The 72,089-nt window shown below is 46.9% G+C and overlaps 1 protein-coding gene across 1 annotated transcript; it reads right to left on the bottom strand.

Annotated features, from left to right (window-relative positions):
• Positions 1-44,145: 44,145 nt before the first annotated feature.
• On the bottom strand, positions 44,146-47,525 carry LOC144893950 (uncharacterized). The gene is made up of 4 exons (XM_078785200.1): positions 47,274-47,525; positions 45,423-45,747; positions 44,781-44,837; positions 44,146-44,201 (listed from the first exon to the last, which is right to left on the bottom strand). The coding sequence occupies exons 1-4, from the start codon at positions 47,523-47,525 to the stop codon at positions 44,146-44,148; spliced, it is 690 nt and encodes a 229-aa protein (XP_078641326.1).
• Between the last annotated feature and the right edge of the window lie 24,564 nt (positions 47,526-72,089).

The following is a 72,089-nucleotide window of genomic DNA, read 5'->3' as shown; positions in this document are numbered from 1 at the left end:
CTTGAGGTTTTTTCTGCCAAAGGGGGCAATACCACCTATGAGAGCCAAGGGTGTACTTACTTTTTCCACATGCGAAATTTGCATTTATGTTGATTTAAATTATACAATGGACTACAAAATGTAAATGTTTCATAATATTTGTGATATTATATCACCTTTATCTATCAATATTGTTGAAATAAAGATCAAATAGCTGTATGTTGAAATATGTTGAAAAAGTCAAAACTTTACATGTGGTGTACTTACTTTTTCACGTGACTGTATATATATTTATACTGAAGTTTGCTTGATATGATTTCTGCAAATTTCTACCAATACGCTTTAATAACTGACTGGCCGCCCTTTTGTTACTTAAATGTGTCCCTCACCATTTATTGAACATGCATGGTCCAATTTTGTTCAAACTTGCCACTAAAACCACAGGGGCACAAGCACAATACATGATGGCATACACATGCACCTCACTTTATTTTGAGATCTGATCAAAGATGGCTGGCTGGTAGGCCGGTGGCCATTTTATTTGTAAAAAACACAATATTGAACACGTCCTCAACCATTTCTCAGACATACATTTACCGATCTTGCTTAAACTTTGCACACAGATAGTGAATGATGGTTTACATATGCACGTCATTTCTTTTCGATATCAGATCCAATATGGCTGACTGGTGGCCAATTTATTACTTCAACATGTCCCCAACCATTTATTGAACATGCATGGTCCCATTTTGTTCAATCTTGGCACAAACAGAGAACATGATGACATACACATGTACTCAATTAATTTTTGCGATCTCATCAAAGATGGCCAACTAGTAGACTGGCGGCCATTTTAGTTGTAAAAATCCGATATTGAACACATCCTCAACCATTTCTCAGACATGCATTTACCGATCTTGTTCAAACTTTGCACACAGATATGAATGATGGGTTACATATGCACGTCATTTTTTTTTCGAGATCAAATCCAAGATGGTGGCCCGGCGGCTATATTGTTACTTAAACGTGTCCCCAACGATTTCTGGAAATACATGGACCGATTTTGTTCGTATACGGGTCGACATACAGGGACCGACAATACATGAGAGGATACATATTCAGAAGATTTTGTTTTGTAATCCGACCAGAGTTGGCTGACTGATGACCATTAACTCCGTACAGCAAAATTACTAAAACCACAGGGGTATGACATTTTATTTTTATTTTTTTCTTGTTTGTGTTAACATACATCTTCCTCAAATGTATAGACTTGGCAAACAATTACTTCTCATGTTTGGGAAACCACAAAGACACATGTTTCAGTTATAGCTTGAATTTCTAAATACAATACTCTTCCTTTCAACCTCGACCCAGGCCTCTGAGGCCAATTCAGTGTTTGACATGCGGAAATGACAGATTACTGCAGTCGAGGTTTAAAGGCTCACTGGCGGTGGCACTCATCACGGGACGAAGCTGAGGCACACTTTTAATGAAGAAAATATATCACCTGGAATCCAGGACCACCTCCTCCCTAAACAACCCAGAAAAAAATGTATATATTATCAAGTATTTAATCTGTTTTGTTTCTGTGATCAACGCTTTTCAAATACCAACCATGTATTCATATATCATCGATACGATTTACCATTGACAATTATGAAGATATTTTCAACTTTTGCAGAGGTAACTGTTTCTACCATCATTAATGCAGATACCAGTATGTTTATACGATTAAATGACCCAAAATTAAGATAACATAATATATTCTTACCTTTAAATATGTGAGGACTTATTGATTTAACTTTATTTAACATAAATCAAAGTGCAAATCCGTAAAAGTTTAATGTTCATCATGGAAGACAAGATACTTAGTTATACTATTATAATTTAGAAAAGTCACAATGGTTAATGTGCGGTGTTAATTGTATCAACACACAAGAATACACAAGACAAAATATTGTACAAAAATGTTTCAGTTGATCAACTTTAACTTTTCTAAACTTGTCATGAATGAAAGCGTTTGACTCCATGAAATGCGTTTCACCAAAATACGATGAGTGAATTCATTTGTAAGGTGGACATTTGTCTTTACACCATTTCAAGTCTTCATGGTGTTGATAAAGTGTTTGGATTGAATAACAGCAAATAGTGTTTTCGTCTCACCCACAATTCCCATCATTTATCTCCGTGCTGTTCCACTCTGGCGGTAAAAACCTCGCATGGGGTCACACCTGAAGCTGCTTCGATTTAATGAGACCTGACAGTAAAGTTAATATTTGGTGGATAAATAATGGAGAATTCACCGAGAATACAATATTATCAAGTGAAGATTAAACTTTAACTTTCATGTTTTGTAACGAATGTTCAAAATCTTATCAATTTCTCGAGCAATCAATTTCTTTATCAATTGCTTTCGTCTCCTGGAAAGCAAATCAAACGGAAGGAAATCTCATTTCCTTTCACAAAGCCCAAAATCAGTGTGTGTCCACCCTCAGGAGAGCCAGGAAACAATATCTCTCTGTTCTCAAGCCCGAACTCTCTTATCTGTCTCCCTCTTCCAAATCCTGGTGGCGTCTGGTCAAATCTGTTTCTGGTGTTTGTTCCCCCTCCATCCCCTCCCTCACCTCAAACGGCTACACGGCTGACTCCGGACGTGAAAAAGCTGAATGCCTCAACTCTGTGTTTGCCTCTAAATCTTGTGTCCCAAACCCATCCCTCTCTGTACCCACCGTACCCAGTCGTACCCAGCTGCTCCTGGACTCTGTGTCCTTTCCTTCTGACAAGATGGAAAAGTTTCTGTCAACCCTCGACTCTGATTCTGCAACTGGACCTGACGGCATCAGCCCACGGGTCCTAAAATCCTGTTCTTCCGCTCTTTCACTCCCTCTCTCTGTTCTCTTCACCCTCTCTTTTGCTCAAGGTCATCTGCCATCTGCTTGGAAATCAGCCAACATCACCGCTTTGCACAAAAAAGGTGCAAAAACAGATCCTAGCAACTACAGACCAATCAGCCTTCTCCCAATTATCAGCAAAGTCATGGAATCCATCATTGCTTCAGATATGAAATCTTTCCTCTTCTCCAATGGCTTAATTTCTCTGATCATTAATTTGGTTTCAGACCTGGTCACTCTTCTCTGGACATGCTGCTTCTGCTTTCTCAACAATGGATGGAGGTCCTCAATGCCAAACAGGAAAGTAGAGCTGTCTCCCTTGACATATCATGTGCCTTCGATACGGTCTGGCACCCCACTCTGCTCACCAAACCCTCCTCCTTTGGTATCCATGGAAATCTCCACGCATGGCTGGCAGACTTCCTTTCTAGTCGTAGTCAACGTGTGGCCCTGAATGGGTTTCTCTCATCTCCTCTTCCTGTTCAGGCTGGAGTTCCCCAAGGCAGTGTTCTGGGCCCTGTGCTTTTTCTGGTCTTCATCAATGATCTCTCTGACTCACTTTAAAATCCTCTCTATCTCTTTGCTGATGACTCTACTCTCTGTCGCTCCATTCCTCATCCCTCAGATCGGCAGTCTGCAGCCTCCTCACTCTCTGCAGACCTGGACAAAATCACAGACTGGGCAAACAAGTGGAACATGTCTTTCAATCCTGACAAATCTCACACTCTTACGATATCTCTCCGTAAAGACCGACTGGACAACCCTCCCATCCATTTTCTGAATAATCCTCTCCAAGAAGTTCTGTCACTCAAGCTTTTGGGTCTCACTATCTGCCATGATCTTTCCTGGGAAAACCACATTTCAAATCTGGCCTTCAAAGCCAGTCGCCGACTGGGCATCCTCCGTCTTGCGAAGTCCTTCCTTGGCACACCTGAGCTCCTCACCACATACAAGGCTTTCATCAGCAGCTCAATGGAATACTGCTCTCCCCTCTGGGCTGGTGCTCCTGCCTCACACCTAGCTCGTCTTCACGCTGTTGAAACCAAAGCGTTCAGAATCATTGGAATCTCCCGCGATGAAGCTAACTCGAAGGGCCTTTCACTCACTCACCGCAGGCAGGTGGGTAATCTTTCCGTCTTCTACCGAATCCTCTCTGGCCTTGCCCCCCAGCTCTCTCTGGGCTCTGTCCCCCAAATATTCCTACAGGTCACACAAGATCTGCCTGCAACCCTCTTATGGTTGAACTGCCAAAATCAAGACTGTCTGCTCACCTTCACTCCTTCATTCCTCTTTTCTCCCGCCTCTGGAACAAACTCCCTCACTCTCTTCAATCCCACTCCACCCTCCAGGTCTTTAAAACAGCTGTTCACCACCATCTCTTATCTTCCCCCATCCAAAACCTTGATATTTTCTACCCCCGCTAATTTCACCCCAAATCCACTTTTTTGAAATACCAACTTCTGTCCTGGAAGTCCTTGGTGTCCATGTGTTTTATACTTCTCCCACCCCCCTCCCCTTCCCATGCCTCTTCCGCCCAAGCCCTCTCCCTCCCACACATCTCCCGGCTCTCAAATGTTATGTTTGTGTGCTTCCCCTTCTCTCCCCATCTTGTCTTCCGCTCCCTCTTTTGATATATTTTGTTTGTCTGGTTGATTTGTTTGTGAAATAAATGTTAGCTCTTTCACGAGCCTCGATTCAGTATACAAAAAAGAAGAAAAAAAAAACAAGCACACCTGCTTGAAGACTAAACTCACATGTTGGTGTAAGCAGAGTACCTGTACAATGTTATTGAGATTGTTTGGCTGAAACGGTTATTTTTCTTCTATTATTTTGTTCTTTCTCCTTGACATTAAAAACATAAATATAAATTATCTGAAGAAATCATTGGAAAGTCAATTTTAAACAAGACATTTAAGATCCATGGAACAGAATTACGAAAGTAAGTTTGTTTGACCTAAAGTTGATTAAAGTAAAGAGTATAAAGACAAATACCAGACTTTGTCGAGGTCAGTGTGGTTCCGTCAACAGATGAATTAAATAACAGGTTAACTAACTAAATGTTAACAATCTTGTGCTTTTTGTCGTGGGAAGTATTATTTCCGAGTCGGGTTTTAAATAATTCAGGTAAAAGTAATAACTGAGTACAATTTGAGATTAATTACTCACTAACCCACTCGACCATTAAAACAAAATAATTATGTGTTATAAAGTATTTAATCTGTTTTGTTTCTGTGATCAACGCCTTTCAAATACCATCCATGTATTCATATATCATCGATACGATTTACCATTGACAATTATCAAGATATTTTCAACTTTTGCAGAGGTAACTGTTTCTCCCATCATTAATGCAGATACCAGTATGTTTATACGATTAAATGACCCAAAATTAAGATAAAATAATATCCAGCCAGGTGAAAAAGTAAGTACACCCCATGTAAAGTTTTGCCTTTTTCAACATATTTCAACATACAGCTATTTGATCTTCATTTCAACAATATTGATGATAAAGGTGATATAATATAACAAATATCATGAAACATTTACATTTTGTAGTCCATTGTATAATTTAAATAAACATAAATGCCAATTTCGCATGTGGAAAAAGTAATGTGTTTGGATTGAATAACAGCAAAGAATGTTTTCGTCTCACTCACAATTCCCATCATTAAACTACGTGCGGTTCCACTCCGGCAGTAAAAACCTCTCATGGGGTCACACCTGAAGCTGCTTCGATTTAATGAAACCTGCTAGTAAAGTTCATATTTGGTGGAGAAATCATGGAGAATTCACCGAGAGTACACTATTATAAAATGAAAATTCAAACTTTCAGGTTTTGCAATGAAAGGTCAAAACCTTGTCGATTTCTGGAGAACATCTGCCTGACTATTCAACTCAGGTCGTGGTGTGTCTGTCTGAGCAGAGTACTTGTACAATGTTATTTTTTAACTACGCCACCGGAGGTGGGTGGAGGTTATGCTTTCACACCTGTCTGTGTGCATGGATTTGGACAAAACTTGGTGGACATATTTGTTGTTTAACGAGGAAAAATATATTCCATTTTGGTGAAGATCAGAATCCAAATCTGGCTGCGATAATGTTTTTAAAGTATTCTTTACCATTTAGAAATGGGCCCAAAAACGATAGGCATGATATCTCGAAAGGTTATAGACGAGTTATGACAAAACTAAGTGGATGAGGTGGTTAGGTGACAAGAACAAGCTAATTACATTTTGGTTCAGGTCCGAATCCTGATCCAGCCCATCAGTGAGATACAATACGTAAACTGTTCAGCATGGTGGAGGTATGCGGTCCACCGAGTGTTTAACCACCATCACTAACATCCTAGTTTTGGAGGTTTGTTGTGGAGGAAAAGCGATATCCTAATTGTGGAGGTTTTGTTGCATCTACTAAAACACTTGAGCACATCTTTGTCTCCTTAATGGATTATTGGAATTTATATGTCACTTATCGGTTATTTGACCAATGGTTATTAATGAAGCATTTTGTTTTTCAAAAGTTAGTTTGATGCTTTGTGGAACAGCAAACTCAGAATTGGAGAATGTTTACACAAAATAACAATAAAATATTTCACAAATGCACAATGTAATCAATAATCGAATCAACCTCAATGTAACCAACAATCTAATCAATAGTCCAATCCAGCTCAACATCCCACGACTTATGTGAGGAGGACTACATTCCAATTGGGCCTCAAAATCTAGCCACAGACTGGGCATGTTCGACATCAGACACGAATCCCAACCTTTCATGGCCTAACCAGATCCAATAGAAAACTAGAACGGGCACTCGGTAGAGCGCATACCTTCGCCGCAGCTACTGTTCTGTACTTGGCATGGGAGTGTAGGGAACAGAACAACAAAAATACGATTTTGACCTTTTCGTGACCTTGACCTTGACCTTTGACCCGATTGCTCCCAAAATCTAATCAAATGTGTCCCGTATAATAACCAATCATCCCACCAAATTTCATGCAATTCGGTTGAATACTTTTTGAGTTATGCGATTAACATACACACACACACACACAGACATACAAATAAATACACAGCGATCAAAACATAACCTTCCGCTTTTGCGAAGGTAAAAAGCAGATTTATTACCAGTGTCAACAAGTGTAAGAGTGTAAGAGTGACACAAAAGAACAAGTTATATTTCCTCCACCATAACTTTATTTCCTGCAATTTTATATTGTCTGGAGTATCCCTAAGATTGGTCTAAGGGAATCGGTTTTGTGTTGTTTGCCACCAGGGATAGTCATACTCCGAATGAATCTATGGGTTTGAGCCCATTTGACTTGGTGCATTGCCAGGATGTTCAGGGCCCTCCTAAAGTAATAAAAGAGAGGTTCCAAGTTGAAACGGAGAACCCTACCCTTCTGGACTACAGATGTACTTTCAGGGAAGGGCTTTCAAAAGCGTGCAATATCGCCAAAGAGCCTCAGCAAACAATGAAAGCACGTTTTGATGAGGATGCTCTCGTAATTTTAGGCCTGGGGACAAAGTGCAACCTCAACTTCCTCTGCTCGGGGAGCCACTATTTGTAAAGTTTAGTGGACCTCAGGAAGCTGAGTCAAAAGAAAGCTGAGTGATGTGAACTACGTGGTGGGAACCCACGGGAGATGGAAACTGTAGTGGTGTGAGAGAGTTACACTAGCACTCACAACACGTACGAACACAGCTGAGTGTGCTCAATGAAAACCCGACAGGCCCTCTGGTTGTAAACGGAAATCACTTTAATCAACCACATGGTCCGGTTGCAGCCATGACGTCAATTCTCCACTCTCCTAGAACGCCCGCTCCTAATCGTTGAAACCCAGCTCAAAGCTCATTGGCTAGTCAGGCGAGATGCCATTTTTACCGAAATGCAACCATATAATTCTATTGTGTCCTTGTTGAATTCACATTTTGCTTTCTTTAGTGTGAGGTGTCTTTCTCTGAGGCGAGCAAACACTTTTTTCAGTGTGTCGTTATGCTCGGTCTGAGTCTTGCCATAAATCAATATATTGTGGTGGACACAAGGGACACTAATTCAGCGCACCAGCAGGTGGCGCGAACGTCCAGGCGGGGAACTGGAATTCATGCCCCGCCTATCGACCGATCGGCCACGCCCGGGGACTAGGCGTGGGCTCGGGATATATATGCGGGCTCTAAGCTCGGGCCCGCTCAGTGCTGCAGTACGAGCTCTGGAATAAAGACTCTTTGTTGTAACAAACGCGTTGTGGCCTACCTCTTTGGCATTCGAGTTGTGTGTGCGCAGCACCACACTACACTGGTGACCCCGATTGGTTCAGCCGTTGCTGACCACCGAACGCGCCATGGCCACCAACGCCGTCGCAGTTAAACTCCCCGAGTTTTGGGAGGCACAAGCCGACGTTTGGTTCGTCCAGGCCGAAGCTCAATTTCAGCTCCGAGGCATAACGGCGGACGAGACCCGGTACTACCACGTGGTCTCCGCCCTCGGGCCCGGCAATGCCACCCGAGTCGTGTCCATCCTTCCATGCCCGCCGGGCGACAACAAGTACGAGGCGCTCAAACGTCTCCTGCTCGCCACGTTCGGGCTCACGGAGATCGAACGGGCCGACCGCCTCCTGGACCTTCCCGAACTCGGCGACACACGACCATCTGTGCGGATGGATTTTATGCTGTCGCTGCTTGGTGACCAACCCCCGGATTTCTTATTCCGGGCGCTGTTCCTACGCCAGCTACCCACACAGGTACGCCTCGCGCTGGCCGGTTCCAAGATAAAGGAACCCCGTGCTCTGGCCGTAGAGGCCGACAAGTTTTTCGCGGCTTGCGACACGCGGTCGGGTTACGGTGCTGCCGTCGTGGATCCTGGGGCAGTGGCTACAGCGCCCTCGGCTTCCCTCGTGGCCGCTGCTGCGCCCCGCCCACTACCGCCGCCGCCAACACTACGGCCGCCGCGGCCGCTGCCGCCGCAAACCTGGTGATACTACCACGCCAGGTTCGGCCGCAAGGCTAAAACGTGTCGCCCGCCGTGCTCTTTTGACAGGTCGGGAAACGACCAGGCCGGCGCTCATTAGCGGCCCTGAGCGTCGGCCATTCCGGCAGCCTCCTGTTCATCATGGACACCTTGTCCGGGCGCCGTTTTCTTTGTGACACAGGAGCGCCGGTGAGCGTCCTCCCCGCCTCCACGTCCGACAAGCAAACCGCGGGCCAGGGCCCCGCTTTGCTTGCCGCCAACGGTACACCCATCCGCACATTCGGGAAGCGTTGCCTCTCCCTGCGGTTCGGAGGGCAGCGCTTTCAATGGTCGTTCGTGACCGCAAGCGTGCCAATGGCACTGCTCGGTGCGGATTTCCTATGTGCGAATGGGCTGTTGGTCGACGTGAAGCGCAGACGGCTCATCCAGGCCGAAACCTTCAGCTCGCTCGCTTGTTTGCTGAGCGGCTTGTTGAGCGGCTCACTGAGCGGCTCACCGAGCGGTTTGCCAAGCGGTTTGCTGGAGGGTTCCGTCCCGGCGAGTTTAGTTTGCACGCTTCCGGCAGCGGACGACTTTACCCGCCTCCTCGCCAGTTTCCCGGCCCTCACACAGCCCACCTTCTGAGCGGTGGCCGTTAAACACGGGGTGGAGCACCATATCCCCACGGTCGGGCCTCCGGTCTATGCCCGGGCACGCCGAATCGAGCCCACGAAGCTTGCGGTGGCGAAAGCGGGGTTCGCCACGCTGGAGCGGCTGGGGATCGTACGGCGCTCCAACAGCGCTTAGGCTTCCCCTCTGCACATTGTGCCGAAGCCCGGCGGAGGATGGCGGCTGTGCGGGGACTACCGCCGGCTCAATGATGCCACCACCCCCGACCGCTACCCGGTCCCGCACATCCAGGACTTTTCCGCCCGGTTGGCAAACACGACCGTGTTTTCCAAGGTGGACCTCATCCGGGGCTACCACCAGATCCCCGTCCAACCGGACGACGTCCCGAAGACGGCCGTCATTACCCCTTTCGGCCTCTTCGAGTTCCTGAGGATGCCTTTCGGGTTGAAGAATGTGGCCCAGGCGTTCCAACGGCTTATGGACAGCGTCTTGCGCGACTTACCTTTCCTGTTTGTCTACCTGGACGACATCCTGGTTGTGAGCGCGTCCCGGGAGGAGCACCTGCTCCACCTCCGCACGCTCTTCGAACACCTGGGCCAGCATGGCCTAATCATCAACCTCACCAAGTGCCGTTTCGGCGTCGCCACCATGGGCTTTTTTTTTTTTTTTTTTGTATACAAGATCGAGGCTCGTGAAAGAGCGAACATTAATCACACAGAAAGACAAACCGACACATAAAACATATAACATCGGGAGCGGTAGACAAGATGGGGAGAAAGGGGGAAGGACACAAACACAACATTTGAGAGCAGGGACAGAGAGACATGGAGACATCGAGAGATCTGAGAGAGGGCGAGGGCTTTGGGGGGGGGGGCATGGGAAGGGGGCGGTGAGAGAGGTATAAAACATATGGACACTGCCAGGACTTCCAGGAAAGAAGTTGGAATTTCAAACAAGGTGGATCTGGGGTGAATTAGCGGGGGTAGAAAAGATCAAGGTTTTGGATGGGGGAAGATAAGAGATGGTGGTGAACAGCTGTTTTAAAGACCTGGAGGGAGGAGTGGGATTGAAGGGAGTGAGGGAGTTTGTTCCAGAGGCGGGAGAAAAGAGGAATGAAAGAGTGAAGGTGAGCAGAGAGCCGAGATTTCGGCAGTTTAACCATCAGAGGGTTGCTGGCAGATCTTGTGCGACCTGAAGGAATATTTGGGGGACAGAGCACAGAGAGAGCTGGGGGTGCAAGGCCGGAGAGGAGTCGGTAGAAGACAGAAAGACCACCTACCTGCCTGCGGTGAGTGAGTGAAAGGCCCTCAGAGATAGCTTCATCGCGGGAGATTCCAATAATTCTGAAAGCTTTGGTTTCAACAGCGTGAAGCCGATCTAGGTGTGAGGCAGGAGCACTGGCCCATAGGGGAGAACAGTATTCCATTGAGCTGTGGATGAAAGCCTTGTATGTGGTGAGGAGCTCAGGTGTGCCGAGGAAGGACTTCGCACGACGGAGGATGCCCAGTCGGCGACTGGCTTTGGAGGCCAGCTTGGAAATGTGGTTTTCCCAAGAAAGATCATGGCAGATAGTGAGACCCAAAATCTTGAGCGACAGAACTTCTTGGAGAGGATTGTTGAGAAAGTAGATGGGAGGGTTGTCCAGTCGATCTTTTCGGAGAGACATAGTAAGAGTGTGAGATTTGTCAGGATTGAAAGACATGTTCCACTTGTTTGACCAGTCTGTGATTTTGTCCAGGTCTTCAGAGAGTGAGGAGGCAGCAGACTGCCGATCTGAGGGAAGAGGAATGGAGCGGCAGAGAGTGGAGTCATCAGCAAAGAGATAGAGAGGATTTTCGAGAGAGTCAGAGAAATCATTGATGAAGACCAGAAAAAGCACGGGGCCCAGAACACTGCCTTGGGGAACTCCAGCCTGAACAGGAAGAGGAGATGAGAGAAACCCATTCAGGGCCACACGTTGACGACGACTAGAGAGGAAGTCCGCCAGCCATGCGTGGAGATTTCCATGGATACCAAAGGAGGAGAGTTTGGTGAGCAGAGCGGGGTGCCAGACCGTGTCGAAGGCACGTGATATGTCGAGGGAGACAGCTCTAATTTCCTGTTTGGCATTGAGGACCTCCATCCATTGTTGAGACAGCAGAAGCAGCATGTCCAGAGTAGAGTGACCTGGTCTGAAACCAAATTGATGATCAGAGATCAAGCCATTGGAGAAGAGGAAAGATTTCATATCCGAAGCAATGATGGATTCCATGACTTTGCTGATAATTGGGAGAAGGCTGATTGGTCTGTAGTTGCTAGGATCTGTTTTTGCACCTTTTTTGTGCAAAGCGGTGATGTTGGCTGATTTCCAAGCAGATGGCAGTTGACCTTGAGCAAAAGAGAGGGTGAAGAGAACAGAGAGAGGGTGAGATAGAGCAGCAGAGCAGGATTTTAGGACCCGTGGGCTGATGCCGTCGGGTCCAGTTGCAGAATCAGAGTCGAGGGTTGACAGAAACTTTTCCACCTTGTCAGGAGGAAAGGACACGGAGTCCAGGAGCAGCAGGGTACGACTGGGTATGGTGGGTACAGAGAGGGATGGGTTTGGGACACAGGATTTGGGACACAAGACTTCTTGGGGCACCGCATCAAGAGGCACGGGGCCGTCCCTTTACCAGCCAAGGTGGAGGCGGTCAGGGATTTCCCGTGGCCCCGCACGATCAAGGGGCTCCAGGAGTTCCTGGGCATGGTAAATTTTTACCACCGCTTCGTGCCCCACATCGCCCAGCTCCTCCGCCCCTTGCACGAGGCCCTCCGGGGCAAGCCGGGCAAAGGTGACATCGCCTGGTCGGCACCGATGACTGCGGCGTTTGTGGACACAAAGCTGGCCCTGGCCAACGCCACCATGCTGGTGCACCCGGCGCCCGATGCACCGATCGCCCTCACCACCGACGTGTCGGACTACGCGGTGGGCGCGGTGCACGAGCAGTGGGTGCGTGGTGCTTGGCAACCGCTGGCATTTTTTAGCTGGCAGCTTCGCCTGAACGAACGCCGCTATAGCACCTTCGACCACGAGCTGCTCGGGCTCCACCTGGCGGTCCGACACTTCCGCCATCTGCTGGAGGGCCGCCCGTTCACGGCTTTCGTCGACCACAAGCCCCTTGTGTTCGCGATGGCCAAGGTCGCCGAGCCATGGTCGGCACGGCAGCAGCGTCACCTCTCTGCCGTGTCCGAGTACACGACGGACATCCGTCACGTGGCGGGTAAGGACAACCGGTGGCGGATTGCCTTTCCCGGTCCGTCGTGCTCGCGGTCCACCTTGGGGTCGACTATGCCCGGATGGCGGAGGATCAGAACGCCGACCCCGGCATCCAGGCCTTGCAGACCGCCATCACGGGCCTCCGCGTCACCGAGGTGCCGTTCGTCGCCGTGGGCGCGGCCCTCCTATGCGAAGTCTCGCTCGGCCTGGCTCGCCCCATCGTGCCTGCTGGCTGGTGGCGCCCAGTTTTCGATGCCATCCACGGCCTGTCCCACCCGGGCACGAAGGCATCCCAGAAGCTCATCGGGGCGAAGTTCGTCTGGCACGGTCTCCGGAAGGACGGCCGCGACTGGGCCAGGACGTGCCTCGCGTGCCAGCGCGCAACGGTCCACCGCCACACCCAGGCCCCGTTGGCTCCATTTGCGGTGCCCGAGCGTCGGTTCGACCATGTGCACGTCGACTTGGTGGGACCTCTGCCCCCCTCGCGGGGGTTCACCCACCTCCTCACCATGGTGGACCGCACCACACGGTGGCCGGAGGCCGTCCCATTGGCGGCGACGTCTGCAGCTGATGTGGCGCAGGCCTTCATCGCCACTTGGGTTGCCCAGATCAGTGCCCCCTCGGACATCTCGTCCGACCGCGGCCCCCAGTTCACCTCGGAGCTCTGGGCCGCTGTGGCGCATAGGGCGCGGGGTGACACTGCACCGCACCACGGCCTACCACCCCCAGGCCAATGGCCTGTGCGAGCGCTTTCATCGCTCAATGAAGGCCGCGCTCCGGGCCAGCCTCCACGATGGCGGCTGGGTCGACAGACTCCCCTGGGTCCTGCTTGGCCTCAGGACGGCACCCAAGGACGACCTGCGCACGTCCTCGGCAGAGCTGGTCTTCGGGCAACCACTGCGGGTACCGGGTGAATTTATCCCCGACTCCACGGCTCCTTGGTCCGCGGCGCAACAGCGCTCCGCCCTTCAGGAGACCGCCCGGAGGTTCGCCCCGGTGCCGATGGCACACCACGGTTGCCCGCCTTCCCACGTCGCCCCGGAGCTTCGCACGGCGAAGTACGTCTTCGTCCGGGACGACGCCCACCGGGCACTGCTACGGCCCCCGTACGACGGGCCCTTTCGCGTGCTGGAGACCGGGGACAAATTTTTCACCATCGACATCAGTGGTGCCCCGGATCGCATCTCCGTGGACAGCCTCAAGCCGGCCCACCTCGATCCGGACCACCCCCCGCAAGCAGCTCTGCTTCCGCGTCGAGGCCGCCGCCTGGCGGTCGGACCCCTGGCACCCCCCAGCCCCGCCGTCCCGCCACCCCCCAGACCGGCACCCATGGCCAGGGGGCGTTTCGGCCGGGTCATCCGGCTTCCCCGCAAACTCACCCTTCAGGTGTGAGGGAATTCTGGGGGGGTGCGTGTGGCGGACACAAGGGACACGAATTCAGTGCACCAGCAGGTGGCGCGAACGTCCAGGTGGGGAACTGGAATGCATGCCCCGCCTATCGACCGATCGGCCACGCCCGGGGACTAGGCGTGGCCGCAGGATATATATGCGGGCTCTAAGCTCGGGCCCGCTCAGTGCTGCAGTACGAGCTTTGGAATAAAGACTCTTTGTTGTAACAAACGTGTTGTGGCCTACCTCTTTGGCATTCGAGTTGTGTGTGCACAGCACCACACTACAATATCATCACTGGTGTTGAGGACTCCCGGGATGTCGGCTAAAATCTCAGCAATGGGGTTTTGAAACATTGTTTCAAGTGTTTTTCAAGTACCTCGTCAGGTGTGTGTTCCTAATATTCAGCTGCTCTCATGACACTAAAATTTCAACGTTTGTAGTGTCTCATTCCAACATGGGTCGCAAATGTCGTCATGTTTCTCATCTCCTCGTCTTCCTCCAGTTGGTGATACACAGTGTTCAAGTCGAGCTCGCTGAACACTGTTGATTTGTTCAGTTGCATTTAAGAATGTCATCAATCGTCAGCATGATGTGTCTGGTTCTTTTGATCGCCTTGTTTGGGAGTCTCACATCGACACTTATGCGAATCTCGTAAGGCTTCTTGGGCTACGGTGCTGCTACGATCGGAAAAACCCAGGGAGTTGGACCGTTAACCTTTTCTATAATGCCCAGGCTCTCTAGGCATTCGAGCTCTTCTACTATCTTCTTCTGCATATGGTACGAGATGCGCCGATGTGTCTGAGCTGTCGGTTGAACCGTTTCATCGACGTACATCTTGACCTTGACACCTTTCATTTTCCCAATGCCTGTGAAGATATCATGGTACTCTTTATGTAGATCTTGAGTCATGTCTCGTGATGCGGTAAGTGCGAAGCTGATGAGACCTGGTTTCTGTGCTGTGTCAGCGCTCACCAGATTGCCGTTATGGAGTCCATTTCCTGTCTGAACAATGACAAACGATGTCGATATTACACGGTCCTTGTATTTGACCTCTAGGTCAACCTGGCCACTTACAGGTAGAAGCGTGCTTGACCCCATATGCATAGATGGGCAGACATGGTGACGAAGACCTCAGCATGCACTGTGGTGACTCAATGCTCATGAATGTTTTTTCAGTCATGATGTTCACAGACGCACCTGTGTCAATTATGAAAAGAACAGGGTCACCTTGAATGTCAATGTTGACGGTGGGTGTTGCTGGTTTCTTACCAGACATGCCAAACACGTATTCTTCATCCGAAGAGTATCGAGTTGTTGGCTGCTCGACATTCCTCACATGGGTTTGTTGAATGTTGCGTTTGTGGTCACCAGATCGGCAAACATTGGCAATGTGTCCCATCTTAGAGCAGTTGCGACAAAGCTTGTCCCTGGCAGGGCACCTCTCTCAAGAATGTGGTTGTCCACCACACCACCCACAGTCATTGGAGTGCTTCTTCGGACGTCTCGACCATGGAGAGGGCTGGCTCTGTCCCCGGTGACATTGACTGGATGCAGGGAAGGTTGACTGGTATCCTCCCCTCTTGGAACTCATGAAAGCCGAATGAGACTGCTGTTGACGTATGGCAGTTACAGATATAGAGGACGCTCTCTCCATTTGATTGGCTTGGGCATCGGAAATTTTGAGGGCACGCGCCTGGTCCAGTAGGCACCGCAGTGTCATATCTGCATGTCGGAGAGCACGTTGTCGTAACCGCTGAGAGCTGCGTCCTTGCAAAAATTGGCTCTTCACCTCCATGCCCTGGTCGATGAAGTCACAGTGTGACGCTTGGAGTTGTAGACGAGTGTAAAAACTGTCTATTGTTTCACCAGCATTCTGCGTCAGCTGTCTGAATTTGAACGTTTCAAAATCAGTGTTCTTTTTGGGCGTGAAGTGGTTGGTGAGAGCCTCGACAACGGTGTCATATGCTGCTGCATCACCTCGTTCGGCTGCTGAGAGTCGCATACATCATACACTTCTTCACCTGCATAGTGCATAAACAGAGCTTTCTTATGAGTATTGTTCATAATATTCAGTCCAGCCATCAGATTTTAAAACCTGACATGCCACTTTTCCACTTTGTGCCAGCAGTAGCTTCGTTGTTACAGACGGGAAACTTGTCGATGTGAGGTAGAGAAATCGTCATTCCGTCAGCCCACGTGATCCACTGCTCGGCGCGTAGATTCTTTTGTTTGATAGGTGAGGGCGAGACTACCGGAAGTAAGCTGTAACACGTGCCCTTTCGTGGTTTGTTTTCAACGTATCCAATCACGTGACTGTTGTCGCGAAGGGTGCACTAACCGGAAGTTACGTAGTTCCGCGGGCGCCTATTCTAGGCAGGAAATCCTCATCGCCAAATGTAGTGGTGTGAGAGAGTTACACTAGCACTCACAGCACGTACGAACACAGCTGAGTGTGCTCAATGAAAACCGGACAGGCCCTCTCGTTGTAAACGGCAATCACTTTAATCAACCAAATGCTACGGTTGCGGCCATGACGTCAATTCTCCACTCTCCTAGAACGCCCGCTCCTATTCGTTGAAACCAAGCTCAAAGCTCATTGGCTCGTTTCAATACTCAGTATCACAGAATACTCCGGAAACCTCGCCAGGTGTGCCATGTTAACAGGCTTAAAAACTACTATGAGCATGAAGGTCACCTCAGCCGGCCAGTTGGGTTAATTGAGCTTTTAGGTTATGTAGATCGTCAGGATAGTGACTGTGGTGAATTAGGCAGTGTCGGTCTCCAAGGACCTGATAGGGAGCCATTATGTTCTGAGCAATGAAACTCAGAGGTGTTGACTAACCTCGACTCCGAGTTAGTTCACATATCTGAGGATAAACATTATATTGTAATTGCTGTAATTGGAGAGTATGAACATCTATGTTCTGATGAGACAGGGTGCACCTCTTTTGCTTCACATGATGTTGATGTAGGGAATGGTAGACCCATTAGGCAGTACCCACATCAGCAAAATCCTGACAAGTCAGCTGAGGTTCGTGAACAGGTAGCCCACGATATATGCCAGAGCATGACGTCATCGAACCTAGTCAGAGCAGCTGGAGACCCGCCCATTGTACTCAAACCAAAACGAGATGGTTCCACGAGATTCTGCATAGACCATCAGAAGATGAATGCTGTAACCCACCTGATTCAAATCCCACCATAAAATCAAAGATTGCATAGACCAGATTGGTAAGGTTGCTTCTGTTAGCAAAATAGACTTGCTTAAAGGTTATTCTCAAGTACCTATGAATGACCAGAAAAAATAAGTCTCTGCATTTGTTACTCCAGATGATTTGTATCAGTTTATATAGTAATGCTTTTTGGGATGACAAATGCACCGGCTATTTTCCAAGGTTTGATGAACCAGGTTAAAATGGGTTTTCCCAATTGCATAGCTTACCTGGATGATGTCATACTGTATAGTGATACATGGCATGACCATTTGACACATTTCAGATAACTGCGGTATCTGTTAACACTCACTGATGCCAAGCTTGTTGTAAATCTCAAGAAAAGTGAGTTTGCCAAAGCCAAGGTTACGTACTTTGGTCTTGTGGTTGGTCAGGGCCAGGTGTCACCACGACAGACCAAAACCCAAGCTATTCCAGGTTTTCCTGTTCCCAAAAATAATTGGTGGCAGCTCTCGATTTTGGTAAACCGTACCAGTTTGCCATTGATGAAAATGATGTTGGTGTAGGAGCTGTACTGTTTGTTTCAAGATGATTACTTGTACTGTTTCAGCTGTACTGCTGCTGTATTGATTCAAGATGATTACTCTGGCATTGAAAACCCAGTAGGTTGCTTCTCTAAATTAGGGACAATACCCCTGGGCACTCATCTGGTAGAATAAACCGGTATACTACACTGACTAAAGGTATTTTAAACAGTATCTCGGTATTTTAATCCAATTTCAATGGTTGCGAGGAGATAGGGCAGCAAGTAGAACCATGCTGACATAATCATAAGACGTTGCCAAACAAAAAAAACTAGAAGGACACTTCAGCGTCACTACGTTGACCGATATGCCTCTGCCCACATTATTACATCATTATAATACTTGTGCCAAGTTTGATTTAAATTCATTCAGCTGTTCTCAAGTTATCACATTTTTACCTGACATGGCCTCTGACCTTTGACCTCTTGACCCCAAAATTTAATCAGTTGATGTTTACATAATTATACATACCTGGACAAATTTTTTATTTAAATCCCTTCAGCTGTTTACAAGTTGTCATATTTTTACCTGACATGACATCTGACCTTTGGCCTTTGACCTTGTGACCCCAAAATATAATCAGTTAATCTTTACATCATTATACATATCTGTACCAAGTTTGAATTCGATTCCTTTAGCCGTTCTCAAGTTATAGACCTATTACAGACTTTTACCTTTGACCTCTTGACCCCACAATCTAAGTTAATATTTACATCATTATACATATCTGTACCAAGTTTTATTTAGATCATTTTAGCCGTTCCCAAGTTATAGACCCATTACAGACTTTGGCCTTTGACCCATTGACCAAAAATTCCAATCAGTTAACCTTTACAACATTATACATACCTGTAGCAAGCTTGAATTAGATCACTTCAGCCGTTCTCAAGTTATAGAACTATTACAGACTTTGGCTTTGATCTTTGACCTTTGACCCCAAAGTCAAATCATGTAATCGTTATACATAATCATCATTATACATACCTGTACCGAGTTTGAATTAGATCACTTCAGCCGTTCTCCAGTTACAGACATATTGCAGACTTTGCCCTTTGGAATTTGGAACGGTGTCGGCTGGAGAGGATTGAGTTATGAAGGAAGCAGAGCAAAAAACGGGTGGGGCGAAACACGTGGTCGAAGAACGAACAAACACGGGGAGAGAAGGAAGTTAGATTTTTTTTTTGAGTTTTTTTATTTTTGTATTAAGACTTTAAACAAAGGGTAAGATGTTCGGGGAAGTATGGGGTGAAAAACACTGAAAAAAACAGTGAGAGAACGAAAGTAAATGGACCACAAACGACCGCCGAGAGGAGACAACAAAGCGTCGAGGCGGCAGGAAATAACTGACGATTATACACAGGTATGCACAATTTACACCGAGATCTAACTAGAAACACACAGTAGGTACTCACACCGTAAAATAAAAACAGTTTTGACAAAAATAAAAATAGGAAAATTTCTTAACTTAGCTCGTGGAGAGCTTCGAAAAACACATGATCTTGCCGGCAAAACCTAAGCTCAAGCCGATTTTAGTCCACTTAAAGTGTTTTTAGACCATTAAAAAAATATTTTAAAGCAATATTTTCTTGTGAGCTTTCTTGGGAGCTAGATATGAGATTAAAACTTTTTTTAAAAAGATTCTTCACCATTGAGTGATATGATCAACAACGATACACTGTGTCTTCAGAAAGTATTCACACCCCTTTTCACATTTTGTTGTGTTAAAGGCCGAATTTAAAATGGGTTGAATTGAATTTTTTGCCACTGATCTACACATAATACCCCATAATGTCAAAGTGGAATTTTGTTAGACATTTTTACAAAACAATTAATAACGAAAAGCTGAAAAGTCTTGAGTCAATAAATGTTCAACCCCTTTGTTATTACACTTCAAATTGATGACACTCTGGTGCATCCAATTTTCTTTGATCACACTTCAGATGTCTCCATCCAAAGGGTATAAAACAATTTCTAGAGGGTGAAAGTTCCCGAGAGCACAGAAAGCTCTATCAATAGGAAATAGAAAGAATATGGAACGACTCATATGTTTTGGAATAACTCAATCGAGCCACACCAGCATACAGAAGGTCTGCATAATTTATTAAATAGCGTTGGACCCCGCTATTCGTGAGGGATACGTACGTCTGTACGACCACGACTGTACGGGCATTGGTTCAATGGAAAAAGGGGGGATAGGTTCCCGAGTCGTGAAAATCCGCGAATAGAAAGGAACAAACTGCGAATGACGAGGGCAAAATCTGTGAATGGTGAAGTAAATCCCGAGAATGTCGACGATAATACGCGAAGGTCGATGAAAATCTGCAAAGGTCGATGAAAATCCCATGGATGCTTGGAAATTAAAATTTAATTAATCAATTAATCAATTTAATTTATAGAAATTTAAAACAGCTGCCGTGACATTGTTTCAATGGGGAAAGGGGAATACGTTACAGGTTACCGGCAGTTCCTGCTTCAAAGAGGAAATTTTTTAAAGTTAAAAATGTTTTCGACCGCAAATGCACTTGATTACGGTTTTACAAAAAATGCGTGTTTCACAAAAAATCAAAAAAAAACAACAACACCAGGTACCATTTCCAATTCATTGAAGGAATGCGATTACAGTTGATTAAAAGTGCATAACCACACGTACTGTGAAAGTAAAAAAAACACAACACCATCATGTACGGTTTAAAATTTTTATTTTACAAACCATTTTACAAACCAGCTTGGAAATTAGCAAACATTACCGCTTTACACAAAAAGGTGCAAAAAACAGATCCTTGCAACGACAGACCAATCAGCCTGCTCCCAATTATCAGCAAAGTCATGGATTCCATCATTGCTTTGGATATCAAATCCTTCCTCTTCTCCAATGGCTTGATCTCTGATTATCAATTTGGATTCAGACTAGGTCACTCTATTCTGGACATGCTGCTTCTGCTGTCTCAACAATGGATGGAGGTCCTCAATGCCAAAGAGGAAATTAGAGCTGTCTCCCTTGACATATCATGTGCCTTCGATATGGTCTGGCACCCTGCTCTGCTCACCAAACTCTCCTCCTATGGTATCCATGGAAATCTCCACACATGGCTTGCGGACTTCCTCTCTGGTCATAGTCAACATGTGGCCCTGAATGGATTTCTCTCATCTCCCGTTCCTGTTCAGGCTGGAGTTCCTCAAGGCAGTGTTCTGGGCCCTGTGCTTTTTCTGCTCTTCATCAATGATATCTCCGACTCTCTGAAAAATCCTCTCTATCTCTTTGCTGATGACTCCAATCTCTGCCGCTCCATACCTCATCCATCAGATCGGCAGTCTGCAGCCTCCTCACTCTCTGTAGATCTTGACAAAATCACAGACTGGTCAAACAATTGGAACATGTCTTTCAATCCTGACAAATCTCACACTCTCACGATGTCTCTCCAAAAAGACCATCTGGACAACCCTCCCATCTGCTTTCTCAACACTCCTCTCAAAGAAGTTCTGTCACTCAAGCTCTTGGGTCTCACAATCTGCCATGATCTTTCCTTGGAAAACCACATTTCCAAGATGGCCTCCAAAACCAGTCGCCGACTGGGCATCGTCCGCCGTGCGAAGTCCTTCCTTGGCACACCTGAGCTCCTCACCACATACAAGGTTTTCATCGACAGCTCAATGGAATACTTCTCTCCCCTCTGGGCCGCTGCTCCTGCCTCACACCTAGCTCGGCGTCACGCTGTTGAAACCAAAGCTTTCAGAATCATTGGAATCTCCTCTCTGGCCTAGCTGCTCCAGCCCTGTCTGTGTTCTGTCCCCCAAATTCTCCTGCAGGTCGCACAAGATCTGCCAGCAACCCTCTTCTCGTGAAACTGCCAAAATCAAGACTCTCTATTCACCTTCACTCTTTCAATCCTCTTTTCTCCCGCCTCTGGAACAAACTCCCTCACTCTCTTCAATCCCACTCCTCCCTCCATGTCTTTAAAACAGCTGTTCACCACCATCTCTTATCTTCCCCCATCCAAAACCTTGATCTTTTCTACCCCCGCTAATTTCACCCCAAATCCACTTTTTTGAAATACCAACTTCTGTCCTGGAAGTCCTTGGTGTCCTTGTGTTTTATACTCCCCCCCACCCCTTTCGCACGCCTCCTCCCCCCAAGCCCTCTCCCTCCCACACATCTCCCTGCTCTCAAATGTTATGTTTGTGTGCTTCCCCTTCTCTCCCCATCTTGTCTTCCGCTCCCTTTATTACTCTGCGCTCGCGAAGCAAAAACCCGGGATAAGCATTCAGGTGCATACGTGTGCCGTGTGCCATGTGCTGTACGTGTGCCATGTGACGTGTGCAGAATAATAATGGACTTATTATTATTTTAATTTTAATAATAATAATTTAATAATTTAATTTTAATTTTAAATTTTAAATAACTCAGAGGTGTTTAAATCACCTCCTAAACTGCACACACGATTTTGATGAAACTTGGCCACAAGCTTCATATCTGATGTCCAAATAAGGTGTGGTGATGCATCAAAATCTGCGTTCATTAAGGTGATTTACGGTGGGGTTGACCCCCCCAAAATAGGTATTTGCCCTCTGCTCCGAAACTACACAGACGATTTCGATGAAACTTGGCCGCAAGCTTCATATCTGATGCCTGACGAAGGTGTATTTACTGCATCAAAATCTGCGCTGATTAAGGGGAATTACGGGGTGTAGTGGGTGTTTGACCCCCAAAATAAGTATGTGCTCTCTTCTCTGAAACTACACACATGATTCAATGAAACTTGATCACAACCTTCATCGCCCATGATGTACCAATGTTTGTTCAGGGCATTAACAATATCAGTGTGTGAGTTTTGTGGGGTGGTTTGCCTGACTTGCTCCTGATCCAGTTGAGCTTCAGGACCCACCCTGCTACTTTTAACCTGCATTCGCGAAGCGAAAAACAGCGTTAGGCATTCGGGTGCATGCGTGCGTACGTGTGTACATGTGGCGTTCGTGTCTGGGTTTTTTAAATTCCTTTTCTCGGCAACCATTGCAACTCGGCAACTGTCTGCGATTGACACGAAATTTTATCATAGGAGCGCATCCGCATGTATAATTTTTATACTCATAATTATGACGTCATAGGTCACGTGGCACAGACGCCATCTTGAAAAAACTTTACACCTCTATATCTCCCAAACCGCTCAACGGAAAAAGTTGAAACAAGGCTCATTGTCAAGTACTCCCAATGGGCAATAAGATATGTTGATGATGATGTCATTGGTTCCTTCATTATGACGTCATAATTCGACAAGTACAACGCTTGATCTGATCAGTATGAAAAAAAAATTCCTTTGCAACTGTAAGTCTGATGGACACGAAATTTGTACCATAGAAACGCCTCCTCCTGTAGAATATTGTAATAATTATGACTTCATGGGTCACAAGGTACAGGTGCCATCTTGGAAAAATCCAAAAACGTTGCCCCTCCAAATCTCTGAAAACGCTCCATGGAAAAAATTTAAACATGCCTCATTGTAAATAACTCCCCATGTGGAATAAGATATGTTAATGATGATATCATCGATACCTTCATTGTAACATCAAAATTCTTCAAGTACAATGCTTGATTATATTAGCATGAATTTTTTTTCTCTGCAATTCGTCGTCCGATTGACATAAAAATTTCACCATAGGAGCGCCTCCTCCTGTAGAATCTTTGAATTATAATTATGATGTCATAGGTCACAAGGTACAGGTGCCATCTTGGAAAAACTTTGCAACTCTATATCTGAAACCACTCAATGAAAAAATTTGAAACATGGCTCATTGTCAAGTACTCCCCATGGGGAATAAGATATGTTAATGATGATATAATGAGTGCCTGAGTTAAGACGTCATAATTCTTCACATATGACGTTTCATCCGATCAGTATGAATTTATTTTTCTCTGCAACTGTTGGTCTGATGGACACGACATTTTCACCGTAGGAGCGTCTCCTCCTGTACAATATTTAATGATAATTATGATGTAATAGGTCACGTCGTACATGCGGCATCTTGAAAAAACTGAAAAACGTTCCACCTCGATATCTCCAAAACCGCTCCATTGAAAAAATTGAAACGTGGCTCACTGCAAAGAACTCTGCATGCGCAATAGGTTTTTTAAATGATGACATTATTGGTGTCGTAATTATGACGTCATAACATGACAGGGACAACTCCTAGTCTGATCAATTTGAAATTTATTGAGCGTGATCTATGCAACAATTATATTAGAGAATTGTAAATTTATGATGTAATCGCTCACATGGTCTGGCAGCCATATTGGATCAAAGAAAAGAAAACCTTCAAAAACAGAAGAGTTGGCTCTCACCAAGTTGACTGCGCAGGGTAAGTTTTCTATGAATACCATCTAGTTTGTATTTTGTTGGTGAGTATTAAAGAATAGAGTCAGGTCAGATCAAAAACGAAGGTGCCTCATTGACGGGACATGCTTTGGGAAATTTGGCTGCTTTATTCTTGTTCAGAGTGGGTTGATTGAAAATAAAAGAGGTGTGGGGGTGGGGAGAGGGCCCATATCCTTGACTTTTTCCCAGGGTCCCAGAATCACGAAGACCACCCCTGACCAGGGTGATAGACTAGTGAGACCTCTGTGATAAGTAAATATGTTGAGCCCCATGGTAAAGTGTTTTTAACCCTGTGGCAGAAGATAGTGTGAAATACCCATGATGAGTCCAGGGTCAGAACCTGTGGCAAGTGGGAGCAGAGATTCTATTGTGAGCAAGAGTGTAGACCCTGCGGGAATTGTAGTAGTACAGCCACAAGGAGACCAGTGGAGGGAGTCACAGAGTTGGAGGAGGAGAGTGTGAGCCAGGTATGTGCAGAGGGTAGTGTGGTGGAGTGCCTGCAGGCCCACGAGCTTGAACTGTTGGGAGGAGCAGGTGGTCTTCACCAGATATGTCGCCACACACACAGAGAGTGCAGAGGATGAGAGTAGCCAGGTAAAGTGTTCCTGCTCCTGTGTAGAGGTTCCTTCCAGTGGGGTGTGTGCGTCCATGTGAGTGGAATGAGTGCAGTGATGCGAGGTCTGTGTTTATAGGCTATGCATGCCGAAGATAAGAGGAGAAACGCTTCCAGCCAAAATAGTAATGACTGATGAGTTAGATTGTAGATGGGGTAGAAATCTGCAGCGACGGAGGGTTGCTCAACCCATACTTGGCTCCGAGAGCTGAAAAAGAAAGGTGGGGCCGATACGAGCATCTGTTGCCACTCCAAACTCGGGAAGGTCAAGGAGGAACGGGCTCCTTGACGGCTGCAGGTGACTATTCCGGTACCATGAGCCTTGGAGAAAAGTTGCTCACGGACCACTACAGGTGTTACTATTGGACCACCTAGGAGCAAGAGGCGCCAGATGCAGCATGAGATAAGCCACGCTCAGGGCTATGGAACCCTCTGAGATGACAGAGAGGTAGCGGGGATACTTCATTTCAAAATTGAATGAGATCATTGGCATTTTTGAAAATTTTAGGAAAGATTGAGAAATTTCAGAGTGGGAGGAAATATTCATGTTTTACTTGATTGTAGTATGAGGACTAATTGGATTATGGTGTGCCTTTCTCCTATCATTTCATGTTCTGTCACATTTGGAATGAACGTAGACTGAGAGGGTAAATGTGCTGATGTGGACTTAGTCTCCAGTAAGTGTCGTTGATATAGCAGGCAGGGAGGGTTTAGATGGAAGCATGCAGGAGAGGCAAAATACATCCAAGCATGGGTGCAGCATGGTCAAAGCCCCACCACAAACAGCAATGAAGAAACTCATGGAAGAACACACATGTGACTAATTACATACAACTTGGCAGGAAGAAACAGGGCAAGATAGAGATCGGAGGGTCACATGATGTTCAAAGTCAGATAACTTTCACAGGATACAAAATCATTTTATTTTCACAAACATCCGAGGGAGCATCATCATACCCTGACGGATCTCAGCTGTACGTAATCCGTAAACGATCGGAATTGCAATAGGCTGCAGCAAATAGAACAATGAATCACTCAGGTGTTTGACAACGTGAGAGAAAGACTTCCCAGCTGACAGACGCTGAGAGATAACAGTAAAAAGAAAGGAGAAAAGGAAGAGAGAAAGTACCAGCCAATGGGTGAGACAAGTGTGTAGAGCCTTACGACTTCCTTTTGAGTTCTGGGCAGAACATAGACATGTGTACAGAATTAAACCATATGTGACGATGACAACAGTGATGATATAGCAGAGCATAATAGAAGACAATGCAATTCCATACATACTATTAACTGTGATATCATCACATGAAAGATTAGTTATAGCAATGAAAACACATCCTACATTAGGAAGTACATCCTTGCAGAACGTCAATCGCAACAATAACAGGTATTGAACCCCGATGATGAGGAAACACCAGCACAGTGTGGCCCACATGACTATGTGAGCTCTGCTATTCGTGATCAGGACACTGTACCGGAGCGGATAGCAGACAGCCAGGTAACGATCGATAGCCATGATTCCAAGTATGCAAGGCTCCATCCCAGAATAAAATGCAATGAAAAAAGCCTGAATGAAACAAAGACTTATCCGAGTTTCGTTATTTTCGATGATACTGAACATGAGCCGAGGCAGCACAGTTGTTGAACATATGATGTCCATGAACAACAAATAAGCAAGGAAGATGTAGACAGGTTTGTGTAACTGCTTTCTCAAGATAATGAGCAGAATCAACACCAGGTTGAGAGTGACCGTTACAACGTAGGTGAAGAAGTAGACACTGAAAGTCCAGGGCCGAATCTGCGCTGGCTCATTAAAAATCGCTTGGAGGAAGAACACGTGCTTCAGTGACTGATTCATCTCTGAGAAAAGGCTTGTTAACTCTGGGGGAGAAAAAAAATAAAAATTACTGCATTTGACTAAAGTAATTGTGATGATATAGAAACATTTGGAAACTAGAACGTCACTTGGTCGAGTGTATACCTTCACCAGACTCAACAGTTTAGGTTTTGTATCCGACTGATAGGCCGTATCTGGATTCGGACCTGAACCAAAATTCGATCATTTTAATTTTGTCACATACCCAACATCTCCACGAAATTTCATCCAGATCCATCCACAATCTTTTGAGATATCTTGTTCACAAACACAAACAAACAAGAAATATATCGTGCATAGCACGATACTTGCGAGTTCCACAAAATAATTTGTTCATATTTGGTCTATGTTGACCTAAAATATAATTGGTGATTGAAATCAGTGACCTGATATGTAAATCCTCTTCAAATGTCAAGTCAATTGGATAAAAATTGAGGATTTTAGAAATTTGACAAAGTTATTGACCTTTGGCCTATGTTGACCTTTTGACCCCTGAATAAATAGGCTTCTTCCTTATGACCATCTCTACAATTTGATGAAGTGTCATATAGATCAATTTAAAATTGTGACCTGTAGGTGATTGAAATACAGACAAACAGAATAACGCACAAGACCATTCAATGTACTTGAAAAATCTTTGATTATCGCAAGTACCAAGAAAGGGCGTCGTGCAGAGTGCATTACTTGCAAAATCCACCTCCTTCCCCCTCAAAATCCTGACATGGATGCATCAAAATGTCCATTTCATTAAGATTTAAATTGATGATCTTAATGAAAGCTCAGGTCAATGAAATGAAAAATATTTTTCAGATGAAAATTTATGATTTTAGAAGTTCGACCTTGAGTTAATCTTTGACCTTTAGAACTCAAAAATACTTGCTTTCCCAATTAAGTGATGCACTATGCAATTACTATTTAATATTCAAGTCAATCAGATGAAAACCGATCATTTTTCAGATGAAAATTGATGATTTTAGATGTTTGCCCTTGAGTTGACCTTTGACATTTTGTATAAAAAATTCTATGTAAGCACAAACAGCCTGTTTGACCCCTTCACTCGCACCCACGTAACCCATGCCTCCCCTTTCCCCACAACATCTGAATGCCATACAGTCACTCTTGAAGAAAGACCCATTTCACACATTCTGCCACCAATTTGAAAATAATAATAATGATGACAACAATATGAATAAACCAATAATTAGAGAAACGGCATATTCGTCATTGAGCTGGCAGGATGGCCTCGAGGGACACACACTCACCTCCAGTCTGGGTTTGAATCCCGACACGCTAAAATCGGTCATCTCGGTGTTTCAAAGGCAGGGTGATTAATCAATGGTGTGTCATCCACAGGTGGATGTTAAATGGGCGTCCCATCTACTGGCATTAATTGGTGGGTATTCATGACCTTATGGTGTCCTTCGCGAAGAGTAGGTGAGCAATTGCCAGCACAATGTCCAATTTCAAAAATCCTGCACTAGTTAGTGCTGGGAAGGCAATGGCAAACCACACAGCAAAACCCTTTCTCAAGAAGCTACTTTGGAGGGACCGACGCTCTTAGAAGAGTATGTAACATCAGAGAGAGACATTCCACATTGCATTATTACCTATTACCCTCCTATATAAACCTTCACTGCCAAAGCAAGTTAACTTTACCAGCAGAGTTGAAAATATTGTCCAAAAATGTCTCAGTTAACCAACCTTAAATTTTCATTTCATGATTTGTTTGTTAGATTGACCTTTGTCTTTACACCATTGCAAATGTTGATGGTGTTGGTAAAGTGTTTGGATTGAATAACAAGAGCATTCACATCTCACTCACAATTCCCATCATAAAACAACATGCAGTTCCACTCTGACATTAAAAGCCTCTCGTGGGGGTAATACCAGATTCTGCTTTGATTTAATGAAAGCTGACTACAGATAATCTTTGGTGGAGAAATAATGGAGAATTCACTGAGAGTACAATATCATCAAATGAAAATTGCAAACTTTAACTTTTATGTTTTGCAATGAAAGGTCAAAATCTTATCAATTTCTGGAGCACACCTGCTTGACGACTCAACTCAAAAAGGGAACTTGGTGTGTAACACTGCTTCAATCATGATAAACCTCCGGATTTCTTCAATGATGTTTAACATCATTGTTTTGTGAACATTGAAGTATATACGTGAACGCGATGCGGCGTATCGTGTTCTATGAATTATCTTGTTTGGATTTGTTTGCTGAAATGCCTATTATTCTTCCATTGCTTTTTTCTTTCTTCTTAACATTAAAAACATAAATATTCTATGTGAACTGAATAAATCTTTACAAAGACAATTTTGAAGCTGATATTTAAGATCCATGTAACCGAATCAAGAAAGTAAGTTAATCTGACGTTAAATTTGACATAAAGTACAAGGAGGAACACTATAATTTATTTGTCGAGAATAACGAGGAACACTATAATTTATTTGTCGAGTATAAGGAGGAACACTATAATTTATTTGTTGAGTACAAGGAGGAACACTAAAATTTATTTGTCGAGTATAAGGAGGAACACTGTAATTTATTTGTCGAGTATAAGGAGGAACACTATAATTTATTTGTCGAGTACAAGGAGGAACACGATAATTTATTTGTCAAGTATAACGAGGAACACGATAATTTATTTGTCGAGTATCAGGAGGAACACTATAATTTGTTTGTCGAGTATAAGGAGGAACATTATAATTTATTTGTCGAGTATAAGGAGGAACACTATAATTTATTTGTCAAGTATAATGGAGGAACACTATAATTTATTTGTCGAGTATAAGGAGGAACACTATAATTTCTTTGTCGAGTATAACGAGGAATACTATAATTTCTTTGTCGAGTATAAGGAGGAACACTATAATTTATTTGTCGAGTATAAGGAGGAACACTATAATTTATTTGTCGAGTATAAGGATGAACACTATAATTTATTTGTCGAGTATAAGGAGGAACACTATAATTTATTTGTTGAGTATAAGGAGGAACACGATAATTTATTTTTCGAGTAAAACGAGGAACACTAGAATTTATTTGACGAGTATAAGGAGGAACACTATAATTTATTTGTCGAGTATAAGGAGGAACACTATAATTTATTTGTCGAGTATAAGGAGGAACACTATAATATATTTGTCGAGTATAACGAGGAACACTATAATTTATTTGTCGAGTATAAGGAGGAACACTATAATTTATTTGTTGAGTATAACGAGGAACACTATAATTTATTTGTCGAGTATAACGAGGAACACTAAATTTATTTGTCGAGTATAACGGGGAACACTTTAATTTATTTGTCGAGTATAAGGAGGACACTATAATTTATTTGTCAAGTATAAGGAGGAACACTATAATTTATTTGTCGAGTATAACGAGGAACACTTTAATTTATTTGTCGAGTATAAGGAGGAACACTATAATTTGTTCGATTTAAACTATCTATTTAAACACTATTTAAACACAGTTCAGTTTTCTATTTACACAGTTCTATTTAAACACAGTTCTAAACACACACAGTTCTAAACACACAGTTCAGTCTAAACACAGTTCTATTTAAACACTATAATTTATTTGTCAAGTATCAGGAGGAACACTATAATTTATTTGTCGAGTACAAGGGGGAACACTATAATTTATTTGTCTAGTATAATGAGGAACACTATCATTTATTTGTCGAGTACAAGGAGGAACACTTATAATTTATTTGGCAAGTATCAGGAGGAACACTATAACTTATTTGTCGAGTATAACGAGAAACACTGTAATTTATTTGTCAAGTATAACGAGAAACACTATAATTTATTTGTCGAGTATAACGAGAAACACTATAATTTATTTGTCGAGTATAAAGAGGAACACTATAATTTATTTGTCAAGTATCAGGAGGAACACTATAATTTATTTGTCGAGTACAAGGGGGAACACTATAATTTATTTGTCTAGTATAACGAGGAACACTATAATTTATTTGTCGAGTATAAGGAGGAACACTTATAATTTATTTGGCAAGCATCAGGAGGAACACTGTAATTTATTTGTCGAGTATAACGAGGAACACTATAATTTATTTGTCGAATATAAAGAGGAACACTATAATTTATTTGTCGAGTATAACGAGGAACACTATAATTTATTTGTCGAGTATAACGAGGAACACTATAATTTATTTGTCGAGTATAACGAGGAACACTATAATTTATTTATCGAGTATAACGAGGAACACTAATTTTTTTGTCGAGTGTAAGGAGGAACCCGATAATTTATTTGTCGAATATCAGAAGGAACACTATAATTTATTTGTCGAGTATCAGGAGGAACACTATAATTTATTTGTCTAGTATAAGGAGGAACACTATAATTTATTTGTCGAGTATCAGGAGGAACACTATAATGTATTTGTCGAGTATCAGGAGGAACACCATAATTTAATTGTCGAGCCAAGTGTGGTTGGTTCCTCGTCAACAAATGAATCAAATAAAGGTTATTTAAGTCAACAAACTGTGACTAATTACACATCTAAAAGTTAGCAACCATGTGCTTACTGACGTTGGAAGTATTAAAGTAACCATTGCATTTCAATTTCACCTTTGTCAAAGCAAGAATACTGCGGAAAAGGCTCAATGGTATTCAAAGTAGTCGTTTAGGATTTCGTAAAAGTAATAAGCGAATACAATTTGAGATTATTAATTTCACACTAACCCACTCCACCACCGAAACAAAATAATTATTTACGAAACGGCATTTGGATTCTTATTACATTAAATTTATTTATTTCAAGACCAATCTTTACTTTTGTATTATTCAACATCAACAACAATTTCATTGTACTCACTGTTAATGTCGACTTCACATGCTGTTTGGCTTATCAATAACTGGTATTTATATAAAATTTAAAGGCCTCTCAGGAAATAAAAACATAAACTCCCCACCTCAGAGCCCTGGAACATACTGGATCAGATGACAGATTAATCCTCGAGTGGTTTAAATTCTCCGAGTATAACCGTTATCACTAATATCCTAATTGTGGAGGTTTGTTGTGGAGGAAAAGCCATCTCCTAATTGTGAACGTGTGTCGCATCTAGTGAAGCACTTGAGCACATCTTTGGCCTCTTTTTTTTTAAATACAAGATCGAGGCTCGTGTAAGAGCTAACATTAATCACAAAAAATAAAAGGACACATGAAACATATTATAAAGGGAGCGGGATACAAGATGGGGAGAGAGGGGGAAGCACACAAGTAAAACATTTGAGAGCATGGACATCGGGAGATCTGTGAAGGGGAGGGCTTGGGGGGAAGAGGAATGGGAAGGGGGGTGGGGTGGGAGAGGTATAAAACACATGGACACTGCGAGGACTTTACTACCGGAGGTTACTACCGGAGGAGGGAGTAACCAGGGAGAGATATTAAGGAATCAGAGACATCATGAAGGAGGAAAGTTTCTGTTAAGCAGATTAAGTCTGGTTTGTCAGAAGCAACCTGTATGGAGAGATCAATCAGGTTTGAGCAAAGGCCCCGGATGTTTGAGGTCAATACCATTAAGGAAGAGGAGGGCGGAGCATCGGATGCAGGACAGGAGAGGGGTAGGGTAAGATGAGGAAGAGGAGGAGGAGGTAGGGAGAGCTGTTGATAGTGTGTCAGAGATTTCAGAAGAGCAAGGAGAAAGGGAAGGTTGAGGAGGACAAAAGGTTTGATGGTGATTGGATGAGGTACAGTGAGGTGTTGTTTGAGGAGGAAGGGCATAGTGAGGCAGAAGGTTGGGGGAGATGGATGTGATAGTTGGAAGGGGGAAGAAGCGGGGAGGACGCTTTGAGGAGGAGGGGTGAGAGGGGGGAAATGGAGAAAAAAGGAGGGTGGGGAGTTTTGAAATGGAGGGATGAGGAGGGAGTTTTGGAGGGGACGGGTGAGCGGGGAGTTTTGGAGGGGAGGGGTGCAGAGCGAGTTTAGGAGGGAGGGGTGAGGGGGGAGATTTGAAAGGGATGGGTGAGGAGGGAATTTAGGAGGGGAAGGATGAATTTGGATTTTAGAAAGTGTTGAACAATTCATGGAAAACTGACATTTTTTGCTAAATGAGTTTCTTAAGCTCTGGTGCAAGCTCTTCTGGTGAAACTGTGAAAATCAAGACTATGCTCACATTCACTCTGTCATTCCTTTTTTCCCGGCCTCTGCAACAAACGACCACCCTCTCTTCAATCGCACTCCTCCCTCCAGGTCTTCAAAATGGCTGTCCACCACCATCTCTTATCTTTCCCTATCCAAAACCTTCATCTTTTCTACCCCCATTAAACCACCCATTTCCACCTCCTTCAAATTCCGTTTTTTCCCTAACAGTCCTTGTTGTGTCCAAATTGTTTATCCTGATTACCCCGCCCCAGCCTTCTCCCTTCCACAGATCTCCAGATGTCACTATTCTCTACTGTTGTTGTGCTTCCCTCTCTCTTCCCCTCTTGTCTCCCGCTGCCTCTATTATATGTTATATGTGTTAGCTCTTACACGAGCCTAAACTTAGCATCCAAAAAAAAACAAAAAAAGAAATTTTAAGATAATTTAAAAGATAATTTTAAGTCACCATATGAGAAAGAGGAGAAACGTTACCAGCTAGAATAGTAATGACTGATGAGTTCGATTGTAGGCGAGGTAGACATCTACAGCGAGGGAGGCGGCTCACGCAGGCTTAGCTCCGAGAGCTGAGAAGGAAAGGTGGGGTCGATACCAGCATTTGTTGCCACCCTAGGTTTGGCAGAGGCTGAGGAGTAAAGAACGGGGCAACTCCCTGTTGCTGTGCCGGTCACATGAGCCTTGGAGGAAAGGTGCTCAGGGACCACAATGGGCATTGCTATCGGACCCGGAGCCCACCTCGGAGCAAGAGGAGCCCACTGCAGCAGGAGAAGAACCAGGCTGGCTTAGCAGGCTAACCAGGCTAACAACTGGCTCATGGCTATGGAGCCATCTAAGATGACATAGCGCAGTGGCAGTGATGGACTGATGAGTGAGTGATAGCAGCAGAGGGGACATTGAAACTATATGTTAAATTTATTCATTGTAGTTTGAGGAAGACAAATGATGATTTGCGAAAGATGATGGGAATAGAGCCTGTGATTGATGCTGTAAAGAGGAACAGGTTGAGATGGATTGGTCATGTGTTGAGGAAGGATGAAAGTGACTGGTTGAGAAGAGTGATGGAAATGAATGTAGAAGGAAGTAGAGGACGGGGAAGACCGAGAAAGACTTGGCTAAAGATGGTGGAAGAAGAAATGCGGGCAAGGGGGTTAACAAGGAGAGATGCAGAAAATAGGGCAAAATGGAGAAGATTGTCATGGGGACCGCACGGCTAACCCCCACTCTAGCCAGGGGAAATGGCCTTTAAAATGCATGTTGTGTTTGTTGTTGTCGTTTGAGGACTGATTGAATTATGGTGTGACTTTCTCCTCCTCCCTTTTCTTGCTTTGGCAGATTTGGAATGAATGAAGACAGAGGGAAAGTGTGCTGATGTGGAATTATCCTCCAGTTAGTGTCAGTGATATCGAAGGCAAGGAGGGTGGAGATGGAAGCATGAAGGAGGGGTGAGGTCGAAGTTTGCAAAGGAGGTCAAATGCAAGAATGGTGCAGAGTGGAGGGTTAGGCATCTGAACAAAGGGGGAAGAGTTAGCAGAGACGTGAAAAACAAAATGGGACGAAAGTAAAATGTGCAGAGTGTGGACGGCTGAAAAAGGAGGAGAGTCAGGGAGTAGTTATGATGGAATTGGAATTGTACCCGTGACAATGACGAAATGGGGGCATGAAGGAGATAAAATGGATCCAAGTATGAATGCAGCAAAGTCAAAGCTCCACCACAAACAGCAATGAAGCAACATAATGGAAGAAAACACATGACAAATTACACACAACTGGGCAGGAAGGAAGAGGGCAATGAACTGTTTCACGCGAAGGCCAATACAGTAAAGGCAAAATGTTTAATCACCATTCAATGCTCAAGCGACAAGCCAGCCACCATCGTACCCGATCTCCCGCTCACCCTGCCCCTTCCCGAAAACCCAACCTTGCTCCCGATCAGGGACGTCTGCCCAATTACCGTAAAGCACAATATTCTCCATTCCGTTACTGTAAAGCACAATATGTTGCATTCCTTCCTTCTTCAGCTTACACAAACATATCTACAGTACTTCCAATTGCACTCATAACAGAAAATGCCCCTGTGCACCACACCAACAATTTGCGAAGAAACATGGAGATGATAAATCCCACCCCCGATATCCCAAATCTTAAAAGATTGATAATGATCAGCTATTCATGTCAACCATCCACTAAACACCAAGTGATTTCCCCTTTCCCTTTTTGAAACCACAAAAACACAAGCAATACCAATGACCCGAGCAGCTTGCAGTCAAACCATTGCAGTTTGCCTTTGACACCAAAAATACCCAAAAATCACGCACCCTAACAATAAAACCAAATCTTCGAAGAAAGTTCATTACAAATCACAAATGCAGTCGGTTAGGGGGTCTTCTGGAGGCAAGAAGAGCGATGAGGCACTCCCTCTTCTGTTGATGCCACAGGAGGTGATAGTTCACTTTTCTCAACAGCAGGAATTCCCTGGAAAGCAACCTTGCTTGCGAGGGCCTCCTGGAGCATGGCCATCTGGAATGATATCTGCCACTCTATCCAGGTGGTCGTCCCGACGGACGGTTCCAATGGACCCGGTATGTCACTAGTTAAAGGAGAGGGTGCCAGTCACACATGATCCACATGTCTCCTGACATTCCAGCCATCCATGAGTTTCATGATAAGAGACGAACCAAATTTCTCCAGAACGGACCCCGCCCCCCTCCTCCCCCAACCAGCGATTACCCCGACTGAAATTGAAATTCAAATTGAGCACATACACGCGATCTCCCACATTTAAAAAACCTCTCCTTAGAGTGCCTGTCATGACAGGACTTCCGCTTCACTTGGACTTTGCAGACCTTTGCATACTCATCCGGCTGTAACAGGTCCAGGTCGGTCCTCAACTTCCTTCCCATCAAAAGCTCCGAGGGTGACCTCCCAGTGGTCGAATGGGTGTTACGCGTTATTTGAAAAGGAATCGGGCCACTCTCGACTCAATGCTACCCCGATTGAGCTTTTACATACCTTGACTGTTTGCACAGAATGTTCAGCCAAACCATTTGACCCGGGATGGTATGGTGTTGAGGTAAGATGGATGATTCCATTGGCATCCACAAACCTACCAAATTCACTACGAGTGAATGATGGACCATAATCTGACTCAAGAGTCTAGAGTAAGCCATAGTTAGCAAATGAGGTCCATAGTTTGCTGATGGTTGCCTCGGATGAAATTATTGTCATGGGGTGAACGTCCATCAACTTAGAATAGGCATCAGTGATGACCAGGAACATTTTGCTCAAAAATGGCCGAGTAAAGTCAATGTGTATATGCTCCCAAGGTTTCTGGAGCCGTTCCCAAGGATGCATTGGTGATGGCGCCGGCAACTTTGCATTTGCCTGACATGGGGAGGGGGGGGGGGCAGTTCCTAACTGTGAAGTGTCCATGTCCGTACTGCGCTGGATGATGGAAGGTGACGAGGAGATCCTCAGCGGGAGGCAGCTATATCTGAAAAGGCCGCGGTGAGTATTTTTAGTTTGCAATCCTTGGAGGCCTCATCCAAAGGTAATTTCAAGTAAGCATTGCTGAGATCAAGTTTGGTGAGTCTGTCCTCCATTTAAGGTGGCATACAAATCCTCAAGCCGCGGAATCAGCTAACTGTCTTGTCTTGCTGCTTGATTTACAGTAAGCTTATAATCACCACATATGTGGACTTGGCCATCACCTTTTAGGACTGGCACAATTGGAGCTGCCCAGTCTGAGAACTCTACTGGTTCTAAAATCCCTTCTTTCTGAGGGCGCTCCAGCTCACGGTATACCTTCCCCTTCATGGCATAGGGCACCAGCTGCGGTTTGAAAAATTTAGGCTGAGCTAATGGATTTAGGCTGATTAATGGATCCATATGAATTTTGGCAGTCATGCTCTTCACTCTGCCTCGTACGCTCTGAAAAACCTCTGGTTATTGATCCACCAAGGGCTTGTGGGATGCTGATATCCCAATGTGACAAATCTCAGCCCAATTAAGTTTGAATACTCTCAGCCAGTCCCGCCCCCACGAGTATTGGACCACGAGACTTGGACCGATACCATCCACGATCATGAGAGGTATGGTAGATCTCTGGCCACCGTAGTGGACATCCACATCAATATATCCAACCACTTTGATCAGCTCCCCGGTGTATGTGTGTAGAACAGCCCCAGATTTGCGCACCACTGGAGCTTTAGATCAAAGGGCTTTGGAAGACTTGGCACTCATCACTGAAATGGAGGCTCTGGTATCAATTTGCATTTTAACAATATTCCCATCGATGACAAAATCTGCTTCCAGGGGGTGAATTCTCCTATTCCCAGAACTGACATTACACGTGCAATAAACATCGTCTGAAACCTCCCCATCCTCAAATTCAGAATCATGTTGCACCATATTTGTTGCATGTTGCCCTTCCTGTCTCTCAATTGGATTCCGGGACCTCTTCTTTCTACAAGCCCTGGCAATATGCCCTACATGGAGACAGTAATTGCACTCAGCATCCTTAAACCAACATTCATCTGGCGAATGAAATGTACTGGAACTTCAGGAATATCAGGTGAAATTTGCCTTTGAACTTTGGCCCCTGCTCTCATTTTGGGTGACCCCGTTACCCCCAGTTGCCCATGCTGGTTGTACCCCGGAACTGCTTGTACTGGTGGTTTTGGCCTGAACTTTTTGTACTTTTCCTGCTCACCCTTGGGGAAAAACAGAGGCATTCATTGCCTGAATATCTGTTGCATTTTTAGCAGCAACCTCCATGCCTTGAGCTAGTTCCATTGCTTTCTTGAAATCTAACTCCATTTCTGACAGCAACCTATGTTGAATGTGCTCATCTTGGACCCCGCACACCAGTCTACCCCTGAGCATTTCCTTCAGTGTCGCCCTAAACTCACAGAACTCTGACACCAGCCTCAGATTCAGCAACAAATGCTGTGATTGATTGTCCTGGTTTCTGAAACACGAATTTAATTTTAATCTTTGTCCAATCGGAGACGGTTTGGGATGAAGGTGTTCTTGAATTGGCTCACACAGTTCTTCGAAGGTTTAGTCAGACGGTTTGGCAGGCGACACAAGACTACGCATAAGGCCATACGTTTGAGATCAACAAACACTGAGTAAAACAGCCTGCCGTTTGCCAGCATCTTCAATATCATTAGCGATGAAGTACTGGCCGAGCCGCTCCGTATATTGGGCCCAGTCATCAGCATCTGCGTTGAATTCAATAATCTTGCCGAATTGCGCAATGATTCACCCCAAAATAATTCATAGAAAGTTCATGTATTGCCGATTTATCCTCGTCGCCGACTGATGTGTATCAGGCAAAGGCCAATCCAGTAAAGGCAAAATGTTGAATCACCGTTCAATGCTCGAGCTGCAAGCCAGCCGCCATCACGCCCGAGCTCCTGCTCTCCCCGCCCCTTCCCGGAAGCCCAACCTTGCTCCCGATCAGGTACGTCTGCCCGATTACCGTAAAGCACCATCTGCTCCATTCCATTACCGTAAAGCACAATATGTTACAGGCACGATAAATAATGGAATGTCACATGATGTTCAAAGTCAGATCACTTTTTTATTTTCAGAAACATTCGAGGGAGCATGATCACACCCTGTCGGATCTCAGCTGTACGTAAACCATAAACAATTGGAATTGCAAGAGGCTGCAGCAAATAGAAGAATGAATCACTCAGGTGTTTGAAAACGTGAGAGAAAGCCTTTCCAGCTGACAGACGCTGGGAAAAAATATTGAAAAGAACGGAGAAAAGGAAGAAACAAAGTACCAGCCAATGAGTGATACATGTGTGCAGAGCCTTATTCCTTCCCTCGGGGTCCTTGGAAGAACATAAACATGTGTACAAAATGAAACCATACGTGATGATGACAACAGTGATGATATAGCAGAGCATAATAGAAGACAATGCAATTCCATACATACTATTAACTGTGATATCATCACATGACAGTTTAGCAATAGCAATGAAAACACATCCTACATTAGGAAGTTCATCCTTGCAGAACGTCAATCGCAACAATAACAAGGGTTGAACACTTCTCGTGATGAAACACCAGCACAGTGTGGCCCACATCACTATGTGAGCTTTGCTGTTCGTGATCAGAACACCATACCGGAGCGGATGGCAGACGGCCAGGTAACGATCGATAGCCATGATTCCAAGTATGTAAGTTTCCATCCCAGCATAAAATGAAATGAAAAAAGCTTGAATGAAACAATGACCGATCCAAGTTTCGTTATTTACAATGATACTGTACATGAGCCGAGGCAGCACATTTGTTGAGCATATGATATCCATGAATAACAAATAAGCAAGGAAGATATAGACAGGTTTGTGTAACTGATTTCTGAGGATAATGAGCAGAATCAACATCAGGTTGACAGTGACCGTTACAATGTAAGTGAAGAAGAAGACACTGAATGTCCAGGGCCGAACCTGCGCTGGCTCATTGAAAATCACTTGGAGGAAGAACACATGCTTCAGTGACTGATTCATCTCAAGAAAGGCTTGACGACCCTGGGGGAGAAATATGAAATAATGATAAACTAAAATACTAAAAATAAAAAAGTAATACTAAATAGAATTAACATTAAACCTAATAACATTATTAACATTAAATCTAATAACATTAAACCATTAAAAATTAAAATATAATGAAAACAAGCATTCAGAGTATTGCGCTGCAATACATTTCCCCTGCCAAAGTTCAAAGTGCCATAACTTTGTCAAAAATGATCGAATATGCAAATTTATGCACGGTTGGTGCTGGTTTTCAAACTTGATCTGAGGTATACTGTGACACGTGTGTCACGCCTCGCCTCGTTGATAAGCCCGCAAGGTCACTCCGTGGAGCGGCCTGCACGTATTGCACTGTGTGAATTATATAAATTATTACCAACTCACGATCTGAGGTACTAGCGATTCAAGAGATATCCATTTTTATTTTTTATTTTTTTCGTTTAATTAACGATATCTGCCAAACCACGTGTCCTATCGCAAATTCCAAAAGGACATTTTAGTAGACTGACATGCTGAACAGATCTGTGAAGTTTCCCCTCGATTGGATCAAAAATGAGGGAGGAGCTCGGTTTTAAAGGTTCATGCTTAAAGACGTCATAACTCTGAAACCATCAGTAATAGTCAGGTTCACTATGTTAACAAATATAACTTCGTTCAAAATTTTGGTAGATTAGCAAAACTATACATTTTTGGAATATTCAGAGCATGAGGAATCCAAAAATTAATGTTTACATTTGCGTAGACACCTTTGCGAAAATGACACTCAGGACAGTGATGAAGATAGTCAGGTTCACTATGTTAACAAATATAATTTCTTTCAAAATTTTGGGATTAGCAAACCTGTACATTTTTGGAATCTTCAGAGCATGGAGAATCTGAAAATCAATGTTGGCATTTGCACAGACACCTGCATGGCCGCCATTTTGGATTTTGAAAATGGCCGCCATAAAATACATATTTTGCGCGATCTCGGCTTCTAGTCAACCTAGAGACTTAATTAAATATGCTAATCCTATGTTTTCTGGGTCAAGGAATCCAATAAAGGCTTCAAAATAGTGCTCAGGATTATAGAAAAGCAACAAACAAAGGTAATTGAAAACCATTGTCTTTATATTTGTGATATAACTGTATTACATAATACATGATATTGCAAGTCCTTTGAAGTTATAGGTTGTTATAGGAAGTTATAGGTAGTATCAGATTGAACTATAAATCCCATACACAGGATCTACGAGGTCTATACCGTTCAGGAATATGCTTTTACCGATCTTCATCACTGTCCTGAGTGTCATTTTCGCAAAGGTGTCTACGCAAATGTAAACATTAATTTTTGGATTCCTCATGCTCTGAATATTCCAAAAATGTATAGTTTTGCTAATCTACCAAAATTTTGAATGAAAAAACATAGTGAACCTGACTATAATTTACTAGTACCCGACTGCAAAGCCGCAATGAGCCGGCGAAGCCAAAGCCTCTTGCCACTATTTTACCCATCACTATGGCATCAGTAGGTTAGGTAGTTGGTAGTAGGTAGTTGGTAGTAGGTAGGTGTAGTAAGTACCGTACCTAGTTCAAAATGACACCATTTGCATTCTGGATGAGATTAAAATTTATAAAATTTCCTTCTTGATTAATTCGGTGAATTCCGTCTCAACTTCGGATATTTCCGGCCGTGAAAAAATAATTTCTAAAAAATAATTCTTCGTCAATTTTAGTATATTTGACGCAGTTTTCAGCGTCCGAAATGTGGTAATAAACTTTTTTGAAATATTTTTTCAAATGCTTGAATCTCATTGGTTCCGGTAATTGGTGACGATTTTCGTTGAAGATAACCAGGGCCCGTGTGGGCCCAGGGAACGAGGTTGGTCTTAAAGTATTTTAATTACAAATTAGAGGTGCATAAGATTGTGAATCAAAAAAAGACGGGTGAAACAAACTCCTATTGAACTTTTTCGCAATTTATTTATGCATACTTCCACATCCGGAAGTTGGCGGCCTCCATCGAGTGATTTGGTTTTTGAAATATTTATTCAAATGCTCGAATCTCATTGGTTCCGGTGTTTGGTGACGATTTTCGTTGAAGATAACCAGGCCTGTGTGGGCCGAGGTTGGTCTTAAAGTATTTTAATTACAAATTAGAGGTGCATGAGATTGTGAATCAAAAAAAGACGGGGGAAACAAACTCCTATTGAACTTTTTTCAATTTCTTATGCATACTTCCGCATCCGCAAGATGGCGGCCTCCATTGAGCGATTTGGTGCGTCAAAGCTTCGAAATTCTCAAGGGATCCAGCAAAATCTGGCTTTTCAACATAATACATACGCGTTCATTGACAACAACGGCTACGCCGGCTACTAGTACCCGACTGCAAAGCCGCAATGAGCCGGCGAAGCCAAAGCCTCTTGCCACTATTTTACCCATCACTACGGCATCAGTAGGTAAGGTAGTTGGTAGTAGGTAGGTGTAGTAGGTACCGTACCTGGTAAGACTTGGTAAAAGAGAAGAGCAGACAGTCCTCCCCAATACCGACATACAATAAATGTCACAAGAAGCTTAAGGAAGTAACTATACGATGTGCTAACTCAAGGCCTATTTTAAGATATTTTAACTGGGCTTAACATACGTTTTCACAGTATGTGTGTAGTCTTATAACTTCAGTCGCTGTCAGGACTGGTTCTCTCTGGGCACTGCGGCTTCCCCCACCAGAAGAAGTTAGCTTGCAGTAAGATCAGTGCCGACAGGTCAGACGATAGCGCCGTTTCAACGGCAATGTGTGACTGTCGTTAATCAAACCTTGTCGATGGCGCTGATTGGCTGACCTAAACTGATCGCTGATTGGTTAGCTCACAAAATTTCGCAAATTCAGACCTAAAATTTTGCATTCTGGATGAGATTAAAATTGGTTATAATTTACTTCTTGATTAATTCGGTGAAATCCGTCTCAACTTCGGATATTTCCGGCCATGAAAAACTATCCCCTACGGCCGCGAGATTTCTAAAAAATAATTCTTCGTCAATTTTAGAATATTTGACGCCGTTTTCACCCTCCAAAACGTGTAAAAAGCTTTTTAAAAATATTTTTTCAAATGCTCGAATCTCATTGGTTCCGGTGTTTGGTGACGATTTTCGTTGAAGATAACGAGGTTCGTCTTAAAGTATTTTAATTACAAATTAGAGGTGCATAAGATTGAGAATCAAACAAAGACGGGTGAAACAAACTCCTATTGAACTTTTTCGAAATTTTTTAATGCATACTTCCACATCCGTAAGATGGCGTCCTTCATTGAGTGATTTGGTTTCTGAAATATTTTTTCAAATGCTCGCATCTCATTGGTTCCGGTGTTTGGTGACGCTTTTCGTTGAAAATAACCAGGCCCGTGCGGGGTGAGGTTGGTCTTAAAGTATTTTTATTACAAATTAGAGGTGCATAAGATGGTGAATCAAACAAAGATGGGTGAAACAAACTCCTATTGAACTTTTTTCAATTTGTTATGCACACTTCCTCATCCGCAAGATGGCGGCCTCCATTGAGCGATTTGGTGCGTCACAGCTTCGGAATTCTCAAGCCAAGGGATCCAGCATAATCTGGTTTTCAACATAATACGTACACGTTTATTCATAACATAATACGTACGCGCTTCGCCGGCTATTATATTTTTCGGTTCACGATCAATGATCGATGTGTATATATATGTTGCTCACCTTGGCTCCGCCCCTCCTGAAAAAGCGTGCTGTGTAACGCTTTTGACGTTCGCGAGACGAGGCTGAGGGCGCGCGTTGCGGCTTGAGGAGAGCTCTAGAATAAACAAAGTGCCATAACTTTGTCAAAAATGATCGAATATGCAAATTTATGCACGGTTGATGCTGGTTTGATCTGAGGTATGCTGAGACACGTGTGTCACGCCAAGCCTCCCTGATAAGCCCGCAAGCTCGCTCCGTGCAGCTTTTGCACGAGGACGACCCCAAGGACCTCTCCTGGTCCGAATCCCACAGCCCGGGGACCAAATCCCTCCAAGGCTGCGCCAAATCAATTTCCCATTTAAATATAAATTTCCTTTTTCTTTTAAAAATTTATATCTCCCATGCCAAACCGCAGCTGCAGGTTACAACCCCCTTCTTCTGGTTTTTCTGACCCTCCCTGCAGCTGCTCCAAATTCCCTATTGGGATCGCTTTTTCCGAAGCTCTAGTTCCGGACTACTCCATGTCCAAGTCCAGCTCAGAGCCAAAACACTCCCCTTGCTGGGTATCCAATGTCGGAGCCTCTGCTGCCCAATTGATTTTCGTGGTGAGGGTCCCCTCGGTCACTTTATTCTCTTCCTGGGGATATTTGATGGACCGGCTCACCTCATTTCCCAGACTCTGTTGGATCCGAGCAATCTCCTCCTCGACGATATTGTCCAAAGTGCTCGGTCGCTGCTGTGTCACATCATTAATCTCATCCCCAATCAATTGTGGCCCCAACAGGTCTTTATCTATAACCACCCTGTCTGGTTCCGTTACACGGGCCTCCATGGTTTCCTCCACCTGATGCTCCAAACCACCGCCCCGGTGCTGCACAAATTCTAATTCCTCTCCCTGCTGGTGCATTCTGGCATCCAGGCAGATCCTACAGCCTTCCAGGTCCTCATATAATAAATATTTCCCATTTACTTCCGAGCCCATATCCTTGACTTTTTCCCAGGGTCCCAGAATCACGAAGACCACCCCTGACCAGGGTGATAGACTAGTGAGACCTCTGTGATAAGTAAATATGTTGAGCCCCATGGTAAAGTGTTTTTAACCCTGTGGCAGAAGATAGTGTGAAATACCCATGATGAGTCCAGGGTCAGAACCTGTGGCAAGGGGGAGCAGAGATTCTATGGTGAGCAAGAGTGCAGACCCTGCGGGAATTGTAGTAGTACAGCCACAAGGAGACCAGTGGAGGGAGGCACAGAGTTGGAGGAGGAGAGTGTGAGTGAGCCAGGTATGTGCAGAGGGTAGTGTGGTGGAGTGCCTGCAGGCCCACGAGCTTGAACTGTTGGGAGGAGCAGGTGGTCTTCACCAGATATGTCGCCACACACACAGAGAGTGCAGAGGATGAGAGTAGCCAGGTAAAGTGTTCCTGCTCCTGTGTAGAGGTTCCTTCCAGTGGGGTGTGTGCGTCCATGTGAGTGGAATGAGTGCAGTGATGCGAGGTCTGTGTTTATAGGCTATGCATGCCGAAGATAAGAGGAGAAACGCTTCCAGCCAAAATAGTAATGACTGATGAGTTAGATTGTAGATGGGGTAGAAATCTGGTTGCTCAACCCATGCTTGGCTCCGAGAGCTGAAAAAGAAAGGTGGGGCCGATACGAGCATCTGTTGCCACTCCAAACTCGGGAAGGTCAAGGAGGAACGGGCTCCTTGACGGCTGCAGGTGACTATTCCGGTACCATGAGCCTTGGAGAAAAGTTGCTCACGGACCACTACAGGTGTTACTATTGGACCACCTAGGAGCAAGAGGCGCCAGATGCAGCATGAGATAAGCCACGCTCAGGGCTATGGAACCCTCTGAGATGACAGAGAGGTAGCGGGGATACTTCATTTCAACATTGAATGAGATCATTGGCATTTTTGAAAATTTTAGGAATGATTGAGAAATTTCAGAGTGGGAGGAAATATTCATGTTTTACTTGATTGTAGTATGAGGACTAATTGGATTATGGTGTGCCTTTCTCCTATCATTTCTTGTTCTGTCACATTTGGAATGAACGTAGACTGAGGGAAAATGTGCTGATGTGGACTTAGTCTCCAGTAAGTGTCGTTGATATAGCAGGCAGGGAGGGTTTAGATGGAAGCATGCAGGAGAGGCAAAATACATCCAAGCATGGGTGCAGCATGGTCAAAGCCCCACCACAAACAGCAATGAAGAAACATCATGGAAGAACACACATGTGACTAATTACATACAACTTGGCAGGAAGAAACAGGGCAAGATAGAGATCGGAGGGTCACATGATGTTCAAAGTCAGATAACTTTCACAGGATACAAAATCGTTTTATTTTCACAAACATCCGAGGGAGCATCATCATACCCTGACGGATCTCAGCTGTACGTAATCCGTAAACAATCGGAATTGCAATAGGCTGCAGCAAATAGAACAATGAATCACTCAGGTGTTTGACAACGTGAGAGAAAGACTTTCCAGCTGACAGACGCTGAGAGATAACAGTAAAAAGAAAGGAGAAAAGGAAGAGAGAAAGTACCAGCCAATGGGTGAGACAAGTGTGTAGAGCCTTGTCCTTTCCTTTTGAGTTCTGGGCAGAACATAGACATGTGTACAGAATTAAACCATATGTGACGATGACAACAGTGATGATAGAGCAGAGCATAATAGAAGACAATGCAATTCCATACATCTATCTATAATTCCAGTAATCTCTGTCTGTCTGTCTGTACGTCTGTACGTTTGTCTGTGACCGCTGTTTCTCGACAACCACGGGTCCGATATACTTTTAACTTGCCAGGTATATTGCTGGGGACCCGAGGATGTGCCTTTTCAAGGTTTCATATTAATCGGACAATTACTTACCGAGCTATGTCCAAAAAACGATTCAACCAATCAGAGAGCAGCGAACGATCGCGTGTGCCGAACGTGGCGGGCACACTCTGCCTCGGATGGCACATTTGAGAGCGTATTCATTTATTTCACGTTTGCAAACTATGTTGGCGTTAAACTATGTTTTACAACTAATAAAAACGAATTTGCGATTCATTCGCTTTCCTGCGCGTTTGTGTACGCGATGGCGATTTCTTTACCAAACTCCGGAAGCCGTTCGCTTTGGACCAAACCATTGCATGTAAATAGAGGGGGGGGATTGTCACCACTCGCAAGCCGTTCGCTTTGGACCAAACCATTTCATGTAAATAGAGGGGGGGGATATAATTTTAGATATATATATATAGTACGGGCATGCCCTAGTCTATCTATAATTCCAGTAATCTCTGTCTGTACGTTTGTCTGTGACCGCTGTTTCTCGACAACCACGGGTCCGATATACTTTTAACTTGCCAGGTATATTGCTGGGGACCCGAGGATGTGCCTTTTCAAGGTTTCATATTAATCGGACAATTACTTACCGAGCTATGTCCAAAAAACGATTCAACCAATCAGAGAGCAGCGAACGATCGCGTGTGCCGAACGTGGCGGACACACTCTGCCTCGGATGGCACATTTGAGAGCGTATTCATTTATTTCACGTTTGCAAACTATGTTGGCGTTAAACTACGTTTTAAAACTAATAAAAACGAATTTGCGATTCATTCGCTTTCCTGCGCGTTTGTGCACGCGATGGCGATTTCTTTACCAAACTCCGGAAGCCGTTCGCTTTGGACCAAACCATTGCATGTAAATAGAGGGGGGGGGGTTCTGTGGTCGTTGCGAATGGACCAAACCATTCATGTAAATAGAGGGGGGGGATTGTCACTGTACTCGCAAGCCGTTCGCCGTTCGCTTTGGCGTTGCGAATGGACCAAACCATTTCATGTAAATAGAGGGGGGGGATATAATTTTAGATAGATATATAGTACGGGCATATATATAGTACGGGCATGCCCTAGTACTATTAACTGTGATATCGTCACATGAAAGATTAGCTATAGCAATGAAAACACATGTGACATTGGGAAGTACATCCTTGCAGAACGTCAATCGCAACAATAACAGGTATTGAACCCCGATAGTAAGGAAACACCAGCACAGTGTGGCCCACATGACTATGTGAGCTCTGCTATTCGTGATCAGGACACTGTACCGGAGCGGATGGCAGACAGCCAGGTAACGATCGATAGCCATGATTCCAAGTATGGAAGGCTCCATCCCAGAATAAAATCCAATGAAAAAAGCCTGAATGAAACAAAGACTTATCCGAGTTTCGTTATTTACGATGATACTGAACATGAGGCGAGGCAGCACAGTTGTTGAACATATAATGTCCATGAATAACAAATAAGCAAGGAAGATGTAGACAGGTTTGTGTAACTGCTTTCTCAAGATAATGAGCAGAATCAACACCAGGTTGAGAGTGACCGTTACAACGTAGGTGAAGAAGAAGACACTGAAAGTCCAGGGCCGAATCTGCGCTGGCTCATTAAAAATCGCTTGGAGGAAGAACACGTGCTTCAGTGACTGATTCATCTCTGAGAAAAGGCTTGTTAACTCTGGGGGAGAAAAAAAATAAAAATTACTGCATTTGACTAAAGTAATTGTGATGATATAGAAACATTTGGAAACTATAACGTCACTTGGTAGAGTGTATACCTTCACCAGACGCAACAGTTTAGGTTTTGTATCCGACTGATAGGCCGTATCTGGATTCGGACCTGAACCAAAATTCGATCATTTCATTTTGTCACATACCCAACATCTCCACGAAATTTCATCCAGATCCATCCACAATTTTTTGAGATATCTTGTTCACAAACAGACAAACAAACAAGAAATATATCGTGCATAGCACGATACTTGCGAGTTCCACAAAATAATTTGTTCATATTTGGTCTATGTTGACCTAAAATATAATTGGTGATTGAAATCAGTGACCTGATATGTAAATCCTCTTCAAATGTCAAGTCAATTTATCGTTGGAGGTATTGACTTATATAGGGTTGGTTTTCTAAAGCTTATATCAGAATATTAACTTATATCAAATGGGTCTTTTGAGGGGAAAGTGTGATGACGTCACCACGTCACGCGGCACGAATGCGCGCCTGTGTCGTTGGAGGTACTGACTTCTATAGGGAGGCCCCATCACCCTCCCCCATCACCCTGCCATCACCCTGCCATCACCCTGCAATCACCCTCCCATCACCCTGCCATCACCCTCCCATCACCCTGCCATCACCCTCCCATCACCTTGCCATCACCCTCCCACCACCCTGCCATCACCCTCCCACCACCCTCCCATCACCCTGCCATCACCCTCCCATCACCCTTTATTGGACCATTTGACTTCTGTAGGGTTGGTTTTCTAAGGCTTATATCAAATAATCAATTTATATCAAATAAATCTTTTAAGGTGAAAGCGCGATGACGTCACCACGTCACGCGGCACGAATGCGCGCCTGTGTCGTTGGAGGTATTGACTTATATAGGGTTGGTTTTCTAAGGCTGTAGGCTGCACCTCATTTTGTCGAATAAAGTGGTATTCGGGTGGTCCCGGTATTTGGGACCGTAGGGACGGAAAGTGCAGGTACGGGGTGCTTGGCACTCCCCAGCCGGCCCACTCTGAAGGTTCGGATCGGGACACCGGGATTCATTCCGGTCGCCCGGTCGGCCCGGAGGTGGGGGTGCGGGGCCTGTCACGGAACGTCAAAACAAACTCCTCCCTCTCATCCCATCACCCTGCCATCACCCTGCCATCACCCTCCCATCACCCTCCCATCACCCTCTCATCACCCTGCCCCATCACCCTGCCCCATCACCCTCCCACCACCCTGCCATCACCCTCCCATCACCCTGCCATCACCCTCCCATCACCCTGCCATCACCCTCCCATCACCCTCCCATCACCCTGCCATCACCCTCCCATCACCCTCCCATCACCCTTTATTGGACCATTTGACTTCTATAGGGTCGGTTTTCTAAGGCTTATATCAAAATATCAATTTATATCAAATAAATCTTTTAAGGTGAAAGCGCGATGACGTCACCACGTCACTCGGCACGAATGCGCGCCTATGTCGTTGGAGGTATTGACTTATATAGGGTTGGTTTTCTAAGGCTGTAGGCCGCACCTCATTTTGTCGAATAAAGTGGTATGCGGGTGGTTCCGGTATTTGGGACCGCAGGGACGGAAAGTGCAGCCGGCCCGCTCTGAAGGCTCGGATCGGGACACCGGATTCATTCCGGTCGCCCGGTCGGCCCGGAGGTGGGGGTGCAGGGCCTGTCACGGAACGTCAAAACAAACGGCCTGCCGGGGCCGCCCAAAAGTCGGGCGTGAGGGGCGCGTCCACTAATGGAACGCCTCTCGCTTCCCAGATCGAGGGCCACGTGGTCAGGAGAACCTCATCCCTTCTGGTTGCCCTGCCATCCCATCGGGAGCGCTGGCAGGGTGTACTTCAAACTAAGCTTAAGTGTCAAGTGTTAAGTTCCTCCTTGCCCTCGCAAGGGAAAGGCTAGGGTCAAGCTCTTCCAAATTTCCAAACACTAGAAATCGGACGTCTCAAATTAATTAATTATTGGTTAATACATCTCAGTCGCCCGCGACCTCTCTCGCGTGGGCGTCGAACCAGTTCATTTTCCGGGCGACCGGGCCGAGTATCGGCCCGGCTGTGGCCGAAGCCGTTGATTCCGCCGTGGCACGCTAACGCGTAGGCTCGCGCGCCCCCGGTCCGCCTGGGCTCCGCGGGTGCCCTACCGTGCCCACGTCGCCATGCTCCCTGAATAAGCGAGCCAGACGTGGTGCCCGGGGATGGACCTTCGCTGTCTAAACATGGTAGCGCTAGGCCAGTGGGACCGCCGGGACCCACGTGCACTCACAAGTTGTTCTGTGCGTGGGCGGCAGTATCAGACTGGGGCGCCCAAACGCTCCCCGGCTAAAGTTCATCCTGAAAGCGCCCACATTGTGCGGACAAACCAAGTCAAGGGCCACGTGGTCAGGAGAACCTCGTCCCTTCCGGTCACACTATGCCTATCGGCCGGCCTCGAAGACCGAAATTGTGACCGTGTCACCCGAGAAATCATGCAGCAAAAATGAATGAACTCATTCATTTCGTCATCTAAACAGTGACGCGCATGAATGGATGAACGAGATCCTCACTGTCCCTATCTACTATCCAGCGAAGCCACAGCCAAGGGAACGGGCTTGGCGGAATCAGTGGGGAAAGAAAACCCTTTTGAGCTTGACTCTAGCCCGACTCTGTGAAGGGACTTGAGAGGCCGCAGGCACTCAATAGGGCTGGACCCGTGAAATTTCGGGGATTTTTGGTAAAATTACCTCAGGGTAAAGTTACATAGGAAAACACCGTGTTAAATTTCCGTCGCCGAAGGACTCTATTTCTTATTGCGAAATTCTCTAAGACTTCGCCTCTAGGAGTTATTGAAAATATTAACTTATATAAAAATTAGTTTTCTAAGACTGAAGTGCAGTGACGTCATCACGCCCTTAGTTTTCTAAGACTGAAGCGCAGTGACGTCATCACGCCCCCACCATGAGGGTCAAAGGTCTTTCGAAGAAGAAGAGCTCGGAGTTGGACTGGACACGAGGCGGAACGGACGCCATTTGGGAGAGCTGAGAGGACTCAGTCGTGATAGAGTGAGCCTGAGTGAGTATATCAAGACAAGAACAAGATCTAGAAGGAGGTATGTACGGTGCGATTCATATAATATATTGTTTAGTTATCGTCGATGAGGAATTTGGGGTCGGAATTGGTGATCGGCCTGGGTGACTTGGTCTCGACTAGATGCTAGGCCGCACCTCATTTTGTTAAATAAAGTGGTCACAATATATTTTTTGATGGTTTTAATGCTTATCATTAGATGCAGAACGTTCGTAGTAAGGTATAGATATATGGATTGACATCGGATGGCATGGGACTTGGGATTTAGGAACTCCGGGGTTTTTTCATTAGGAATATATGCGATTTGCTCTTGGAAGCCCTCGAGAGTGAACGGGGACTCGGATCTTAATTCTGTTTTCAGATTTTGCAGTCGCTAGATTAGCTTAACACTCAATAGAACGGGACCCGCGAAATTTCGGGGATTTTTGGTGAAATTACCTCGGGGTAAAGTTACATAGGAAAGCCCCATGTTAAATCTTCGTTGCCGAAGGACTTTATTTTTTGCGAAATTCATCCTGACTTTGCCTCTAGGAGGATACAGGGGTATCTGTGGATAACGGCAACCTTTATTTGGCGAAATTCGGACTGATATTGACCGAGTTATTCAAAATATTAACTTGTATCAAATAAATCTTTTGTGATTTTGTATTTTGCGCACCTGTATCGTTGGAGGTATTGACTTATATAGGGTTGGTTTTCTAAAGCTTATATCAGAATATTAACTTATATCAAATGGGTCTTTTGAGGGGAAAGTGTGATGACGTCACCACGTCACGCGGCACGAATGCGCGCCTGCGTCGTTGGAGATACTGACTTCTATAGGGAGGCCCCATCACCCTCCCCCATCACCCTCCCCCATCACCCTCCCCCATCACCCTCCCATCACCCTGCCATCACCCTCCCATCACCCTGCCATCACCCTGCCATCGCCCTCCCATCACCCTGCCATCACCCTCCCATCACCCTGCCATCACCCTGCCATCACCCTCCCACCACCCTGCCATCACCCTCCCACCACCCTCCCATCACCCTGCCATCACCCTCCCATCACCCTTTATTGGACCATTTGACTTCTGTAGGGTTGGTTTTCTAAGGTTTTATATCAAAATATCAAATAAATCTTTTAAGGTGAAAGCGCGATGACGTCACCACGTCACGCGGCACGAATGCGCACCTGTGTCGTTGGAAGTATTGACTTATTTAGGGTTGGTTTTCTAAGGCTGTAGGCCGCACCTCATTTTGTCAAATAAAGTGGTATTCGGGTGGTTCCGGTATTTGGGACCGCAGGGACGGAAAGTGCAGGTACGGGGTGCTTGGCACTCCCAAGCCGGCCCGCTCTGAAGGTTCGGATCGGGACACCGGGATTCATTTCGGTCGCCCGGTCTGCCCGGAGGTGGGGGTGCGGGGCCTGTCACGGAACGTCAAAACAAACTCCTCCCTCCCATCCCATCACCCTCCCATCACCCTCCCATCACCCTCCCATCACCCTGCCCCATCACCCTGCCCCATCACCCTCCCCCATCACCCTCCCCCATCACCCTCCCCCATCACCCTCCCATCACCCTGCCATCACCCTCCCATCACCCTCCCGTCACCCTGCCATCACCCTCCCATCACCCTGCCATCACCCTCCCCCATCACCCTCTGCCATCACCCTCCCATCACCCTGCCATCACCCTCCCATCACCCTCCCATCACCCTTTATTGGACCATTTGACTTCTGTAGGGTTGGTTTTCTAAGGCTTATATCAAAATATCAATTTATATCAAATAAATCTTTTAAGGTGAAAGCGCGATGATGTCACCACGTCACGCGGCATGAATGCGCGCCTGTGTCGTTGGAGGTATTGACTTATATAGGGTTGGTTTTCTAAGGCTGTAGGCCGCACCTCATTTTGTCGAATAAAGTGGCATTCGGGTGGTTCCGGTATTTGGGACCGCAGGGACAGAAAGTGCAGCCGGCCCGCTCTGAAGGCTCGGATCGGGACACCGGGATTCATTCCGGTCGCCCGGTCGGCCCGGAGGTGGGGGTGCGGGGCCTGTCATGGAACGTCAAAACAAACGGCCTGCCGGGGCTGCCCAAAAGTCGGGCGTGAGGGGCGCGTCCACTAATGGACGCCTCTCGCTTCCCAGATCGAGGGCCACGTGGTCAGGAGAACCTCGTCCCTTCTGGTTGCCCTGCCATCCCATCGGGAGCGCTGGCAGGGTGTACTTCAAACTAAGCTTAAGTGTCAAGTGTTAAGTTCCTCCTTGCCCTCGCAAGGGAAAGGCTAGGGTCAAGCTCTTCCAAATTTCCAAACACTAGAAATCGGACGTCTCAAATTAATTAATTATTGGTTAATACATCTCAGTCGCCCGCGACCTCTCTCGCGTGGGCGTCGAACCAGTTCATTTTCCGGGCGACCGGGCCGAGTATCGGCCCGGCTGTGGCCGAAGCCGTTGATTCCGCCGTGGCACGCTAACGCGTAGGCTCGCGCGCCCCCGGTCCGCCTGGGCTCCGCGGGTGCCCTACCGTGCCCACGTCGCCATGCTCCCTGAATAAGCGAGCCAGACGTGGTGCCCGGGGATGGACCTTCGCTGTCTAAACATGGTAGCGCTAGGCCAGTGGGACCGCCGGGACCCACGTGCACTCACAAGTTGTTCTGTGCGTGGGCGGCAGTATCAGACTGGGGCGCCCAAACGCTCCCCGGCTAAAGTTCATCCTGAAAGCGCCCACATTGTGCGGACAAACCAAGTCAAGGGCCACGTGGTCAGGAGAACCTCGTCCCTTCCGGTCACACTATGCCTATCGGCCGGCCTCGAAGACCGAAATTGTGACCGTGTCACCCGAGAAATCATGCAGCAAAAATGAATGAACTCATTCATTTCGTCATCTAAACAGTGACGCGCATGAATGGATGAACGAGATCCTCACTGTCCCTATCTACTATCCAGCGAAGCCACAGCCAAGGGAACGGGCTTGGCGGAATCAGTGGGGAAAGAAAACCCTTTTGAGCTTGACTCTAGCCCGACTCTGTGAAGGGACTTGAGAGGCCGCAGGCACTCAATAGGGCTGGACCCGTGAAATTTCGGGGATTTTTGGTAAAATTACCTCAGGGTAAAGTTACATAGGAAAACACCGTGTTAAATTTCCGTCGCCGAAGGACTCTATTTCTTATTGCGAAATTCTCTAAGACTTCGCCTCTAGGAGTTATTGAAAATATTAACTTATATAAAAATTAGTTTTCTAAGACTGAAGTGCAGTGACGTCATCACGCCCTTAGTTTTCTAAGACTGAAGCGCAGTGACGTCATCACGCCCCCACCATGAGGGTCAAAGGTCTTTCGAAGAAGAAGAGCTCGGAGTTGGACTGGACACGAGGCGGAACGGACGCCATTTGGGAGAGCTGAGAGGACTCAGTCGTGATAGAGTGAGCCTGAGTGAGTATATCAAGACAAGAACAAGATCTAGAAGGAGGTATGTACGGTGCGATTCATATAATATATTGTTTAGTTATCGTCGATGAGGAATTTGGGGTCGGAATTGGTGATCGGCCTGGGTGACTTGGTCTCGACTAGATGCTAGGCCGCACCTCATTTTGTTAAATAAAGTGGTCACAATATATTTTTTGATGGTTTTAATGCTTATCATTAGATGCAGAACGTTCGTAGTAAGGTATAGATATATGGATTGACATCGGATGGCATGGGACTTGGGATTTAGGAACTCCGGGGTTTTTTCATTAGGAATATATGCGATTTGCTCTTGGAAGCCCTCGAGAGTGAACGGGGACTCGGATCTTAATTCTGTTTTCAGATTTTGCAGTCGCTAGATTAGCTTAACACTCAATAGAACGGGACCCGCGAAATTTCGGGGATTTTTGGTGAAATTACCTCGGGGTAAAGTTACATAGGAAAGCCCCATGTTAAATCTTCGTTGCCGAAGGACTTTATTTTTTGCGAAATTCATCCTGACTTTGCCTCTAGGAGGATACAGGGGTATCTGTGGATAACGGCAACCTTTATTTGGCGAAATTCGGACTGATATTGACCGAGTTATTCAAAATATTAACTTGTATCAAATAAATCTTTTGTGATTTTGTATTTTGCGCACCTGTATCGTTGGAGGTATTGACTTATATAGGGTTGGTTTTCTAAAGCTTATATCAGAATATTAACTTATATCAAATGGGTCTTTTGAGGGGAAAGTGTGATGACGTCACCACGTCACGCGGCACGAATGCGCGCCTGCGTCGTTGGAGATACTGACTTCTATAGGGAGGCCCCATCACCCTCCCCCATCACCCTCCCCCATCACCCTCCCCCATCACCCTCCCATCACCCTGCCATCACCCTCCCATCACCCTGCCATCACCCTGCCATCGCCCTCCCATCACCCTGCCATCACCCTCCCATCACCCTGCCATCACCCTGCCATCACCCTCCCACCACCCTGCCATCACCCTCCCACCACCCTCCCATCACCCTGCCATCACCCTCCCATCACCCTTTATTGGACCATTTGACTTCTGTAGGGTTGGTTTTCTAAGGTTTTATATCAAAATATCAAATAAATCTTTTAAGGTGAAAGCGCGATGACGTCACCACGTCACGCGGCACGAATGCGCACCTGTGTCGTTGGAAGTATTGACTTATTTAGGGTTGGTTTTCTAAGGCTGTAGGCCGCACCTCATTTTGTCAAATAAAGTGGTATTCGGGTGGTTCCGGTATTTGGGACCGCAGGGACGGAAAGTGCAGGTACGGGGTGCTTGGCACTCCCAAGCCGGCCCGCTCTGAAGGTTCGGATCGGGACACCGGGATTCATTTCGGTCGCCCGGTCTGCCCGGAGGTGGGGGTGCGGGGCCTGTCACGGAACGTCAAAACAAACTCCTCCCTCCCATCCCATCACCCTCCCATCACCCTCCCATCACCCTCCCATCACCCTGCCCCATCACCCTGCCCCATCACCCTCCCCCATCACCCTCCCCCATCACCCTCCCCCATCACCCTCCCATCACCCTGCCATCACCCTCCCATCACCCTCCCGTCACCCTGCCATCACCCTCCCATCACCCTGCCATCACCCTCCCCCATCACCCTCTGCCATCACCCTCCCATCACCCTGCCATCACCCTCCCATCACCCTCCCATCACCCTTTATTGGACCATTTGACTTCTGTAGGGTTGGTTTTCTAAGGCTTATATCAAAATATCAATTTATATCAAATAAATCTTTTAAGGTGAAAGCGCGATGATGTCACCACGTCACGCGGCATGAATGCGCGCCTGTGTCGTTGGAGGTATTGACTTATATAGGGTTGGTTTTCTAAGGCTGTAGGCCGCACCTCATTTTGTCGAATAAAGTGGCATTCGGGTGGTTCCGGTATTTGGGACCGCAGGGACAGAAAGTGCAGCCGGCCCGCTCTGAAGGCTCGGATCGGGACACCGGGATTCATTCCGGTCGCCCGGTCGGCCCGGAGGTGGGGGTGCGGGGCCTGTCATGGAACGTCAAAACAAACGGCCTGCCGGGGCTGCCCAAAAGTCGGGCGTGAGGGGCGCGTCCACTAATGGACGCCTCTCGCTTCCCAGATCGAGGGCCACGTGGTCAGGAGAACCTCGTCCCTTCTGGTTGCCCTGCCATCCCATCGGGAGCGCTGGCAGGGTGTACTTCAAACTAAGCTTAAGTGTCAAGTGTTAAGTTCCTCCTTGCCCTCGCAAGGGAAAGGCTAGGGTCAAGCTCTTTTGCTCAAGGTCAACTGCCATCTGCTTGGAAATCAGCCAACATCACCGCTTTGCACAAAAAAGGTGCAAAAACAGATCCTAGCAACTACAGACCAATCAGCCTTCTCCCAATTATCAGCAAAGTCATGGAATCCATCATTGCTTCTGATATGAAATCTTTCCTCTTCTCCAATGGCTTGATCTCTGATCATCAATTTGGTTTCAGACCAGGTCACTCTACTCTGGACATGCTGCTTCTGCTGTCTCAACAATGGATGGAGGTCCTCAATGCCAAACAGGAAATTAGAGCTGTCTCCCTCGACATATCACGTGCCTTCGACACGGTCTGGCACCCCGCTCTGCTCACCAAACTCTCCTCCTTTGGTATCCATGGAAATCTCCACGCATGGCTGGCGGACTTCCTCTCTAGTCGTCGTCAACGTGTGGCCCTGAATGGGTTTCTCTCATCTCCTCTTCCTGTTCAGGCTGGAGTTCCCCAAGGCAGTGTTCTGGGCCCCGTGCTTTTTCTGGTCTTCATCAATGATCTCTCTGACTCTCTCGAAAATCCTCTCTATCTCTTTGCTGATGACTCCACTCTCTGCCGCTCCATTCCTCTTCCCTCAGATCGGCAGTCTGCTGCCTCCTCACTCTCTGAAGACCTGGACAAAATCACAGACTGGTCAAACAAGTGGAACATGTCTTTCAATCCTGACAAATCTCACACTCTTACTATGTCTCTCCGAAAAGATCGACTGGACAACCCTCCCATCTACTTTCTCAACAATCCTCTCCAAGAAGTTCTGTCGCTCAAGATTTTGGGTCTCACTATCTGCCATGATCTTTCTTGGGAAAACCACATTTCCAAGCTGGCCTCCAAAGCCAGTCGCCGACTGGGCATCCTCCGTCGTGCGAAGTCCTTCCTCGGCACACCTGAGCTCCTCACCACATACAAGGCTTTCATCCGCAGCTCAATGGAATACTGTTCTCCCCTATGGGCCGGTGCTCCTGCCTCACACCTAGCTCGGCTTCACGCTGTTGAAACCAAAGCTTTCAGAATTATTGGAATCTCCCGCGATGAAGCTATCTCTGAGGGCCTTTCACTCACTCACCGCAGGCAGGTAGGTGGTCTTTCTGTCTTCTACCGACTCCTCTCCGGCCTTGCACCCCCAGCTCTCTCTGTGCTCTGTCCCCCAAATATTCCTACAGGTCGCACAAGATCTGCCAGCAACCCTCTGATGGTTAAACTGCCGAAATCTCGGCTCTCCGCTCACCTTCACTCTTTCATTCCTCTTTTCTCCCGCCTCTGGAACAAACTCCCTCACTCCCTTCAATCCCACTCCTCCCTCCAGGTCTTTAAAACAGCTGTTCACCACCATCTCTTATCTTCCCCCATCCAAAACCTTGATCTTTTCTACCCCCGCTAATTCACCCCAGATCCACCTTGTTTGAAATTCCAACTTCTTTCCTGGAAGTCCTGGCAGTGTCCATATGTTTTATACCTCTCCCACTGCCCCCTTCCCACGCCCCCCCCCCCCCAAAGCCCTCGCCCTCTCTCAGATCTCTCGATGTCTCCATGTCTCTCGGTCCCTGCTCTCAAATGTTGTGTTTGTGTCCTTCCCCCTCTCTCCCCATCTTGTCTACCGCTCCCTATGTTATATGTTTTATGTGTCGGTTTGTCTTTCTGTGTGATTAATGTTCGCTCTTTCACGAGCCTCGATATTGTATACAAAAAAAAAAAAAAAAAAAAAAAAAAAAAAAAAAAAGCTCTTCCAAATTTCCAAACACTAGAAATCGGACGTCTCAAATTAATTAATTATTGGTTAATACATCTCAGTCGCCCGCGACCTCTCTAGCACGGGCGTCGAACCAGTTCATTTTCCGGGCGACCGGGCCGAGTATCGGCTCGGCCGTGGCCGAAGCGGTTGATTCCACCGTAGCCCGCTAACGCGTAGGCTCGCGCGTCCCCGGTCCGCCTGGGCTCCGCGGGTGCCCTACCGTGCCCACGTCGCCATGCTCCCTGAATAAGCGAGCCAGACGTGGTGCCCGGGGACGGACTTTCGCTGTCTAAACATGGTAGCGCTAGGCCAGTGGGACCGCCGGGACCCACGTGCACTCACAAGTTGTTCTGCGCGTGGGCGGCAGTATCAGACTGGGGCGCCCAAACGCTCCCCGGCTAAAGTTCATCCTGAAAGCGCCCACATTGTGCGGACAAACCAAGTCAAGGGCCACGTGGTCAGGAGAACCTCGTCCCTTCCGGTCACACTATGCCTATCGGCCGGCCTCGAAGACCGAAATTGTGACCGTGTCACCCGAGAAATCATGCAGCGAAAATGAATGAACTCATTCATTTCGTCATCTAAACAGTGACGCGCATGAATGGATGAACGAGATCCTCACTGTCCCTATCTACTATCCAGCGAAGCCACAGCCAAGGGAACGGGCTTGGCGGAATCAGTGGGGAAAGAAAACCCTTTTGAGCTTGACTCTAGCCCGACTCTGTGAAGGGACTTGAGAGGCCGCAGGCACTCAATAGGGCTGGACCCGTGAAATTTCGGGGATTTTTGGTAAAATTACCTCAGGGTAAAGTTACATAGGAAAACACCGTGTTAAATTTCCGTCGCCGAAGGACTCTATTTCTTATTGCAAAATTCTCTAAGACTTCGCCTCTTGGAGTTATTGAAAATATTAACTTATATAAAAATTAGTTTTCTAAGACTGAAGTGCAGTGACGTCATCACGCCCTTAGTTTTCTAAGACTGAAGCGCAGTGACGTCATCACGCCCCCACCATGAGGGTCAAAGGTCTTTCGAAGAAGAAGAGCTCGGAGTTGGACTGGACACGAGGCGGAACGGACGCCATTTGGAAGAGCTGAGAGGACTCAGTCATGATAGAGTGAGCATGAGTGAGTATATCAAGACAAGAACAAGATCTAGAAGGAGGTATGTACGGTGCGATTCATATAATATATTGTTTAGTTATCGTCGATGAGGAATTTGGGGTCGGAATGGGTGATCGGCCTGGGTGACTTGGTCTCGACTAGATGCTAGGCCGCACCTCATTTTGTTAAATAAAGTGGTCACAAAATATTTTTTGATGGTTTTAATGCTTATCATTAGATGCAGAACGTTCGTAGTAAGGTATAGATATATGGATTGACATCGGATGGCATGGGACTTGGGATTTAGGAACTCTGGGGTTTTTTCATTAGGAATATATGCGATTTGCTCTTGGAAGCCCTCGAGAGTGAACGGGGACTCGGATCTTAATTCTGTTTTCAGATTTTGCAGTCGCTAGATTAGCTTAACACTCAATAGAACGGGACCCGCGAAATTTCGGGGATTTTTGGTGAAATTACCTCGGGGTAAAGTTACATAGGAAAGCCCCATGTTAAATCTTCGTTGCCGAAGGACTTTATTTTTTGCGAAATTCATCCTGACTTCGCCTCTAGGAGGATACAGGGGTATCTGTGGATAACGGGAACCTTTATTTGGCGAAATTCGGACTGATATTGACCGAGTTATTCAAAATATTAACTTGTATCAAATAAATCTTTTGTGATTTTGTATTTTGCGCACCTGTATCGTTGGAGGTATTGACTTATATAGGGTTGGTTTTCTAAAGCTTATATCAGAATATTAGCTTATATCAAATGGGTCTTTTGAGGGGAAAGTGTGATGACGTCACCACGTCACGCGGCACGAATGCGCGCCTGCGTCGTTGGAGATACTGACTTCTATAGGGAGGCCCCATCACCCTCCCCCATCACCCTCCCCCATCACCCTCCCCCATCACCCTCCCATCACCTTGCCATCACCCTCCCATCACCCTGCCATCACCCTGCCATCACCCTCCCATCACCCTGCCATCACCCTCCCATCACCCTGCCATCACCCTGCCATCACCCTCCCACCACCCTGCCATCACCCTCCCACCACCCTCCCATCACCCTGCCATCACCCTCCCATCACCCTTTATTGGACCATTTGACTTCTGTAGGGTTGGTTTTCTAAGGTTTTATATCAAAATATCAAATAAATCTTTTAAGGTGAAAGCGCGATGACGTCACCACGTCACGCGGCACGAATGCGCACCTGTGTCATTGGAAGTATTGACTTATTTAGGGTTGGTTTTCTAAGGCTGTAGGCCGCACCTCATTTTGTCAAATAAAGTGGTATTCGGGTGGTTCCGGTATTTGGGACCGCAGGGACGGAAAGTGCAGGTACGGGGTGCTTGGCACTCCCCAGCCGGCCCGCTCTGAAGGTTCGGATCGGGACACCGGGATTCATTCCGGTCGCCCGGTCTGCCCGGAGGTGGGGGTGCGGGGCCTGTCACGGAACGTCAAAACAAACTCCTCCCTCCCATCCCATCACCCTCCCATCACCCTCCCATCACCCTCCCATCACCCTGCCCCATCACCCTGCCCCATCACCCTCCCCCATCACCCTCCCCCATCACCCTCCCCCATCACCCTCCCATCACCCTGCCATCACCCTCCCATCACCCTCCCATCACCCTGCCATCACCCTCCCATCACCCTGCCATCACCCTCCCCCATCACCCTCTGCCATCACCCTCCCATCACCCTGCCATCACCCTCCCATCACCCTCCCATCAGCCTTTATTGGACCATTTGACTTCTGTAGGGTTGGTTTTCTAAGGCTTATATCAAAATATCAATTTATATCAAATAAATCTTTTAAGGTGAAAGCGCGATGACGTAACCACGTCACGCGGCATGAATGCGCGCCTGTGTCGTTGGAGGTATTGACTTATATAGGGTTGGTTTTCTAAGGCTGTAGGCCGCACCTCATTTTGTCGAATAAAGTGGCATTCGGGTGGTTCCGGTATTTGGGACCGCAGGGACAGAAAGTGCAGCCGGCCCGCTCTGAAGGCTCGGATCGGGACACCGGGATTCATTCCGGTCGCCCGGTCGGCCCGGAGGTGGGGGTGCGGGGCCTGGCACGGAACGTCAAAACAAACGGCCTGCCGGGGCCGCCCAAAAGTCGGGCGTGAGGGGCGCATCCACTAATGGAACGCCTCTCGCTTCCCAGATCGAGGGCCACGTGGTCAGGAGAACCTCGTCCCTTCTGGTTGCCCTGCCATCCCATCGGGAGCGCTGGCAGGGTGTACTTCAAACTAAGCTTAAGTGTCAAGTGTTAAGTTCCTCCTTGCCCTCGCAAGGGAAAGGCTAGGGTCAAGCTCTTCCAAATTTCCAAACACTAGAAATCGGACGTCTCAAATTAATTAATTATTGGTTAATACATCTCAGTCGCCCGCGACCTCTCTAGCGCGGGCGTCGAACCAGTTCATTTTCCGGGCGACCGGGCCGAGTATCGGCTCGGCCGTGGCCGAAGCCGTTGATTCCACCGTAGCCCGCTAACGCGTAGGCTCGCGCGTCCCCGGTCCGCCTGGGCTCCGCGGGTGCCCTACCGTGCCCACGTCGCCATGCTCCCTGAATAAGCGAGCCAGACGTGGTGCCCGGGGACGGACTTTCGCTGTCTAAACATGGTAGCGCTAGGCCAGTGGGACCGCCGGGACCCACGTGCACTCACAAGTTGTTCTGCGCGTGGGCGGCAGTATCAGACTGGGGCGCCCAAACGCTCCCCGGCTAAAGTTCATCCTGAAAGCGCCCACATTGTGCGGACAAACCAAGTCAAGGGCCACGTGGTCAGGAGAACCTCGTCCCTTCCGGTCACACTATGCCTATCGGCTGGCCTCGAAGACCGAAATTGTGACCGTGTCACCCGAGAAATCATGCAGCGAAAATGAATGAACTCATTCATTTCGTCATCTAAACAGTGACGCGCATGAATGGATGAACGAGATCCTCACTGTCCCTATCTACTATCCAGCGAAGCCACAGCCAAGGGAACGGGCTTGGCGGAATCAGTGGGGAAAGAAAACCCTTTTGAGCTTGACTCTAGCCCGACTCTGTGAAGGGACTTGAGAGGCCGCAGGCACTCAATAGGGCTGGACCCGTGAAATTTCGGGGATTTTTGGTAAAATTACCTCAGGGTAAAGTTACATAGGAAAACACCGTGTTAAATTTCCGTCGCCGAAGGACTCTATTTCTTATTGTGAAATTCTCTAAGACTTCGCCTCTAGGAGTTATTGAAAATATTAACTTATATAAAAATTAGTTTTCTAAGACTGAAGTGCAGTGACGTCATCACGCCCTTAGTTTTCTAAGACTGAAGCGCAGTGACGTCATCACGCCCCCACCATGAGGGTCAAAGGTCTTTCGAAGAAGAAGAGCTCGGAGTTGGACTGGACACGAGGCGGAACGGACGCCATTTGGAAGAGCTGAGAGGACTCAGTCGTGATAGAGTGAGCCTGAGTGAGTATATCAAGACAAGAACAAGATCTAGAAGGAGGTATGTATGGTGCGATTCATATAATATATTGTTTAGTTATCGTCAATGAGGAATTTGGGGTCGGAATGGGTGATCGGCCTGGGTGACTTGGTCTCGACTAGATGCTAGGCCGCACCTCATTTTGTTAAATAAAGTGGTCACAAAATATTTTTTGATGGTTTTAATGCTTATCATTAGATGCAGAACGTTCGTAGTAAGGTATAGATATATGGATTGACATCGGATGGCATGGGACTTGGGATTTAGGAACTCCGGGGTTTTTTCATTAGGAATATATGCGATTTGCTCTTGGAAGCCCTCGAGAGTGAACGGGGACTCGGATCTTAATTCTGTTTTCAGATTTTGCAGTCGCTAGATTAGCTTAACACTCAATAGAATGGGACCCGCGAAATTTCGAGGATTTTTGGTGAAATTACCTCGGGGTAAAGTTACATAGGAAAGCCCCATGTTAAATCTTCGTTGCCGAAGGACTTTATTTTTTGGGAAATTCATCCTGACTTCGCCTCTAGGAGGATACAGGGGTATCTGTGGATAACGGGAACCTTTATTTGGCGAAATTCGGACTGATATTGACCGAGTTATTCAAAATATTAACTTGTATCAAATAAATCTTTTGTGATTTTGTATTTTGCGCACCTGTATCGTTGGAGGTATTGACTTATATAGGGTTGGTTTTCTAAAGCTTATATCAGAATATTAACTTATATCAAATGGGTCTTTTGAGGGGAAAGTGTGATGACGTCACCACGTCACGCGGCACGAATGCGCGCCTGCGTCGTTGGAGATACTGACTTCTATAGGGAGGCCCCATCACCCTCCCCCATCACCCTCCCCCATCACCCTCCCCCATCACCCTGCCATCACCCTCCCATCACCCTGCCATCACCCTCCCATCACCCTGCCATCACCCTGCCATCACCCTCCCATCACCCTGCCATCACCCTCCCATCACCCTGCCATCACCCTCCCATCACCCTGCCATCACCCTCCCATCACCCTGCCATCACCCTCCCATCACCCTTTATTGGACCATTTGACTTCTGTAGGGTTGGTTTTCTAAGGTTTTATATCAAAATATCAAATAAATCTTTGAAGGTGAAAGCGCGATGACGTCACCACGTCACGCGGCACGAATGCGCACCTGTGTCGTTGGAAGTATTGACTTATTTAGGGTTGGTTTTCTAAGGCTGTAGGCCGCACCTCATTTTGTCAAATAAAGTGGTATTCGGGTGGTTCCGATATTTGGGACCGCAGGGACGGAAAGTGCAGGTACGGGGTGCTTGGCACTCCCCAGCCGGCCCGCTCTGAAGGTTCGGATCGGGACACCGGGATTCATTCCGGTCGCCCGGTCGGCCCGGAGGTGGGGGTGCGGGGCCTGTCACGGAACGTCAAAACAAACTCCTCCCTCCCATCCCATCACCCTCCCATCACCCTCCCATCACCCTCCCATCACCCTGCCCCATCACCCTGCCCCATCACCCTCCCCCATCACCCTCCCCCATCACCCTCCCCCATCACCCTCCCATCACCCTGCCATCACCCTCCCATCACCCTCCCATCACCCTGCCATCACCCTCCCATCACCCTGCCATCACCCTCCCCCATCACCCTCTGCCATCACCCTCCCATCACCCTGCCATCACCCTCCCATCACCCTCCCATCACCCTTTATTGGACCATTTGACTTCTGTAGGGTTGGTTTTCTAAGGCTTATATAAAAATATCAATTTATATCAAATAAACCTTTTAAGGTGAAAGCGCGATGACGTCACCACGTCACGCGGCACGAATGCGCGCCTGTGTCGTTGGAGGTATTGACTTATATAGGGTTGGTTTTTTAAGGCTGTAGGCCGCACCTCATTTTGTCGAATAAAGTGGTATTCGGGTGGTTCCGGTATTTGGGACCGCAGGGACGGAAAGTGCAGCCGGCCCGCTCTGAAGGCTCGGATCGGGACACCGGGATTCATTCCGGTCGCCCGGTCGGCCCGGAGGTGGGGGTGCGGGGCCTGTCACGGAACGTCAAAACAAACGGCCTGCCGGGGCCGCCCAAAAGTCGGGCGTGAGGGGCGCGTCCACTAATGGAACGCCTCTCGCTTCCCAGATCGAGGGCCACGTGGTCAGGAGAACCTCGTCCCTTCTGGTTGCCCTGCCATCCCATCGGGAGCGCTGGCAGGGTGTACTTCAAACTAAGCTTAAGTGTCAAGTGTTAAGGTCCTCCTTGCCCTCGCAAGGGAAAGGCTAGGGTCAAGCTCTTCCAAATTTCCAAACACTAGAAATCGGACGTCTCAAATTAATTAATTATTGGTTAATACATCTCAGTCGCCCGCGACCTCTCTAGCGCGGGCGTCGAACCAGTTCATTTTCCGGGCGACCGGGCCGAATATCGGCCCGGCCATGGCCGAAGCCGTTGATTCCACCGTAGCCCGCTAACGCGTAGGCTCGCGCGTCCCCGGTCCGCCTGGGCTCCGCGGGTGCCCTACCGTGCCCACGTCGCCATGCTCCCTGAATAAGCGAGCCAGACGTGGTGCCCGGGGATGGACTTTCGCTGTCTAAACATGGTAGCGCTAGGCCAGTGGGACCGCCGGGAGCCACGTGCACTCACAAGTTGTTCTGCGCGTGGGCGGCAGTATCAGACTGGGGCGCCCAAACGCTCCCCGGCTAAAGTTCATCCTGAAAGCGCCCACATTGTGCGGACAAACCAAGTCAAGGGCCACGTTGTCAGGAGAACCTCGTCCCTTCCGGTCACACTGTGCCTATCGGCCGGCCTCGAAGACCGAAATTGTGACCGTGTCACCCGAAAAATCATGCAGCGAAAATGAATGAACTCATTCATTTCGTCATCTAAACAGTGACGCGCATGAATGGATGAACGAGATCCTCACTGTCCCTATCTACTATCCAGCGAAGCCACAGCCAAGGGAACGGGCTTGGCGGAATCAGTGGGGAAAGAAAACCCTTTTGAGCTTGACTCTAGCCCGACTCTGTGAAGGGACTTGAGAGGCCGCAGGCACTCAATAGGGCTGGACCCGTGAAATTTCGGGGATTTTTGGTAAAATTACCTCAGGGTAAAGTTACATAGGAAAACACCGTGTTAAATTTCCGACGCCGAAGGACTCTATTTCTTATTGCGAAATTCTCTAAGACTTCGCCTCTAGGAGTTATTGAAAATATTAACTTATATAAAAATTAGTTTTCTAAGACTGAAGTGCAGTGACGTCATCACGCCCTTAGTTTTCTAAGACTGAAGCGCAGTGACGTCATCACGCCCCCACCATGAGGGTCAAAGGTCTTTCGAAGAAGAAGAGCTCGGAGTTGGACTGGACACGAGGCGGAACGGACGCCATTTGGAAGAGCTGAGAGGACTCAGTCGTGATAGAGTGAGCCTGAGTGAGTATATCAAGACAAGAACAAGATCTAGAAGGAGGTATGTACGGTGCGATTCATATAATATATTGTTTAGTTATCGTCAATGAGGAATTTGGGGTCGGAATGGGTGATCGGCCTGGGTGACTTGGTCTCGACTAGATGCTAGGCCGCACCTCATTTTGTTAAATAAAGTGGTCACAAAATATTTTTTGATGGTTTTAATGCTTATCATTAGATGCAGAACGTTCGTAGTAAGGTATAGATATATGGATTGACATCGGATGGCATGGGACTTGGGATTTAGGAACTCCGGGGTTTTTTCATTAGGAATATATGCGATTTGCTCTTGGAAGCCCTCGAGAGTGAACGGGGACTCGGATCTTAATTCTGTTTTCAGATTTTGCAGTCGCTAGATTAGCTTAACACTCAATAGAACGGGACCCGCGAAATTTCGAGGATTTTTGGTGAAATTACCTCGGGGTAAAGTTACATAGGAAAGCCCCATGTTAAATCTTCGTTGCCGAAGGACTTTATTTTTTGGGAAATTCATCCTGACTTCGCCTCTAGGAGGATACAGGGGTATCTGTGGATAACGGGAACCTTTATTTGGCGAAATTCGGACTGATATTGACCGAGTTATTCAAAATATTAACTTGTATCAAATAAATCTTTTGTGATTTTGTATTTTGCGCACCTGTATCGTTGGAGGTATTGACTTATATAGGGTTGGTTTTCTAAAGCTTATATCAGAATATTAACTTATATCAAATGGGTCTTTTGAGGGGAAAGTGTGATGACGTCACCACGTCACGCGACACGAATGCGCGCCTGCGTCGTTGGAGATACTGACTTCTATAGGGAGGCCCCATCACCCTCCCCCATCACCCTCCCCCATCACCCTCCCCCATCACCCTGCCATCACCCTCCCATCACCCTGCCATCACCCTCCCATCACCCTGCCATCACCCTGCCATCACCCTCCCATCACCCTGCCATCACCCTCCCATCACCCTGCCATCACCCTCCCATCACCCTGCCATCACCCTGCCATCACCCTGCCATCACCCTCCCATCACCCTTTATTGGACCATTTGACTTCTGTAGGGTTGGTTTTCTAAGGTTTTATATCAAAATATCAAATAAATCTTTTAAGGTGAAAGCGCGATGACGTCACCACGTCACGCGGCACGAATGCGCACCTGTGTCGTTGGAAGTATTGACTTATTTAGGGTTGGTTTTCTAAGGCTGTAGGCCGCACCTCATTTTGTCAAATAAAGTGGTATTCGGGTGGTTCCGGTATTTGGGACCGCAGGGACGGAAAGTGCAGGTACGGGGTGCTTGGCACTCCCCAGCCGGCCCGCTCTGAAGGTTCGGATCGGGACACCGGGATTCATTCCGGTCGCCCGGTCGGCCCGGAGGTGGGGGTGCGGGGCCTGTCACGGAACGTCAAAACAAACTCCTCCCTCCCATCCCATCACCCTCCCATCACCCTCCCATCACCCTCCCATCACCCTGCCCCATCACCCTGCCCCATCACCCTCCCCCATCACCCTCCCCCATCACCCTCCCATCACCCTCCCATCACCCTCCCATCACCCTCCCATCACCCTGCCATCACCCTCCCATCACCCTGCCATCACCCTCCCCCATCACCCTCTGCCATCACCCTCCCATCACCCTGCCATCACCCTCCCATCACCCTCCCATCACCCTTTATTGGACCATTTGACTTCTGTAGGGTTGGTTTTCTAAGGCTTATATAAAAATATCAATTTATATCAAATAAATCTTTTAAGGTGAAAGCGCGATGACGTCACCACGTCACGCGGCACGAATGCGCGCCTGTGTCGTTGGAGGTATTGACTTATATGGGGTTGGTTTTCTAAGGCTGTAGGCCGCACCTCATTTTGTCGAATAAAGTGGTATGCGGGTGGTTCCGGTATTTGGGACCGCAGGGACGGAAAGTGCAGCCGGCCCACTCTGAAGGCTCGGATCGGGACACCGGGATTCATTCCGGTCACCCGGTCGGCCCGGAGGTGGGGGTGCGGGGCCTGTCACGGAACGTCAAAACAAACGGCCTGCCGGGGCCGCCCAAAAGTCGGGCGTGAGGGGCGCGTCCACTAATGGAACGCCTCTCACTTCCCAGATCGAGGGCCACGTGGTCAGGAGAACCTCGTCCCTTCTGGTTGCCCTGCCGTCCCGCCGTGGGCGCTGGCAAGGTGTACTTCAAACTAAGCTTAAGTGTCAAGTGTTAAGTTCCTCCTTGCCCTCGCAAGGGAAAGGCTAGGGTCAAGCTCTTCCAAATTTCCAAACACTAGAAATCGGACGTCTCAAATTAATTAATTATTGGTTAATACATCTCAGTCGCCCGCGACCTCTCTAGCGTGGGCGTCGAACCAGTTCATTTTCCGGGCGACCGGGCCGAGTATCGGCCCGGCCGTGGCCGAAGCCGTTGATTCCGCCGTAGCACGCTAACGCGTAGGCTCGCGCGTCCCCGGTCCGCCTGGGCTCCGCGGGTGCCCTACCGTGCCCGGCACTGCTGATCTCTCTTGCTTCCGGGAGTAGGTGCCGGTGCCCGGGGACGGAGTTCGCTGTCTAAACATGGTAGCGCTAGGCCAGTGGGACCGCCGGGACCCACGTGCACTCACAAGTTGTTCTGCGCGTGGGCGGCAGTATCAGACTGGGGCGCCCAAACACTCCCTGGCTAAAGTTCATCCTGAAAGCGCCCACATTGTGCGGACAAACAAAGTCAAGGGCCACGTGGTCAGGAGAACCTCGTCCCTTCCGGTCACACTGTGCCTATCGGCCGGCCTCGACGACCGAAATTGTGACGGTGTCACCCGAAAAATATAGGAGGGGAGGGGAGGAGATATATAAGGGAGGGGAGGAGAGGGGAGGAGGGGAGGAGAGGGGGGAGGGGAGAAGAGGGGGGGAGGGGAGAAGAGGGGGGGGGAAGTACCCGGCATTCCGTGTATAAACGTGAGGGAGAAGAGGGGGGAGGGGGGAGGGGGAGGGGAGGAGAGGGGGGAGGGGGAGGGGGATGGGAGGAGAGGGGGGAGGGGGAGGGGGAGGGGAGAAGAGGGGGCAGGAGAGAAGAGGGGGGAGGGGGAGGGGAGGAGAAGGGGGGAGGGGAGAAGAGGGTGATGGGGGAGGGGGAGGGGGGAGGGGAGGGGGAATAGGAGGGGAGGGGAACGGGGGGGAGGGGAGGAGAGGGGGGGAGGGGAGGAGAGGGGGGAGGGGATAAGAGGGGGGGGGAGTACCGGCATTCGGTGTATAAACGTGAGGGAGAAGAGGGGCAGGGGGAGGGGGAGGGGGGAGGGGAGGAGAGGGGGGAGGGGAGGAGAGAGGGGAGGAGAGGGGGGAGGGGGAGGGGGAGGGGAGGAGAGGGGGGAGGAGAGGGGGGAGGGGCGGGATGGGAGAGGAGAGGGGTGGGAGTGGGGAGGGGGAGGGGGAGGGTGGAGGGCATGCGAATAGTCGAATCAGCATGCTGCTCTGCCACCGATTCAGAATATGGATCTAAAGATGAAAGAAAAAAAAACCTATGTGGTGTGATTGGCAATGTTCCTCGCTGAAATGTGAAAAAACGCAATCGCGCGGCAAGGAACATCACGTGATCGCTCTGAGCGATCGATTGCAACTCTGCGTCGTGTCGTGGGCGTGGCCAACGTGGCCTCATGCACCCAGGTGATTGGCTAACTCGAGCTCGAGAGAGCCATAATGCGCTAAGTTATGGCAAAAAATATGGATCTGAAGATGAAAGAAAAAAAAACCTATGTGGTGTGAATGGCAATGTTCGTCGCTGAAATGTGAAAAAAGGCAATTGCTTTTCGCTCTGAAATACATGCGAACGCGTAACTGAGTTAATGGCGGCAAGGAACATCACGTGATCGCTCTGAGCGAATCAGCGCGCTGCTCTGCGACCGGTCAGATTCCGTGCATAATATTCCTCGCTGAAATGCGCTGAGGTAAAAATATGGTTTAAAAATATTATGAAATCAATTTATAGGTCGGCCATGTTCTTACCAGGCTCAATGGCCATGTCTGTGCCAAATATCAAGTACGTGAGCCTCTCCGTTTAGGAGTCTATCGGTAACTTCACACACACACACACACACACACACACACACACAAACTGTGTTTTATATATATAGATTACACTCCTATATAAACCTTCACTGCCAAAGCAAGTTAACTTTACCAGCAGAGTTGAAAATATTGTCCAAAAATGTCTCAGTTAACCAACCTTAAATTTTCATTTCATGATTTGTTTGTTAGATTGACCTTTGTCTTTACACCATTGTAAATGTTGATGGTGTTTGTAAAGTGTTTGGATTGAATAACAAGAGCATTCACATCTCACTCACAATTCTCATCATAAAACAACATGCAGTTCCACTCCGACATTAAAAGCCTCTCGTGGGGGTAATACCAGATTCTGCTTTGATTTCATGAAAGCTGACTACAGATAATGTTTGGTGGAGAAATAATGGAGAATTCACTGAGAGTACAATATCATCAAATGAAAATTGCACACTTTAGCTTTTATGTTTTGCAACGAAAGGTCAAAATCTTATCAATTTCTGGAGCACACTTGCTTGACGACTCAACTCAAAAAGGTAACTTGGTGTGTAACACTGCTTCAGTCATGCTAAACCTCCGGATTTCTTCAACGATGTTTAACATCGTTGTTTTGTTAACATTGAAGTATATAGGTGAACGTGGCGCGGCGTATCGTGTTCAATGAATTCTCTAGTTTGGATTGTTTTGCTGAAATGCTTATTATTCTTCCATTGCTTTGTTCTTTCTTCTTAACATTAAAAACATAAATATCTATGTGAACTGAATAAATCGTTACAAAGACAATTTTGAAGCTGATATTTAAGATCCATGTAACCGAATCAAGAAAGTAAGTTAATCTGACCACACCTAAATGTAAGTTACCACACCTAAGTGCCACACTAAGTTAAAGTTGTTTCGGCCCGGGATGGGCATGGAGGAAAGGGGGGTGCAGTGATGTGGTTTTGAGAGCCCCTCACTTTGTAAATAAATAATCACTTCTTGTAAATATTCCATCATTTAAAAGGTCAAAGGTCGCACCCATAGTTAGGCCATATGCAACACGTAGGGCACCATAGGACTGTCAGTTATTTCCTTTGTATGTGTTTCAGATAAGGCTGTGTTCCCAATAGTTGAATCTGCGTTACATTAATTAAATAAGATAGGCCCCATTCCATCCATTTTGCCAGTCTCTCTCTCCAAATTGGGTTACGCGCCTCGGCTCGCCCAGCAGAGTTCGCTGCCTCGCTCCAAACGCCATGACGCACGCGGTCAAGCTTGGAGAAGAAGGGGGTGGAGCGCCAAGAACGAGGCGTGGCCCTGTCAACGAGCCGTCAGGGGCGGAACCGGTGAGCCCTCGCTATCCAAACAGGGCTGAGGTGAGCTCACTGGTGGGCGTGTCTCTATGAAGCGCGCATTGATTTCAAAGCGCGTTATATAAGCACAAGTGCGAGAACTGCTTTCAGGACTGCGCGGGGAGAGCTCGAATATCATGGACTGCGTGGGGAGACCTCGAATTTCACGAACTGCGCAGGGGACCGTTGCTATTGAGAGAACAGCGCGGACACGGTGGATGATAAGAACACTGCGCAGAGGATCACATGCAGCATATGCAGCTATACGCATGCAGCATCCCAGCCCCTCGCATATGTAAGGTCCGGTCGTGCGCCAACGACACGCAAAGCTGCCTGCTGTTCTTCGCCCGCGGACCCGGAGCCTGGACTGGATCCCATCGCCTGGACCATCTGCCTGGACCTTCCTCCCCTACCACTACCATCCCGTGTGAGTCTGTCTGTTTGTCCGGGGTTGTAAGTAAGACTGTATCGTTAAGATTGCCCTGTGCCCTTTTCTTTTCTCTTCTTGTACATGCTTTCGTTTCCTTTTCTTTGGGTCTTGTAAATAATTAATAAACCCACTCTTTGTTCT

Source organism: Myxine glutinosa, chromosome 10 (assembly GCF_964187855.1).
Source record: "Myxine glutinosa chromosome 10, kmMyxGlut1.1, whole genome shotgun sequence".
In the NCBI taxonomy this organism is placed as follows: domain Eukaryota; kingdom Metazoa; phylum Chordata; class Myxini; order Myxiniformes; family Myxinidae; genus Myxine; species Myxine glutinosa.
This window is presented reverse-complemented; position numbering and strand designations above follow the sequence as displayed.

Coding starts and splice junctions, on each gene's coding strand:
- LOC144893950 (XM_078785200.1), bottom strand. CDS start 47,525: ATGAATCAGTCACTGAAGCACGTGTTCTTCCTCCAAGCGATTTTTAAT. Junction 45,748..47,273: donor GCCTCATGTTCAGTATCATC/GTAAATAACGAA, acceptor AATTATAGATAG/ATGTATGGAATTGCATTGTC. Junction 44,838..45,422: donor TACAGCTGAGATCCGTCAGG/GTATGATGATGC, acceptor TCTTGCTCCTAG/GTGGTCCAATAGTAACACCT.